Here is a 72,089-nt window from a genome sequence, read left to right as displayed (position 1 = left end):
AAACTAGTTCTGACCTTCGGAGATACGCTTTTAGGTAGTCATTGCCACAGCCACTTGCCCGTTGAGTCCCAGTCTTGGAACTACCCTAGCCCTCCCCCTCCCCACCCCTTCCAGGCACTACCCCTGGATACTTACTTGTGGGCTTCTCCGGAGTACACGAGTCACTGGAGCAGCATGTTGTAGCTATTCTAGTCACAGAGCTGTAGTCTGTGAATGTCCCATTGACGTAGCATTCCTTTTTTTCAGCACAGAAACTTTTGAAAGAGAATTTGATTTCTCCATCTAAAAATGTACAGATATAAAATAGGTTAACATTTTGGCTTTTTAATATTTCAACTATTTTGAGTGACATAGAACTGGAGGTAACTGGATAAGTTGTTGAGATCTTAGACAACTTGAAGCAATTCTTCATGATAGCATTTTGTGGACTTTGTATGACAATCTATATCTATGTAAGTCACTTTAGGAAACAGAATATTTGGTGCGGAAAATATCATCACTTCTTTCCACTAATCACAGCAAACATAAGACAAGTGACATGAACAGATGGGACCCGTCATTCGAGCCTGATTGGATGCCATAAGCTTACTAACTTTCAAGACATCATTATTGTATTTTTGGATATTGTGTCACAAAGGGATCTTTAGGATCAGGGCCAGCACCAACACTGGGCATACTAGGGCAAGTGGCCAAAGCTGCTGGGTGGCCCCACATAAGGGTGCATTCACATTGCCGTCGCCCGCCCCTCTACATAGAGGAATATGACGCACGGTGCCATATGCCAAGAGAAGATAGGACATGTCCTATCTTTTCACGGTGTATGGAGCGGTACGGTGCCGCACGGCCGTATATACGTCGCCCATATGTCAGTGTGAATATAACCTATGGCTGTATATCAGTAATCCATGGGAGTGAGAGGGTCTGTATCTAATAAATCCATAACAAATTAGGGTGTCTTTTACAAAATAACCATGAGGGACCTTATTGAAATGATAAACTAGGGAATATTTTAGAGAACTGGAGACCAGCATGTGAGTTGGGGCACAATGAGGGGCTGTCGCCCAGGGGCCTACTGAAAACCTGGAGCCGACGCTGTTTTTATCATGTCTTTTGTCAATTTTCTCCTACTCTGTGGTTGGGGAACCACTTGATTTATTGAGGTGTTTATATGGGTACACACAGTTTACATTGTAGGAAAAAAAAAACGGATAATGCTTAACTGACCATAACAGATACCATTATTTTAATGGGGACAGATGGTGTGAGTTTTTATGGATTAAGAAATAGATAAAGATAAAGATTAATAAAGAGATATAGACTGAAATAGTCACTGGAAGTGCAGGAGTTATAGGTCCCCCCTTACCAAAGTCATGCCACCTTTTCTTATGGCTCTGGGCAGGGTCGGCTTCAGGTTTCAGAAAGCCGCTGGGCAACAGAGCCTCAGTGGGCCTCTTTGCAGTGAACTTACATGGCAGCATTAAAAATTCAGAACTAAAACAGTCTCCTGTTCCCAAAAATATTTCTTAGTGTATAATACCAAAAGACCCCCACATGGCTATTTTAAATAAGCCCCCCCCCCAATCCACTATGGGTTATTTAGATACAGATCCCTCACCCCCATGGATTCCTTATGTACAGCCTTATGTGGGCTCCCCAGAAACCCCCGGCACTTTCCCAAGTATGCCCAGTGCTGGTGCCGGCCCGGGCTCTGGGGTTCTCTAACTTATTTGTCTCAGCTGCTTTATCACTCTGTGATTATCTGCCCCGCAGAAGTGCTGTGCCATTGACAGTACCAAGTTGGGGGTGGGGTATTTGTGGTCCCATCTGCATTCAGACCCCACACTGGAGGCATTTTCTATTCTGATAACTTTCTGGGACAGGATATCAGCAGGAATCCTATAGGCACCTATATGAGGCCATCTTGTGGTTATGTTCCTTGCTGGAGTTTGCTACTAGGGGAAGGGTGGACATATGATTCATTTGCCAACTCACATTTAACGGAGATTGTACTCTGGAATGCACAAACTTGGCCATCGAGACAGATTTCTGGGGTAGTGGTTGTACAAGGACCCACAGAAATTATCTGACAAGTCAAACACTGCAAGGAATCACCTGAAATAAGAAAAAATTGTAGTCTTCATTGACATTGGTTATTTTGGTCATAAACAATACGCGTAGCTGAGGATAACCCCTTCCAGCGGGTTCTGACACTTTGGGTATGTAATCCCCGTCAGGTCAAAGACAACCTTCAGCAGAGGTCTAACTAGGCCTCTGTGCTGAATGGACTACGTTCTGGCTCAGGTCGAAGCGATATAGTCTTCACATCCATCCACACAATAGACATAAAGCTCCAGTTACATCCTTTAATCCCTTTATTAATCCATTTGCTTTACTCATTGACACATAATACCAGAGGAACAACAACATTAAATAAAGTTTTATCCCACTGTTCCTGTTACCCCTCTACACAACAGAGCTTATTACTGTATGTACTCGAGTATAAGCCGACCCAAATATAAGCAGAGGCACCTTATTTCAGCATAGAAAGAAGGTAAAACTAATGGACGTGAGTATAAACATTGGGTGGGAAATGCATCCCTTCACTAATGAAATGTCAAGAAGCCTCCCCTCACTAATAAAATGCCTTACAGCAGCCCCACTACGGTAATGAATTACCCTGCAGCAGCCTCCTATTGTAAAAGAAAAATGAACTTAGTACTTAACCTCTGGCGCTCCCGCATCTCCTCTTCCCCCTCAGGTTAATCTGTAACAGCGTGGGCAGAGACGGGTCCATGTGCTTTGCTGGAGCACACACTATGATGTCATCAGGCGGTGCCATGGTGTGCGCGCGTTACACATGAAGCCGAGAGAGAAAAGGATCTGCAAAGTTCTTCAAATACCTGTTTACTGTACAATTCCTTTTCCGTTGCATCCAAAGATTTAATTTGGTGCTGATCCTGGACCTAATCTACCCCTACAACCTTATAAGTAAAAACCTGGTATCCTTCATTCCTTAAACAGACATCATCAAAAGTCAGCTTCTCCTATGTGTCCAGCTATTGTTCGATCTAAGTAATCTTAGTTTCGGTTCACACCACTGCTGATGGATTTGATACATTAAATCAACATTCTACCAGTATAAAGGATTGTAAACCAAGCACAATGACATACTGGTGTGTTCCCCCTCTGGCAGAATCTGCTCTTCTTTTAGCTTCTCAAGTTTTTACAAAAAAAGGCTTTTAAAATTATGCAAATGAACCCGAGGGGAGCCCACAAGGTTTATTTGCATAATTTTTAAAGCCTTTTTTTTTCTAGAAAACAAGGGCTTAATAACACAAGTATGTCCATGTACTTGGTTTACAATCCTGGTGGTAGATGTTGTTTAAGTCCAGTTTTTTTAATTCGTTTTTAGTATTCCTTATTTTGAATCCAATCATAGGTGGTTGAAAACTTAGAACAGCTTCAGGTCTACCCATTATACCACTTCAGATCTTTACTAACATGAACAGATGTAAAAACCTAGTAATAAAAATACAGAAATGTGAAAAATATCACCTTGGAGAACTTTTGGCTAATACCACTGTCTTTCAAGGCTCTGTAACCTTCTGAAGACTGAAACCTTTGTAAATGACACAACGCTATAAAATACTTGACTTATGATCCCTTTGTAGAAAAAAATAGATTAAAAAAATAGAAAAAGAAAGCAGAAAAAAACAAAAAAAAAACAAAAAACAAAACCTGCTTTGAAGTTCAGCTTGGCTACAGTAATATCTCCAGTTGGGCCATTACTAAACTTAATACCAGAATTCTTTCCCCAGGGATCTAGTTGGACTGATCCCTCCATTAGCTTCCCCAACTCAGGTAATTCAGGTAATGAGGCCTTTTTCCTGCATGAGAAAGCACTTTTAAAATTGCCCATCGCCTGTGACAGGGTGAGTCCTACCCTGTCCTGCTGCCTCTAAAACAAAGAATATACTGCAAGTTTGGTGAGTGCCATGCTTTTTTCAAGGCCTTTTTCCTATCCAAGGATCCATTTAATGGTCATATTAAACTGCATACTTCATCTCCTACCTAAGCTGCATGGCACAACATTACCACCTAGTGGCGAGTAAAGGGTATACATAGTGCATGAATTATTGTTTGGTCACTCAAGGGTTAATACTATTTTTATTTACAATTTCTTTATACAATTGCAACCTTCCTGAGGCTTAGCAGGTTGCTAGTCGGCTGACAACCCAGGCTGTCTAGAAAGACTAAACCTATACATATTGGCTCTGTCTAGAGCTCTGGGGTCTCTTTCATGCTTTTGGATTTGTCACTGTTTCTAGACAGGCCACCGCTGATTGTCCTGTTGGTTATGCAGCAGAGCTGACTCCTTCACAAACATTTCCTGCAAAGCTAACCTCTGGTCAATGCTGACATTCCTGAAAGTTCTCAACATTCACTATCACCACAAACAGCCAATCTATAGTCCACTTCAAAGGAAGGAGATTAACACCAGACTGCCCTTTGCTAGTGTCCTAAGCCTTCCATTAAAGGAATTGTGAGTTGCTTAAGAATCTCCATTTTAACAAACAATAAAGTTACATACAGTAAAAAAAAAAAAAAAAAAAAAAAAGAATCTCCATTTTACTCAGTGTCTCCCTGGCCTGCCACCAACATCATGGGCCTCCCCTATCATGTGTCAGGAACTAGTCACATACACTGTGAGTCCCCAAGGGAAAACCTTGTCACCAACTCAGCCCTCCCTTTTCCTTGCTTCTCCTCTCAGATCAGACGGGTGTTATGAAGTATGAAGGCCTACGATGGAACACAGGCTCCCATAACACCGGTGGCCACCAACCAGCATAACACTCCGGGTTCCAGTCTCCTGTTATCCTGGGGTGCTATCAACCCTGTTGGGAAAGTTGCGCTAGATGTGTCCTGTAGGAAACTGGCAACAGGGATGAACTGACTATAAAATAACACCGTAAAAAAACCTCGAAGGATGTCAATGAAAAAGAAAAAAAATGTAGTAACATTTATTGCCAAATAACAGAATTATTGTTATGTATTTTAAAAGGAAAGTTCTTACCTGTTGCCACTAATGCAGAAAGAAAGCACAGGAATCCGGGGAGGCGCATTGCTACAGGTTTCATCCAACCACATTCACTGCCACAAAAACACACATCATTAGTGGAATGGGAATGTGATATTAGTTTCCATGATACTCATCCTTAAAGGCAATGAGCGCTTCACAAATCCTTAATTTTAAGTGATCTTGAAAATAGTGAGTTAAGTATTACAATTACAGTACATGTAATATAATTACTTCTATAAGTACTTCCCCTAATAATTACTACTATAGCTAGAAACCCTAGAAACATACATAACCTAAAAGACCACACATTACACCATAAAATAACTGAACATCGACGATGTGTTATGAAGGAAACCTAACAAAAAATGAAAATACAAAATTCCATGATTAAGATGTTGCACATACTGCTGGATGTTGATAATGAAAATTAAATAAATAATTAAACTTGAAGAACATCTACCACCAGGATGAAGGATTGTAAACCAAGCACACTGACATACTGGTGCTTGTCCCCTTTCTTTAAGCTTCCTATGGCCGGGTTTTTAAGAAAAAAAGGCTTTAAAATTATGCAAATGAGCCTGAGAGCCACCAAGCTACAATAACACCTATGAAGCCTGGCGCCCCTCAAGTTAATTGACATAATTTTAAAAGCCGTTATTTTGTAAAGAAAACAGGGAATAGGATGCTAACAGAAGAGCAGATGCTGCCAGAGGGGACACACACCATTATGCCAGTGTGCTTGGTTTACTATCCTTCATCCTGTTGGTAGATGTCCCTTAAAGGGAACCTACCACCCCAATTCTACCTATAAAGGTAGATTGGGTGGTTGGTGGATGAATGGGACGTGAGGATAGCCCTTTTTGGGCTAATCCTCACGTCCCGGCTATCTTTTAGAAAACTTTAATGCCGGTATATGTACATTTTTTAATGCGGCTACTGGGGCGTGGAGTAGCCAGACATGAGGCTACTAGTCGCGGCTACTCCACGCCCCAGTAGCCTCGTTCCTCCACCTACCATTTAATCTTCGGTGCGCAGCTCCTCGTAGCTGCGCGCCCTCGGCCGAGTCCCCTGGCATCTGCGGCCTTCTGCGCATGCGCAGTAGCTCCGGCCCCGGAGCCACAGCCGCGCAGCCGAAGGCATACGTTCTGCGCATACGCAGAACGCAGGGGACAAGGACGAGGGCCGAAGATTACCTGGTAGGCGGAGTAACGTGGCTACTGGGGCCTGGAGTAGCCGCGACTAGTAGCCTCATGTCCGGCTACTCCGTGCCACAGTAGCCGCATAAAAAAATGTACATATGCTTGCAATAAAGTTTTCTAAAAGACACCCGGGGCGTGAGGATTAGCCCAAAAAAGGGCTATCCTCACGTCCCATTCATCCACCTACCACCCCTTCTACCTTTATAGGTAGAATCGGGGTGGGAGGTGCCCTTTAAATTCTATAATCACCAGAACGGTACTGATCCAAAGAATGAGGCCAGTGGAAGAAGACGGTGCCAAATCTGTGAAAACCGGACATTGTACTGGTCGAATACCAAATACAGGAGTCCTGGAATCATAGTGAAACATGCCGGCAGAACAGCAAGCCAATTGCTTAGCCAGAAATGCAGGTGTTAACTCTTTAAATGCCCCTAGCAAAGCTGCTGGGACTGTTAAATCCAGGCAATGAACACTGACCATGTAAACGCGGAGGCACCATTTTAACAGGGGTCGTCATTCCCCGATTAAGGGAGAAGACGCAGAAAAAACAGGTCTGTGCTGCGCTGCTCAGTGGATACAACGTTTTTTTTCAAAATACTTGGAGTGACTTGACGATTATGACACGGGGAGCGACGATCCCCAGGAAAATGATGGCATGCACAATTTAAATGCTGACACCCGTTTTGCTGTGGCAGCACCTTACTGTTATAAATGTCAGGGGATAAACAGGAAAAAAATCTGAATCCAAAACTTTGTATCTTTTAGAGCTTGACATTGTTGAAACAATTAAAAAAAAAAAAAATTAAAAAATGATTGTAAACAAAACCGCAAATTTTTGAACATTTTTGGAAAATGTCTCTCAATGATAAATGACTCCCTATGTGTGTAATATGTTATGCCTAAGGACTTCTCATAGTCCGAAATGCAACAACATTTTCTGTCTGACGGGTTACCTAATGGAAGAAAGATGACATTTTAGAAGATCACGGCTGTGCTGCAATTCGGTTTATTGTTCAAGCATTTCTAAGCTGATCCTGCGTTACTTCTCTGCACGTGCTGTATGTCTGCTAATGTGGGACTTCTCTGATTAAGTGGAAATATTCAGCAAACAAAGACACAAATATGAGAAAAAAAACTAGGATACATGAACCCTATGAGTGACAACAAGGCTAAAACTAAGGAGTAGAATCTTCTAAATGGTGCAAATTATCTTTTGTTAAACAAAGTTTTTTTCAGATAAAAGAATTACCATATATACTTGAGTATAAGCCTAGTTTTTCAGCACAAAAAAATGTGCTGAAAACCCAAACTCGGCTTATACTCGAGTAAAAAATATAGGTTTTACCAGGTTTATGTGGTAAAATTAGGGGTCTCGGCTTATACTTGGGTCGGCTTATACTCGAGTATATACGGTACATTCCTAAAATTAGCGGAATTGGATGATAAAATGATTTAAGAATTCCGAAATCTTAAAAAAAAAACCTTTGAAAAACTCATATTTAGTTTATTATTCAAGAAAAATCATTAATTAGAAGGTACATTTTTTAACCTGTAAATTGACATTTTTCACCATCTATAATCAGAACACAGTTGACATGTAACAGCAAGATTTTATTGTCACTTTCGACAATTTGCAGTGAAAAATATTAATTCTCTGACAATTATTTTGAGTTTTTAATTGTTGTACAAATCTGTAATGATTTTCACATTGGGGACCATTTACTAAAGGTCCGAATGGCGTTATTCTGCCGGGTTTCCCGAATTTTTCCGATTTGCGCCGAATTGCCCTGGGATTTTGGTGCACGCGAATGAATTGTGGCGCATCGGCTTTAAGGCAACAGAAATCGGGGGGCGTGACAGTCGGAAAACCCGATGGATTAGGAAAATCTGCGTAATTTTAAGTAAAATTTGTGTCGCAAAAATAGCACTCACATACACCGAGACCAAGAAGGTGAATTACGGCGGACTTCAGCGCAGCAGCGTCACCTAGTGGACATCGGGCACACGACCTTAGTGAATCCCGACAGAACCCGAATCAGCGTCGGAGAACTACTGGATCTTGACTGGCCCGGGTAAGTAAATCTGCCCCTATGTCTCAGTTATGAGTATCATTGTAGACCAGGTGTAGTACAAAAAACTCAAATCAAGTAACATTACTTCAGTAGGTCACAAAATTGGTACTTACCATGAAAGTAAGCCACATCCAATATCAAGAATATGAAGAATCCAACATTAGGTCTCGGAAAGTCTTTCAACTACCAGCCATCGATAGCCGTACCCGGAACCATGGAGATTGCCACCTCAGATTACATCTAGTGCATGTATGTTGGTCCCAGTCTGAAGAAAATTTAGAGTTAAGAGGTCCATGAACTTAAAGACAGGTTAAAAACATGGGTTCTTCACCAACGAAAAGTCTTCACTACTCCCAAGTCTTCCAAATTAAGGAGCTGTGCTTTAACCATCGCAAGAGTTGTCCACTGATGGATCTTGTCGATGTTAATCAGGATCAGTGCAGCTGAAGATCATTAATCATCAATGTCTTGGCTGTAAACATATCCGAGGAGTTCGAGGTGATGATGTCAAAGTGCCTGGGTGTGGAGCACTCTCAAAAATATTCATAATATTTAAAACTGGTTTCACAGGAAGACAAAAGCCTCATCTAAAGAAATATTGAAATTCTTGACATTGAACAGCCTTAACGAAAATGTTTATTTCTTCAGATGTGTCCAATTTTAACTTGCATTTGGTAATGGAACTGGCCATGTTATATTGCCAATAGGGATGGTAATGTATCGCTGATACTCTAGACTCTATACCTAGAGTTAATGGTGTTTAACAGGACAAGTGTCAAAATCTACCTCTACCATGGTACTCGCCACAAGATCAAGCTTGGACTGGCCTCCTACAGTATCAGAGGGTACTATGGTAGGACCTTAAAGGACGTCTACCACCAGGATGAAGGATTGTAAACCAAGCACACTGACATACTGGTGCGCGGCCCCTCTGACTGGATCCCCTCTATTTTTAGTCTCTTATGCCCTGTTTTTTTTTTTTTTAACCTTAGAAAATTATGCAAATGAGCCTGAAGGGCTGTTATATACAGACAGTCCCCTACTTAAGAACACCCGACTTACAGACAACCCCTAGTTACAAACCGGATATTATTAAATTATTGTTCTTTATTCTTAGGCTACAATACATAGCTATAATAGCTATCAAAGGTGCAATAAAACTTTATTATTACTCCTGATTCTTATGACAATCCAACATTTTTAAAATCCAAATGTCACAGAGACTAAAAAAATTCTGTCTGGGGTTACAATGATACAAATTCAACAAATCTTGTATGTAACTCGGGGACTGCCTGTATAATATAAAACATATATATTTAGGATATTCTTACTGTATCTTTTTTCTATAGTCCAGCCATTTCCTATAGGTAAGATGGCTTCCTATCCTCCTAATAACAATAGCTCAAAAGATTCAGACTATTTTCTCTGAATACCATTCCACCCACCCCCTAAACTCAATTTGCACACAGACATTCACGTGAATATACTTGATTAAAAAATATTATGAAACTGGAAAAACCTGTTTCTTTCCAACAGTCTTCATCATCCTTAGCCTCAGGAGGTCACACTGATATGTTAAAAGCTGATATTTTATAATGGAGATGAACTCTGACTTGTTGACTGTATGTTGGCTGACTAGAATGTAGTATATTCAGGACCTCACCTTTAAATAAGTAAAAATGCATAATTATTGCCCCTCGTAGGGCATTATAACTCTTCCATGACATGCATCTTAGCCTTAAGAAAGGAATTTACATAGTTCGGAGAGGAGGTGCTGGAAATCACCCACCTCACCCTACTCTATCACATGACTAAAGAGCAGTTGGTACATACAGTAGTCACTCAGAGCAGCATTGCTCCATCAAATGGCTTTTTAGCTGGTTTTGGTTTTAGCAAATTGCAAAAATTTTCCCCAATTCAGTATATTTGAATAAGAAGAGCAATCCAAGGAGATATAGGGGCAGATTTACTTACCCGGTCCTGTCACGATTCCGCGGTGCGTTGTCTAATGAGGATTCGGGTCTGCCGAGATTCACCAAGATCATGCGCCCAGATTCCTGCATCCGTCGCTTCCGCGCCGAGGTTCGCCTGAGTTCACCTTCTTCTTCCACGTGGTTGTAAGTGCTTGTCTTGCGACACAATTCTAAATGTTACATCACGCGCGTTGTCCAAATCCGTCGGATTGTCCGACGGCCTGCCCCACGATTTCTGTTGCGCGCAAGCCGGTGGAAATCATCGGGAAACCCGCCGGCCCTTAGTAAATGAGCCCCAATGTCATAGATTCTATGAGTCTTGGTGTCATGTTTCAGCCACAAAGTATCATGGAACAGTCATACAGAATATAGAGCTGTGGAAAGATAAGAAAATAATAAAGACAAACATAGATAGATAAACCACAGAGGAAGTCACCAGCAGACTAGAAAAAAAGCTTCTCATTACAGCTGGAGATGAGCGTAACCAAACCACAAAGTTCAGGTTCGGAATTTCATTACAAGTCCAGGTCCGGGCACAGGTTTGGCTCATCCCCCACCGTCATTAACGCTCAATTTTGGTGCAAAGTCACCGGTGGAATTTAAATTACTGTTGCCCTGAGCCGGCACAAGCATAGCTACGACCCTCACAAAAATCCGGGTTTCGGGTCTGGGTTCGATACCCAGGCCTTACCAGAATTTTAATGGGCCTACTAATCTCCAATTACATTTCATAGGTTAAATGGAAATCTACCATCAAAATCCAATATGATAAACCAGGGACACTTACTCATTGATCCAGGCACTGTGACTGTGGTAATCTTAATAAAGTTGTCATCCATGGCCTCCTTCCTTTCTAAAATTAACTTTTAAAATTATGCTAGTGAGTCTGCACCATCCATGCAGATTCACAGGCTGTCACAGTGTCTCACCCTCCCCCTTTGCTCACCCTAGCACTTCCACCTCCGACTCTGAGGGCGGAAATGCTAAAAGAGCAGGGGGAGGATGAAACACTGTAACAGGCTGTGAAGCTACAGTACAGAGGGGCTGTGATATTGCCACCCCAGAGCCCTCATTAGCATCATTATAAAAGTTGATTTTAGAAGGAAAGAGGCCATTGATACCAAATAAAATTATATTACCATAAAAGTATGTGGATCTAAAAGTAAGAGACCTTAGCTTATCATGCCTGATTTTGATGGTAGATTTCCTTAAATATGGGCTACAATACCATTATTCTGTGCATTACCTTAAATTTAACAACCTTGGTAAGATCACTGTTTCTCAATATACTATATAAAAGGCCTATAGTGCCCTACATCAAGCAGGGAATTCAACAGCTAGGGGGTTGGGTAAGCTCAGAACATTTTAGGAACTTTATCACAGGTCATACCCTGAAATCCTTCATGGAATGCAATGGCGCCCCCACAGTATGCAGTATGTCCAACAGTGGGTTGTGCCCAAAGACCATGCGGGGAATTCATGCAGTGCTTCAGTGGTTGGGGCTTTTACCTTGGTTTATATTTGACAACAACTTCATGGAGATTGTTCGTTCTCCGTGTATTTGCTAGGAGGATCTTTATGTTTGTGTAATGTATTTTCTTCCCATACGTCCTCCATGTATTTGCTTGGTTGGTTCTCCGGCACTTGCTTTGTTTGAACTCCGAATACATAGAAGAGTTTCAACTGCAAGAAAGATTGTGAACTCCCAGGACCCCGTGTGAGTGATACCGGTCTCTATACAATGTTACCACTCAGTATATAATCGTGTTCTATACAGTTTTAGTAATGAAGGACAAGGACAGGAATGACACAGCCAAGGTAGAACTATTAGAACAGTTTATTGAGCGAATGATGGTCGGGTCTTACTTCCACATGAAAGACAATAGAATAAAGAATACTCATACTATATCAATAGAAGAAAAAATGTTATAGTCTCCTATCACATACTGTAAGCTGCACATTGGTTTGCAAAGAAAGAAATAAACCAAAGTCTTGCTCCGCCCATTTGACAGTAGAGTGCTTAAGCAGGGTATGATTGCTCGGAAATGGTGAGCGCTAAAGAAAAATTTCCAATGGTGTCCGAAAGCAGAGGATCAAGATGGTAGACATAAGTGATTAGCAGACCCATCAGTATTCACGTTCAGAGGAGTCAGCCGAACCAGGACCAAAAGTAAGCACCGATCTTGGGTTTTAACCTTTTAAATGGGTCTGCTCACCCAATGGTGATACCTTAGATTGATGTTGGCCCTGATTGTAGTTGTTATCCTTTACGCGCCTTGGACAATGTCAGTCAAAGCATGTAATTGCTGGCAGGGCTTCCAAGCAGCCATCTTGGCAGTGATTTTGGGGATGTGTGGCGCCATATTGGCTGGAATCGTTGCTTCCTGTGACATCATGAAAAGCAACAAAATGCTGCGAGTGGCTTTGCCTGCGACATGTAAAGGATAACTCCTGCAATCGCCCGTATTACGGGACTGGGAGGAGACTGAACCCGAGACTTCTAACTAAAGTCCAGGTTCATGTTCGGCAGACCCTGATCTGCAATTTTCGGTACAATTGTAAGGTTCAAATCCGCTCATCGCTTGTTGGGATTGAACATGGTTAATGGTCTTTTTTAACGCAACAATTTTATTATATGAAAATATTTTGTTACATCACATTAACATTAGGAAAATGAAAAGAGACACAATGGCAGATAGTGAGAAGCCCTGATGGGGTGCCCCATTGCCTGCTGGTAGTGGAGCTGTCATAGGAGGAGGGAGAGTGGAGATGTCCTCAGGACGGGTGCCCTCAGTGCATGAGTAGGAGGTCACTAAGGTGACTTCACCAGAGGTTATGCTCACATTATTTTTCATGCAGAATCCAGTGGAGGCGCAGCCACCATATACTGTTATAGTCGTATCATCAGCTGTAACAGAGAGGGGATAGTGAAATGTATCTCCGGGTAACACAAAGATTTTATAACAATGTTAACAGGCAAATGAATTTATGCTTGTGAGACAGAAGATGGGGTTAGATAAATGTGAGATGGATGGATATGAGGTAGATAGATATGAGATGGATGGATAAGAGGTAGGTAGATAGATATGAGATGGATGGATATTAGGTAGACTGACAGGTAAAACTACCTGGGCCTGGAAATCCACCAATCAGGAAGCTTCAAGTAAGGCATCCAGGTGCTCAGAGGCAAGGCCCGCAGAACCCACCATGCAGTCAGGAGACGGTTGTACAGACGTAAACCTCCAGTGACAGTCTGGACAAAAATTTTTGACAGCATTATATCCCCTATCCTTCTATATGGCAGTGAGGTCTGGGGCCCACACACTTACCCAAACTGGTTAAGGTGGGACTCCAGTCAAACCAAAATATTTCACTTGGAGTTCTACAAATGCCTTCTCCAAGTCCATCTGAGCACTTCAAATAGCAGCTGTAGAGAAGAACTTGGCAGATTCCCTTTACATTTTACAGTCCAGAAGAGGGTGCTATCATTCCTGACTCAGCAGTCCAGATTCCTTCCACCATAAAGCTTGGCAGCAGCAGGGGGTCCCTGGCAATCTGGAAACCCAAACCCAGCCAGGTACAAACATGGACCAACCACAGCTGACCAAAGCTAAAATCATGGCGCGGATAAAAAAAAGGCCCAAGAAGAACATGTCAGTGACTAGAGGACCACCATAGAGTCATCCCAGAAGCTGACTATCTACCAGGGTCTACAGAGAGACTACAGACTGGCCCCATATCTGGAGAAACTACTGCAATCCAGGGACCATCAGATCCTGAGCCACTACAGACTGAGTCAGGATCAGTGGTAGTGGATCCTCTGTACCACCGCGGACAATGACGTAAGCCGACACCTGGGATTGGAGTCTAAGTGGTACCCAGTTTTCACCAGACCCCGCCGCAAAGCAGAGGCCGCGGCCTGAGACATGGGTCGCAGGGGCACCCGTAACAGGTGCCCACAACCTGGCCATGGAGTCCGGGCGGCACAGACAGACGTACGTGCCCAGGGAGAGCAGACTGTGCCAACAGTGCCAGGACCAGGAGGCCACCGAGGATATGGTCCACTTCCTGCTACACTGCTCCAAATACTCAGCAGTGAGGGACACTCACCTCAGGAGACTCTCAGATTTCCTGATAGGGGAAGAAGAGATCACAATGGCCATAGCCACAAAATTTGTAACTGCCTGAAATAGACATGTGATATACCATGGATGATAGTAACCTCCCAAACCCTATGTCCCCTTTCATTCTGTTCCCCATGACCCTGTACTCCACGTTATTCCAACAATCCAATATTTTATAAATGCTTTGGCAATGCTAACTTTACTTTTACAGGCGGTCCCCTACTTAAGGACATCCGACTTACAGACAACCCATAGTTACAGACGGACCCCTCTGCCCAATGTGACCTCTGGTGACCTCTCTGGATGTTACTATAGTCCCAGACTGCAATGATCAGCTGTAAGGTGTCTGTAATGAAGCTTTATTGATAATCCTTGGTCCAATTACAACAAAAATTTTGAAACTCCAATTGTCACTGGGACAAAAGAAAAAAAATTTGTCTAGAACTTCAATTATAAAATATACAGTTTCGACTTACATACAAATTCAACTTAAGAACAAACCTCCGGACCCTATCTTGTATGTAACCCGGGGACTGCCTGTATTTGGCCCTGCCAATAAAGCTTCTTTGAATTTGAATTTGATGTGAGATGGATGGATAGGAGGTAGATAGAAATGAGATGGATGAAAATTAGGTCGATATGAGATGGGTGGATGGAGATGCAGATAGATATTTCTATAAACATTTTCAGACATTTATGTATTTCTTTTTATTATCATTACCCATAATGCTTTGCTTAGTTTCAAGCAGACACAAGGTCTCCTCTCCAGAACATTGCATCTTTTAATCAGGGTCACAAAATAAATCCCGCTTGATACAGGTTGAACACATCAATCCATTGGGCTCCATGGAATTCACAGCTGGTACTTTTCCGACAAAAAAAATTAAGAACAACCTTAAGTGTGTGTAGTAGCATAATACAGCAGATAAGGCAGCTCAAAGATACGTCTATATTTGCATAAAACAGTTGCCATAATTTTGCACCAAACTTTGTCCCACATAATTGCATATTTTGACCCTTTTAAGATGAACCCCTCATCTTTGCTGCTATTTAATGAACCTTTGTTCTAAAGCACTTTAAAAATATAAAGTAAAAAACAAAAATGATCCCTTATCTCAACCTTCCAAATCTTCAATTCTTCGCTCTCTACTGTCAGATGGGAGGAAACATACTGCGCGCTCCTGCCCAAGACCCCCCATCTGACTGTAGAGAGTCTATTTTGCATATTGGGTAGTGAATCTACCTTTATTAATGCAACTGCTCAAAGCTCTTCACAGCGCCATCTGACGCTAACTGTGATACCCGACCCTCCTGAAGTTTAGCTTCCTTGTGAAGTGTTGGGTTCCTCCATAAAGGTGTGAACTTTGTGCAACCCTCCAAACCCAACATCTGTGTAGCTTTTCACCATCCTTTAATCAGTAGTGATAGGGAGCAGGGAGTGCATCTGGGGGACGAGTCTGAGCTCCTAATTCCAGGAGCACCTTAGCAATGAGCTTAACATCCATACACAGGACTAATATGAGATGGTATGACTCTGGCTGCGATGGGTTTTTTGTCGGGCTTAGGGATCAGTACAATTTTCGCTTCCTGCATGGATACTGGGAGTTTACCCATGCCATGGATAGTAGCTGCTATCTCAGAAGTTTAGGCAACATCACCCCTTGATATCTCTTAAACAACTCTGAGGGAAGGCCATCCACTCCTGGGGCTTTTTCATTTGGAAACTGGTCAACGCCTGCCCTGGTTCTTCCAGGGTTATGGGCCCATCTAAAAGTGCTCTCTGTTCCTCTGATAGGGTTGGTAGGGTGACAGATGGTAAACATTTTCATATCTTCGCGCTTTTATAACCCAGCCTAGATTTGTATATATCAGTGTGGTATTCTTACATAACTCTCACCACCCCTATATCTGTGTTGACTATTGTACTGTCCTGGTCTTGGAGTGCGGCAATAAGCATTGATCCTCCTTGCGCCCTTATAATCATTGCTAACAAATGCCCCGTACCTTCCCCCTCAATAAAGTATTTCTGTTGGGTAAAGAACCGCTTAGCCTCCGTCGTCTGATGATAATGAGATCTAAGGAGATCTTGTGCTTCCATCCAATCCTTCCTGCTTGTATCTGTCGGATCTAACACATACCCTTCTTCTGTATCTATGACTCTCTGTTGCAGAGCTGTAAAGTAGTCTCACTTCCTAGCCTTGTGTCCACAAATTTTGATGGAGTATTTTAGGTCTTCCCACAACCAATGGGCATATACAGTTTCCTTGTTGTCCCTCACAAAGTCGTTAACAACCTACTCAAACTCACCTGTCAGAATGGGTTGAGACGCCGCAGACGCCCCCTCCCCCATGTCTGCAGCAACAACCAGCATAACCAACATGGGGGAGTGGTCCGAGATGCCTCTGGGAGGATAGGTAACATCCCTTACTTGCTAAATTGCCAGGTTATTACCTATAGCCATATCAATCCTAGAAATGGAATTATGAGAGGTGGACATGCGGGAATATTGTTGGGTATCTGGATACCGAAGACTCCACGTATCGGATAGACCCACCTCCTGCAAAAGTCATGCTAGCACAGCAGATGTCCCCCCAACCGCCTCGCCCACTGGTGAGAACCTGTCTAAGCTAAGATTAAGGCATTGATTAAGGTCCCCAAACATAAAGACTGTAATCCCAGGATCAGCTGCTAAAATACTCTACTTTTTGACTCTACTCTACTCTACTCTATCTTTTTGAGTACCACCTCTGAGTACGGTGGGGGTATTTATATTTTTGCCATCATAAGTTCCAGACCATGGAGCCGACAATGTAGGCAGATATACTGCCCCTCTAGGTCTATGTGGGTGTCGTGACACTCAAACGGAATCTCTCTCTATGTGTTGAGTACATAGAGTTCTCCGCCGCTCCAACGCATGCCCTTTTAAGCCACTGCTCCTTAACCTCTTTTAATAGGTATGTCTTCTATAAGTACTTACATTTAGGCTTGGCTGGAGAACACAAATCACTGGAACAGCACGTGGTAGCTATTCTCTCTGAAGTGGATTTGTGGGTGTAGGTCCCAGTCACTTGACATTCACTTTGTGGAGCACAGAGTCTGTCAAAAAATTGCATCACAAATCCACCTAACAAATATGAAAACACATGGAAGTAAATACCTTCTGGGTGTCAAAGTTAAAGGTCAACAGCACTGTCTTACTAAATTGTACATGGGAACTTGAGGTGAGAATTCCCATTTTCCCAAATTTCATACTTTAATTTTAGCTGAGGTTTTCCAAAAAAGACAAATATTAAGACCTTCATAATGAGATGTTGATTCTTCAACCAATCGTTGTATATTTGTGATTTTCAAAATACTTCACAATATTCTTGCCTCTCTACTATCAGATGAGTGGGGTAAAACTGTCTTCTCCTGCCCAAGATCTGAGAGTCGAAAGCCTTATCATAGCTTTAGGATTTTTCGATTACCCAAAATGCCACTTTGTCACTCTGAGATTTGTGGTCTTGGGCTGGGGCAGACAGTGGCTCCACTCATCTGGCAGTTGAAAGGCTAAAATAGTTAGGCTAATTGCACAGGAATGATTAGGGCTGGATCAATGGAGCACCACAAATCGAAGCATGCAAAGACTTGAGTTTGGTTAAGGTGTTCTAGCCCTCTACCATTAAAAAAAAACTTGTTGTTCAAATAATCATCCTACAAAATACCTGACTTAGTAGTCCTATACTGAGAGGCGCACACGTGACCATCGGGGCAGTTTTCCCTGGATAAGATCCCACAGGAATCTGATGCAACTGAGGAGCAAGTTATACATCGCAGAGCTTCACCTGGAACATAAATTAATATAAAAATATAAAACTGTACATTAGTATTGTATGTACCTAACTCAACAACCTCATAAAACAGAACTCAGGTAGAACTCTTCATTACTGACCAAAAAACAGACCTGGCTGTTTTCATTGTCAACGTAGCTGGGTCATTCTGGGAAATATGCAAATAAGTTTTCCAGGATTTGAAAAGGAATACAATGCAAGTTGAAACAGCAGGAATCTGTTCCTTCTTGGGCTTAAAAGGAAACCTACCACCACATATCTAGCTACAAAGGTAGATCGGGTGGTAGGTGCATCTATAGGATGTGAGGATAGACCTTTTAAGGGCTAATCCTCACGTCCCCGCAATATTTTACTAACTTTTAATTACCTAATATGTCAATTTTCTAAAGAGGCTACTGGGATGTGGAGCGGAGCTGCGCAGCCGCAGGCCTGCTGTTCTGTGAATGCGCAAAAGACAGGTTTCGCGAACGACATTAGCGTAGCTGCACACCGAAGACATCTGGTAGGAGGGTCAAAGAGGCTACTGGGGTGTGGAGTACCCGCTGTGTAACCTCAGCTCCGGCTACTCTACGCCCCAGTAGCCTCTTTAGAAAACGTACATATTAGGGAATTGAAAGTTAGTAAAATATTGCGGGGACGTGAGGAATAGCCCTTAAAAGGGCTATCCTCACGTCCTATAGATGCACCTTTATAGGTAGATCCGTGGTGGTAGGTTTCCTTTAATTCCAAATCATGTCATTAGACTTCCTCAAGGTCATGCTTGATGTAATGGGATCAGTCTTACAAGGTAGCTATTTGCATATTTCCCAGAATCCCCTAGTCGAGCACCGATGGCTATAAGTATCCACAAGCCAAGGTGACCTTAATTGGCAACATCTCTGTAAAGAGAACTATTTCTCCCCAACTTTACCTGGGTGAGAGAGTCACAGTTCTGCTTTGTGTACTAACCCTCACATCCAGCTTTGAACGAGCTGATCTCCAAAGATTCCTAGTCATTTCTGGTGTCTTCCCATGTTTCTTAAAGCAAGAACAAGCACAAGACTGGGCAGTGTTTAAGGGCCTCCCCAAAAAGATAGATGAGAATTAAGGAGACAGCAGGGAACATGTATCTATATTTCTGCTGGGTTTTTTTTCTTAAATTTTTGAGACTTTGCATTGTTTTGCGACTTTTCACTGAGACTTTTTCTATTGTGTCTCAAGTACACCTTTGTCTGCACCTACTGCGGTGCCTTATGTATTCTATTTTCTAGATGGTCTGTGTGACATTTGCCTTAGGTATCATTATTTTTTTCTATTTTTGCTACTTTTCAGAGGGTAAAGAAGAATTTTTTACACTACTTACCACACAAGGGCATTATATTTTTTATAATAATTATAGTAATTCATTTCCCGTGGTCCTAGAAGACCATTGATTGAAGGTGCTATCCTAAGCCTCTCAACAAAATGTGTCCAATAATAGGTTTTACAAAAAAGTAGCATTATAGATTGAAATAGATACAATATATATCTATAGATAGATAGATAGATAGATAGATAGATAGGGGATAGATAGATAGATAGATAGATAGATAGATAGATAGATATGGGATAGATAGATATGGGATAGATAGATAGATAGATAGATAGATAGGAGATAGATAGATAGATAGATAGATAGATAGATAGATAGATAGGAGATAGATAGATAGATAGATAGATAGATAGGAGATAGATAGATGATAGATAGGAGATAGATAGATAGATAGATATGGGATAGATAGATATGGGATAGATAGGAGATAGATAGGAGATAGATAGATAGATAGATAGATAGGAGATAAATAGATAGATAGATAGATAGATAGATAGATAGATAGATAGATAGATATGGGATAGATAGATAGATAGATAGATAGATAGATAGATAGATAGATAGATAGATAGGAGATAGATAGATAGATAGATAGATAGGAGATAGATAGATGATAGATAGGAGATAGATAGATAGATAGATATGGGATAGGTAGATAGATAGGAGATAGATAGATAGATAGATAGATAGATAGATAGATAGATAGATAGATAGATAGATAGATAGATAGATAGATATTGGGCCCCTACTTGAGAACACCCGACTTACAGATGACCCTCGTCCTCGGAAAGACCTCTGGATATTGGTAATTTACTCTACTTTAGCCTTAGGCCACAATAGACAGCTATAACACTATAACAGTTACACAGGTGTCTATTATTAAGATTTATTGTTGATCCTGGTTTTAATGACAACCCACCATTTTTAAAATCCAAATGTCACAGAGACCAAAAAAAATTTGGCTGGGGTTACAATTATAAAGTATACAGTTCCGACTTACATACAAACTCAACTTAAGAACAAACCTACAGAGCCTTGAACTCAACCCAGGGACCTGTGTGCCTGTATGTCTTATATATAAAGCTGGATGTATGTGTATGTATGTGTATGTATATGTATGTATGTGTGTATGTATGTAAGTATGTCCGCTAAAGGAATCTGTACCATCGTGTTTACAGTCTCCAAATTTTGCACAGTTGTTGCCTGTGACTCAGGGAACGTCTTAGACCAAGTTTTGAGCCAAATTTTGCTGCGGGGGCAGTTAGAAGCTGAGCCGTGATTGGTTGCTGTTCTGCCACAGGTCATTGATATGAGCTCTGAGCTGTTATTGGTTACTGTAGGCAATGAGAAGAAGATGCTTAGGTGTGAGGTAATATGAATAGGGATACAGCGGTAGGGGGAGATTTATCAGAAGTGTCTGAGGTTAAAACTGTTCCAGTTGCCCATGGAAACCAATCAGAGATCAGCTGTAATTTTATACACGGCTGTGCAAGAAAAGAAACTGGAGCTCTGAGACAGTCAGTCGACAGACAGTCACTGAAAGAGACTGCCGGCGACAGACACAGTTACTAAAAAAGAGACTTCTGGCATTAGAGACAGTCTGAGACAGTCTATAGATAGATATAAAATATTTTTTGTTAATCCATTTTATTTTGTTGTAGCTTAGAGCAGTTATTTACTATCCCAGGCAACGGGAGTATATGTATATATACAGAAAATTTAAGAGCGGTGAATCACTTACTCCATTTCTCATTGGTGCAATGACTACTAATATTTGCATTAAAACAAAAAAGACAGAATAATTAATAAATAACAATAAATATTAATATATAATATAATTATTTTATAATCATTTCTAAGTAGGAGAATGTTCTCACCTGTTGCAGCCAGAGCGGAGAGCAATAACAGGACCCACCAGGGACTCATGTCTGCAGAATGTTCCTCCTCACCTGCTGCCACTTCCTTTTTATATCAAAGGGGTTTTTCACTTTTCTCAGAACCGAAACTTATCTTTAACAATTTCCAAGCTGTGGGTTAAGCTCTCATTATAATTATGCATCTCCCGGGGCACAATATTTCACAACCCCCGCTTTGTTTTGTTACACTCAGCCACAATAGTACATTAAATCGTAGGTGCCTGCCCTGACAAGAGACGAGTCAATAATCTATGTTTTGGTTCACAAAATCTGGCTTTTAAAATAAATCTGAATCATTTTTGATTCACGAATGGACAAAACTTGTGCTACACCGCTATCATTCATTCAAAAGCTTAGGTCTAGTTCAGACTTGTGTTTTGGAACTTCTATTATTACCTTCCTTAAAAATGATAATCTCAGAAATAGAACAGATCCATTAAAAGGTAGTTTGTATCACTTCTGTTATTACCGTTTAGGGAAAATGAAAAATATTGTAAAATATTAATACACCAGACAGGTCCATTTGATTACAAAAAAAAAAAAGATAAAAATTTAAAAATCTGTCTTTTAGAGGACTAAAGGGATTAAAAATTAATTTTAGGACTACAGATGAATGGTTCCATTATAGCTCGGGTTCAGCTGATCCCAAACCTGAAAGTTTGACCCAACCGGTATCACCCACAATTGGTGCCAGTGCCTGCATTTAAAGAGTTAGTACCCCAAATTAGTGACCCGAACCCAAATTTCTGACTGAAATCCATGTTTGGGTAGAACCTATTACAACATAGCCTTTTGGGTCCACACATCACAAAAATTGGAGCACCATCAGTTCACACCAAATTGGTTAGAGCCTGAGACAATTTTTTTGGAAAAATTGGGCTTCTGTGATGATTGATAGATTCTTTGACAATTCGCTCACCTATAGTACTGACCTGAAGTCCAGGAATCTAGGACTTCATTACTCTAGCTCTTAAGGGAAACTATTAAAGAGTTTTTCATGATTCCCAGAAATCTTTTTTTACGAAGGAATCACAGGACCAAAATGCTCTGGCTTGGACTACAAGTCCAGGAAGCTGGTGGTGATGTTGGAAGCAGGAGGAGGAGAGGGGTAAGCCTCCTTCCCCTTTAGATTTTCAAATAATCCTGGAAAACCCCTTTAATGATTTTTACAGTTCCTACTACAACTCAAATGGGCTCCTATAATGGATAGTACGAGACTATATAAGGTGGTGGCCATTCATCAAGTAAGTTGTGCCAAATTTTGTTGGAAATTCCATAATTTCCACAAGTACTGTGTTGATCAACTGATTTAGGATTGATTTGCAAAATTTTTGGAACCAGGTGTAACTTGTTCCCCAAGTTATTAATTTAAAGGGAACCTGTCACCAGAGGGCTGTTTTTCACTGGTGACAGGTTCCAACAGAGACTGAACAGTATATACCAAACAGGCTTTTATCTTTTCTGTTCAGTACTTAGTTTTAGAATTATTTACCTGGATCCCTGGCAGCTGGCGATCACAAGTCCTAGGGGGTTGCACTTTTAAAATGGTAACGGTCACCTGCTTGTTTGAATCCATGAAAGGCTTGTCCCCCCGCTCCAATCTGCCCAGACTTACCCCTTTATTGCAGGGGACTTACAGTCAGGAGCCGGGAGGGAGCCGAAGCCTCATGTATCCCACTCCCTGCATCAGCATTTCAGCCGGGCAGGATCCAGCAGGTGTGCTGTGCGAGACATGGCACTGACCGGAGAAGATTCCATCTGTGTGAGAGGGGAGGGCCCCCTTTAAAAAAATTCCACGTTTTCTCTTATTACTTGGGAAATGCCTCCGTCAGTGCCGGTGTGAAGGTGAAGCGAAAATGCAGTTCCTAGCCCCGTAACACATATCAAGCATTTGGGAAATTCTAGTCTCGCATCAGTCAATCTTTAAGAGAACATTCACGTCTCCAGTATTTATAACATATGTACATATCCTACAAACAGGTGCACACCCACTAGTGGTGATTTTCCGCCCCAACCTACAAAAGGTTGAAACAGTGGAAAGTAGTAAATTCAGCTTTCTCAGAGAGTCGACTTCTTCATTTTGTCCAGAAAAATAATGGAATTCAGGTGAGCTCTTTATCCGACCCACATCTATAAGATATAAGATAGTGAAGATGGGAAAGACTTTTTAAAGAGTGCAACATGGAGAGTCTCATCCTGCTTTTTGGGTTCATTAACCCCTTATCACCGACACTAGTTTTCAGCTCAATGACCAGACTCGATTTTTCAAATCTGACATGTCTCACGATAATTGGTTATAACTTTGGAACGCTTTAACATATCCCGGTGATTTTGAGAATGTTTTCTCGTGACACATTGTACTTCATGTTAGTTATAAAATTTAAGTGATAAGTTTTGTGTTTCGTTCTGAAAAAAAGTGAAAATTTGGGAAAAGTTTGTAAAAATTCTTCATTTTTCAAGTTTGAAATGTTCTGGTTTCCAGACAAGATGTAAAACTACCCAAAAAGTTTGATAATTAACATTTACAGAATATCTTCTTTATGTTGAGATGATATTTTATGCATCCTCTCACTTTTCTAGGATGTTATGAGGCGCAAAACTTTAGGTGCGATTTTTCTTATTTTCATGAAAATTGCCAAAACTCACATTTTGAGGGACAACTCAGCTTTCAAGTGACTTTGAGAGGCCTAAATAATAGTAAAACCCCATAAATTACCCCACTATAGAAAGTTCACCCCTAGAGATGAGAGAGCACTAAAATGCTCGGGTACTCGTTGTTCGAGACGAACTTTTCCCGATGCTCGAGTGCTCGTTTCGAGTAACGAGCCCCATTGAAGTCAATGGGAGACTCGAGCATTTTTCAAGGGGACCAAGGCTCTGCACAGGGAAGCTTGGCCAAACACCTGGGAACCTCAGAAAAGGATGGAAACACCACGGAAATGGACAGGAAACAGCAGGGGCAGCATGCATGGATGCCTCTGAGGCTGCTTAATCGCACCATTATGCCAAAATTATGGGCAACAGCATGGCCATGACAGAGTGACCGAATGAGGCTAGATAGCATCTAAAACATCCAATAATTGACCCTGACACTATAGGGGACGGCATGCAGAGGCAGCGGCAGCAGCGGCAGGCTAGAGAGTGGCATGGCAACATACCCTAAATGGACTCAGGCTTCAAACCAATGGGTGGCAGAGAGGAACCAAAGGAGGTGAGCAAGAAGCGCTCAAATAATATCGGTACATGATAAAAGTTTGCCAGTATATTTTGTGGATTACACAGCAGGGTGGCGACAAAGTTAACATGGAAGCCATGAAAACAATCCAAAATTCTGCCTGACACAGCTCGTTTGATAAGGGGACCATGTATGGAGGCAGTGAACTAGTAGTAGATTAAAGGTGCTGCAGTTAAAACTATGTTAGTTGGATCTTGGCAAGGAGCTGGCGATCCGCTGCCAGGCGAGCTTTCGCCAATCCAAGCCCCTGTCTCTAGGCTACTCCCCAAACAGCACTTCTAAGAACCTTTTGTATAAGATCAAGTGTAGTAGCGTTCTTATAAGTTTGGGATATGGCGGGTGAGGGGAATGTAAACATCTGCGCAAGAAGCGCTGAAATAATATCCGTAAATGTAAAAAGTTTTCCAGTATATTTTGTGGCTTACACAGCAGGGTGGCGACAAAGTTAACAAGTTTGATGCGGAATGCCCTGTAATAGCTCTTGGGCGGTGTGCCTTTTATCACCTAGGCTCAGCAGTTTGAGCACCGCCTGCTGTCGCTTAGCGACGGCACTGCTGCTGTGCCTAGAGCTACCGACTGATGGCGCCATGCCCACGGATGGTCGTTCGGAGGAGGAGGAGGAGGTGGAGGAGGGGTGGGAGGAGGAGGAGGCATAGTAGGCCTGAAACACCTGGACCGAGGTAGGCCCCGCAATCCTCTGCGTCGGCAGTATATGACCAGCCCCAGGGTCAGACTCGGTCCCAGCCTGCACCAAGTTAAGTGTAGTAGCGTTCTTATAAGTTTGGAATATGGCGGGTGAGGGGAATGTAAACAGATGCGCAAGAAGCGCTGAAATAATATCCGTAAATGGTAAAAGTTTGCCAGTATATTTTGAGGATTACACAGCAGGGTGGTGACAAAGTTAACAAGTTTGTTGTGGAAGCCATGAAAACAACCCAAAATTCTGCCTGACACAGCACGTTTGATAAGGCGGCCACGTATGGAGGCAGTGAACTAGTAGTAGATTAAAGGTGCTGCAGTTAAAACTATGTTAGTTGGATCTTGGCAAGGAGCTGGCGCTCCGCTGCCAGGCGAGCTTTCGCCAATCCAAGCCCCTGTCTCTAGGCTACTCCCCAAACAGCACTTCTAAGAACCTTTTGTATAAGATCAAGTGTAGTAGCGTTCTTATAAGTTTGGGATATGGCGGGTGAGGGGAATGTAAACATCTGCGCAAGAAGCGCTGAAATAATATCCGTAAATGAAAAAAGTTTTCCAGTATATTTTGTGGCTTACACAGCACGGTGGCGACAAAGTTAACAAGTTTGATGCGGAATGCCCTGTAATAGCTCTTGGGCGGTGTGCCTTTTATCACCTAGGCTCAGCAGTTTGAGCACCGCCTGCTGTCGCTTAGCGACGGCACTGCTGCTGTGCCTAGAGCTACCGACTGATGGCGCCATGCCCACGGATGGTAATTCGGAGGAGGAGGTGGAGGAGGGGTGGGAGGAGGAGGAGGCATAGTAGGCCTGAAACACCTGGACCGAGGTAGGCCCCGCAATCCTCTGCGTCGGCAGTATATGACCAGCCCCGGGGTCAGACTCGGTCCCAGCCTGCACCAAGTTAAGTGTAGTAGCGTTCTTATAAGTTTGGAATATGGCGGGTGAGGGGAATGTAAACAGATGCGCAAGAAGCGCTGAAATAATATCCGTAAATGGTAAAAGTTTGCCAGTATATTTTGAGGATTACACAGCAGGGTGGTGACAAAGTTAACAAGTTTGTTGTGGAAGCCATGAAAACAACCCAAAATTCTGCCTGACACAGCACGTTTGATAAGGCGGCCATGTATGGAGGCAGTGAACTAGTAGTAGATTAAAGGTGCTGCAGTTAAAACTATGTTAGTTGGTTCTTGGCATGGAGCTGGCGCTCCGCTGCCAGGCGAGCTTTCGCCAATCCAAGCCCCTGTCTCTAGGCTACTCCCCAAACAGCACTTCTAAGAACCTTTTGTATAAGATCAAGTGTAGTAGCGTTCTTATAAGTTTAGGATATGGCGGGTGAGGGGAATGTAAACAGATGCGCAAGAAGCGCTGAAATAATATCCGTAAATGGTAAAAGTTTGCCAGTGTATTTTGTGGATAACACAGCAGGGTGGCGACAAAGTTAACAACTTTGATGTGGAATCCATGAAAACAACCCAAATTTCGGCCTGACACACCTCGTTTGATAAAGGGACGATGTATGGAGGCAGCTATATGGACGACTTTTGGAGGTAGCAATGGAGACAACGTGTGGAGGCTGCTATGGAGACAATTCAATTTGGATAGTGCCTGTATGTGGCAGTCCAAAAAAGTTTTCAAACCAGAGGAGCAGGTAGGTGGCCCTCCAGAAAAATGGAATAGATTGAGTGCCTGTATGTGGCAGTCCAAAAAAGTTTTCAAACCAGAGGAGCAGGTAGGTGGCCCTCCATAAAAATGGAATAGATTGAGTGCCTGTATGTGGCAGTCCAAAAAAGTTTTCAAACCAGAGGAGCAGGTAGGTGGCCCTCCAGAAAAATGGAATAGATTGAGTGCCTGTATGTGGCAGTCCAAAAAAGTTTTCAAACCAGAGGAGCAGGTAGGTGGCCCTCCAGAAAAATGGAATAGATTGAGTGCCTGTATGTGGCAGTCCAAAAAAGTTTTCAAACCAGAGGAGCAGGTAGGTGGCCCTCCAGAAAAATTGAATAGATTGAGTGCCTGTATGTGGCACTCCCAAAAATTGTTTAAAACAGAGGACCGGGTCGGTGGCCCTCCAGAAAAATTAAATGCATAAAGTACTATAGCTAGAGCCAGTGGGCCCTGTAAAAAAATAGCCAGTTTCCTCTGCTTTACTGTACAAAGAGGAGGAGAAGGAGGAAAATGAGGAGGAGGAGGAGTGGATAAATTATTCAGGTTGAGCTTCCTTCACCTGGTGGAGATTGGAAATTAGGAGAAATCCAGGCTTTATTCATCTTGATAAGCGTCAGCCTGTCAGCGCTGTCAGTCGACAGGCGTGTACGCTTATCGGTGATGATGCCACCAGCTGCACTGAAAACCCGCTCGGACAAGACGCTAGCGGCAGGGCAGGCAAGAACCTCCAAGGCGTACAGCGCCAGTTCGTGCCACATGTCCAGCTTTGAAACCCAGTAGTTGTAGGGAGCTGTGTGATCATTTAGGACGATGGTATGGTCAGCTACGTACTCCCTCACCATCTTTCTGTAAAGATCAGCCCTACTCTGCCGAGACTGGGGACAGGTGACAGTGTCTTGCTGGGGTGACATAAAGCTGGCAAAAGCCTTGTAAAGCGTACCCTTGCCAGTGCTGGACAAGCTGCCTGCTCGCCTACTCTCCCTCGCTACTTGTCCCGCAGAACTACGCACTCTGCCGCTAGCGCTGTCAGAAGGGAAATACTGTTTCAGCTTGTGCACCAGGGCCTGCTGGTATTCATGCATTCTCACACTCCTTTCCTCTCCAGGGATGAGAGTGGAAAGATTTTGCTTGTACCGTGGGTCCAGGAGAGTGAACACCCAGTAATCGGTGCTGGAATAAATTCTTTGAACGCGAGGGTCACGGGATAGGCAGCCTAGCATGAAATCTGCCATATGCGCCAGAGTACCAACGCGTAAGAATTCACTCCCCTCACTGGCCTGACTGTCCATTTCCTCCTCCTCCAACTCCTCCAACTCCTCTTCTTCTGCCCATACACGCTCAACAGTGAAGGACTCAACAATGGTCCCCTCTTGTGTCTCGCCAACATTCTCCTCCTCTTCCTCCTCATCCTCCTCCACCTCCTCCGATATGCGCTGAGAAACAGACCTAAGGGTGCTTTGGCTATCAACAAGGGAATCTTCTTCCCCCGTCTCTTGTGAGGAGCGCAAAGCTTCCGACTTCATGCTGACCAGAGAGTTTTTCAACAGGCCAAGCAGCGGGATGGTGAGGCTGATGATGGCGGCATCGCCACTGACCATCTGTGTTGACTCCTCAAAGTTACTCAGCACCTGACAGATATCAGACATCCACGTCCACTCCTCATTGTAGACTTGAGGAAGCTGACTGACCTGACTACCAGTTCTGGTGGAAGTTGACATCTGGCAGTCTACAATCGCTCGGCGCTGCTGGTAAACTCTGGATAACATGGTCAGTGTTGAATTCCACCTCGTGGGCACGTCGCACAACAGTCGGTGAGCGGGCAGTTGGAGGTGGCGCTGCGCTGCCCTGAGAGTGGCAGCATCTGTGCTGGACTTCCTGAAATGCGCACAGATGCGGCTCACCTTCGTGAGCAAATCAGACAGATTGGGGTATGTCTTGAGGAAACGCTGAACTATCAGATTTAACACATGGGCCAGGCATGGCACATGTGTCAGTCTGCCGAGTTGCAGAGCCTCCACCAGGTTACGGCCGTTGTCACACACAACCATGCCTGGCTTCAGGTTCAGCGGTGCCAGCCACAGATCAGTCTGCGCCGTGATGCCCTGTAATAGTTCTTGGGCGGTGTGCCTTTTATCGCCTAGGCTCAGCAGTTTCAGCACCGCCTGCTGTCGCTTAGCGACTGCACTGCTGCTGTGCCTAGAGCTACCGACTGATGGCGCCATGCCCACGGATGGTCGTTCGGAGGAGGAGGTGGAGGAGGGGTGGGAGGAGGAGGAGGCATAGTAGGCCTGAAACACTTGGACCGAGGTAGGCCCCGCAATCCTCGGCGTCGGCAGTATATGACCAGCCGCAGGGTCAGACTCGGTCCCAGCCTCCACCAAGTTAACCCAATGTGCCGTCAGCGATATATAGTGGCCCTGCCCGGCAGCACTCGTCCACGTGTCCGTGGTCAGGTGGACCTTGTCAGAAACGGCGTTGGTCAGGGCACGGATTATGTTGTCTGACACGTGCTGGTGCAGGGCTGGGACGGCACATCGGGAAAAGTAGTGGCAGCTGGGGACCGAATACCGAGGGGCGGCCGCCGCCATGAGGCTGCGAAAGGCCTCGGTCTCTACTAGCCTATAGGGCAGCATCTCCAGGCTTAGCAATCTGGAGATGTGCACATTAAGGGCTTGGGCGTGCGGGTGGGTTGCACTATATTTGCGTTTCCGCTCCAGCGTCTGGGGTATGGAGAGCTGAACGCTGGTGGATGCTGTGGAGGATCGTGGAGGCGACGATGGGGTTTTTGTGGCAGGGTCCTGGGCAGGGGGCTGACTATCAGCTGACACAGGGGAAGGAGCAGTGGTGTGCACGGCCGGAGGTGAACGCGCTTGTTGCCACTGAGTGGGGTGTTTAGCATTCATATGTCTGCGCATACTGGTGGTAGTTAAGCTAGTAGTGGTGGAACCCCTGCTGATCCTGGTTTGGCAAATGTGGCACACCACAGTCCGTCGGTCATCCGGTGTTTCCTTAAAGAACCTCCAGACTTCTAAAAAATTTAGCCCTCGCCGCAGGAGCCCTCGCCACGGGAGCTTCACTAGTTGACACATTTGGCGCTGATGCACCAGCTCTGGCCATGCCTCTCCGTCTGGCCCCACCACTGCCTCTTCCAACCTGTTCTGGTCGAGGACTCTCCTCCGTCTCAGAAGCACTGTGTTCACCCAGCCTCTCAACCCAGCTTGGGTCTGTCACCTCATCATCCTCCGATCCCTCAGTCTGCTCCCCCCTCTGACTTCCTGCCCTGACAACAACTTCCCCACTGTCTGACAACCGTGTCTCCTCATCGTCGGACACCTCTTTACACACTTCTTCCACTACGTCAAGAAGGTCATCATCACCCACAGACTGCGACTGGTGGAAAACCTGGGCATCGGAAAATTGCTCATCAGCAACCGGACAAGTGGTTTGTGACTGTGGGAAGGGTCCAGAAAACAGTTCCTCAGAGTATGCCAGTTCAAATGGCAAATTTTGCTGGGAGGGGGCAGACTGGGGGGGAGGAGGCTGAGGTGCAGGAGCTGGAGGAGTGCCGATTTCGGTGACATGGGTGGACTGCGTGGAAGACTGACTGGTGGACAAATTGCTCGAAGCATTGTCGGTAATCCACGACATCACCTGTTCGCACTGTTCTGGCCTCAACAGTGCTCTACCACGAGTCCCAGTAACTTGAGACATGAACCTAGGGAGTGTAGCTCTGCGGCGTTCCCCTGCTCCCTCATCAGCAGGTGGTGTCTCACCCCGCCCAGGACCACGGCCTCTGACCCCTGCAGTAGTTGGACGCCCACGTCCCCGCCCTCGTCCTCTACCCCTAGCCCTCGGGTTAAACATTTTGAAAATGAGAGTTATAACTTTAATTTTTTTTTTACCTTTTTTTTGTGTTTTTTTTTTTTGTGTGTGTTTTTTAGTTTTTAAAACCAAACGATGCTATCCTATTGCTATGGCTATTTTCTAGCCAAGTATGAAAGCACACTGCTATGCCAGATGAGATGACGCTGAGTTATGAAAAAAATAAACGTAAAATAAAAAAGGAAATGGCAGACTGTGCCTAATTGAAATCCAACCCCGGGCCCTAATAAATTTTCCCACTTCGGTCTTTGCGATGGATATGTGCGTCACTAAGCGCAAAACACAGTGGTCGCAAGTCTCACTCCAAATTGCTCACAATTTGCTAGTAGATGCACTGCAACAACTACAGCTACCAGCAGATCAACCAGAAATCAAATATATATAACGCTACTGTAGGCGTAAGTAAGCCGTTTGGATTCTCCTATGGCTATTTTCTAGCCAAGTATTAAAGCACACTACTATGCCAGATGAGATGACGCTGAGTTATGAAAAAAATAAACGTAAAATAAAAAAGGAAATGGCAGACTGTGCCTAATTGAAATCAAACCCCTAATAAATTTTCCCACTTTGGTGTTTGAGGTGGATATGTGTGTCACTAAGAGCTAAACACAACGGTAGCAAGTCCCCCTGCTAATTCCTCACAATATGGTACTACTACCACACTACTAGTGCCAGCAAGCCCAGCCACAAGCAAATAAAAAAAAAAGGATAACGTTATTGTAGCCCTAAGAAGGGCTGTTGGGTTCTTGGAGAATCACTCCTGCCTAACAGTAAGCTAATAGAACACCCTAACGCTGTCCCTGACCAGCAGCAGCTCTCTCCCTAGCGGCATCCAGACACAGAATGATCCGAGCAGCGCGGGCAGCGGCTAGTCTATCCCAGGGTCACCTGATCTGGCCAGCCAACCACTGCTATCGACGTGTAAGGGTACCACGTCATGCTGGGTGGAGTGCAGAGTCTCCTGGCTTGTGATTGGCTCTGTTTCTGGCCTCCAAAAAGCAAAACGGCGGGAGCTGCCATTTTCTCGAGCGGGCGAAATACTCGTCCGAGCAACGAGCAGTTACGAGTACGCTAATGCTCGATCGAGCATCAAGCTCGGACGAGTATGTTCGCTCATCTCTATTCACCCCTCAACATATGTAAAACAACTTCTATTAAGTCTATTAACCCTTTAAGTGTTTCACTTGGGTTAAAAAATATGGACCTGCGATTTAGAAACTATAGAATTTTTTTGGAAAATACATTCATTTAGGCCAAAACTGACATTTTCATAATAAATTAAATGATGAAACGCACTGCAACGCTTGATGCCCAATTCCTCCCGAGTGTACTGACACCCCATATGTGGTGGTGTCCTGCTGTACGGGCGCACGGCCGAGTATAGAATGAATGGAGGCGCCATTCACAGCAGATTTGCATTGTCACATTGTACAAGCTATACATTTTTTTTTTTTTTGGTAATGCGAACATATGAGGTCTTATTATTTACGGGATGAGATACAATGTATAGATAATTTATTTTGGGGGTCTATAGCTTATTCATGAGATTTTATTAACTATTTCAAGGGGGACACAAACAAAATCATCAATTTTTATTTTGGATTTTTAGCATTTTTTTTTTTCCCCCGCTCACCGTAATGTAAAAATAATATTTTATCTTTATTCTCTGGTTCACTATGATTACGGTGATACCTCATTTATATAGTTTTTCTTATTTTTGCTCAATTTTCCAGAGCAAAACCAATATTGGAGAAAATCGTATTGTTTTTACTATTGACAACTTTTCAGGGCTATAACTTCTGTATTTTTCTGTTGTCAGATCTGGTTGAGGGCTTATTTTTTGTGAAAACAGTTGTTCTTTTCAGTCGTATCATATTAGGGAACGTAACTTTTTTTGATCACTTTTTAGAACATTTTTTGTGATGGTGTTTGATGGAAAATTGAATATTATGGGAAGTTTTTCGAGTTTTCTTTTTTTACGTAGTTCACCGAGCGGGTTCAATATTGATTTAGATTTATTGTACAGATTCATATGGACGCGGTGATACCAAATATGTACGTGTTTTTGTGTTTTATTTACTTTATTTGCATTTTATGTGATACTGGGGAGATTATGGGACTTTTATTTTATTTATTTATTTAATTATATTATAAAAAGATTTACATTTTTTTTTTTTACTTTTTTTTACATTTTCTACTTCTTGGCTTGAACAAGCGATCATCCGATCACGTATTCAAGCCTTTACACTGCAATACACTTGTATTGCAGTGTATAGTGTAAGTAACTGAGCATGCTGAGCATGCTCAGTTACATACAGCCGGGTACTGCCAGGAGGCGGAACCCGGCACAGAGAGGAGCCGACAGCCCCGGGTCACTCGTCGGAACCCGGGGCTGAGGCAGGAGGGATCGGATCCCCCAGTAAGCTCACCGGGGGGGTCCGATCCACGGGGGACACACTTGCACGCCACGGTCATGCTTGACCGCGGCGTGTAAGGGGTTAAACACCCGGGAGTTTTTCCAATCACGGGTGTTATTGCCGGGTCTGGGCTGTGATATCACAGCCCGACACCGGCACCAGCGAGACCCGGTGTCCCGAAATCTTCTTCTGACGCGCCACCGTAGAAAGGCGTATGCGTCAGAAGAAGTACCCTTAATGACCGCCGTAAAAAGCTGATACAGCGGTCATTAAGGGGTTAATGATAGAAGGGTAAACAATTTTATTTGCACATAACTAGTACAGAAATACAAGTACAGATATACTTTTTATTGATATATAAAAAAAGCAAAATGCAATATCAAAACCCAGGAGTGGAAAAGCAAAATAAAAGATAGGCATAGTCTTTAATAAACAATTACCATCTGAACGGCATAGTAGGGCATTACTGTGGTATCAAGATGTGACCAGCAGGGTTCCGGTTCTACCGGGAACAGTAGAAGACGATATAACTAAGTTTGATTTGTTTGCTTATTATTTTAGGCTACTTTGTACTTAACCAAGATAAAAATAATCAACCAAATTTTGATTTTCTATTTTTACTTCTGCAAAAATTAGTTTTTTGAGCCTAACAACCAAATGTTCTGCGATCAGAATAACATTAGGGGCAGATATACTAAAAAAACTGTCTAAAAGTTAAACTGTATTGCTCTCTCGTAGCAGCCAACATTTCATTTCATTTGTTGCTCTTGAAAAATGAGAAAAGAGCTGTCATTGGTTGGTATAGGAAACCAAGACACATTTTATGCTTACAAAATTTTTTTTTTTAAATCTGTCTTTTATGTCTGTAGACACTTTATTGGATTAAAACCACAATGAGAAATAGGAAGGAGATTGTGTATGTTTTTGTAGACATTGTGGTAGTAAATGTAGTTCCACTGGAGGGAGTACATGAGTATGTGACTTCTTCATGGACAGCACCATTGATTGCTGACTCATTGCCTTTATAGCAGAAGCCTTCAGAGGCACAACCACGCTTTACTGTAGTCTCAGTCAGGGAACCTATAAAAAATGATAATAAAATTGAAAAAATTAAACATACCTGGTTTGTATAGTCAATGTATGTTGTTACTGTTGACTTGTTGAGAGCTTAGGAAACTTGGAGGTCAGAATTGTGGGGGCATATCTCAATTACATAGCCCATGGAGTTAATGGCCTTATCCAGGGTACATAAAAAGACCTTACATGCACCCCCTCCTTGCTGTATATTTCTATTTAGATAAGAACGGTGTACCGGTGGGGTCCCCTTGACATAGTTTGGGGTTCCATATGACTACTTGAGGCCATAAAGGGACAGGGCATGTGAGGTCCTGCTAGAGCATAGATATCCCCAACCAGTTGGAGGCACTGGATAATGTAGGCTTATTTATGGGTAGCCAGGAAGTGGGGCTCAAACATCTGTATTTTTTAAGTGGACCCTAACAGAGACATTTTTGTAAAAGCCTTCGCCAAGTATACAAATGTATCCACAAAAAGGAATGTCGATCATAGTATACATGAACAGTAATTTGAAGAAGTTTCATATGCAAAATGTAATAATGACCTACCTATAGGAAAGGTCAAAGGGTGTGCAACAATGAAAACCACTGCCGATCAGTTAATTTACGCTATGGATGGACCAGTAAACAAAACTAGCCGGCAGTTCTCCCAGATCAGTGGAGGAGAAGCTCCTATTATTTTTAATGTGTGAGCGAGCACAGTCTGCTTCTGTGGCTTTTTAGGGTAAATTACTAAATATCTCACAGTCTTTAATAACCCATTTAGTTTAGGTCACCAATCGATTTCGATTTCAATCATGCCACTATAATAGGAACCCTTTAAGGAAATCACCCAGCTCCCAAACACCCACATGTAAGTCCAGCATTGTGAAGGGCACTGTTTTAATCTTTATGCAAATGAGCTTCTTGTTTCACCAGAGGTGGCTCCATGTCTGCTGGTAAACCCACCTTCTTCTTTCCAAGATAAAAACAACATAAAATGGTCAAAGAATTTTTGAATATATATATATATATTTTTTAATTACGGTATATACCTATGGTTTTTCTTGTAATTTGTTGAAGACAAATAGTTTGATCTCCGACACATTCTAGCGATTCAATGTGTTCACACGATAGACCCCAGCATGTGGGGCAAGTTCCTCCATTGGTCTCTGTACTTACATCAGGGGCTGTAACAACACAAAGAGAAAAATAACATCAAAGATGAATAAGAATAGATTGTAGAATCGACCCATTACCAAAGATAAGACAGATGCAATAGTGCAACACATGACTACAGGAGGGTAGATAGGATTTGTTTGTAGTCTGTGACCATAGAAACACATATGTCTGTAAAGAAGCTGCATACAAAAAACTGTCTGATTTTATGAATATTTTTAGCAAAGTTGCTACATTTTATAGGTGCCCAGGGATATTATCATAAGTGCAAAGATGGACAGAAGTTGGCCCTAAATAACATTTGGATAAAGAAGGACAATCACCACGTCCAACAATCCCAGCTCTATGCATCATTTAATAGGTGCTGTTCCACAGATTCTGGAATTTTCATACAATTTTCTCTAGCTCCTCCCATTCCTGTGCAATCAATGTCATTAGTTTCAGTTTTCTACTACCAGAAGAGTGGTGCCAGATTGTCTTCTCCAGCCAAGGACCACCAATTGGCAGTAGAAAGGCTAACTAGTTCTGTATAGAGGGTAGGGAAACTTCCTTTAATCTATTGTATTGAGGCTTTCTAATGTCAGAGTGGTCCTTGTTTTGGATCAATCGGTCAATAGAATGACTCATTTGCCGTAGTTTCAGTAAAATCACAGTATTCAATATACAAATCAAGCTCTCTTTTGTCAGATTGGCTGGAGCACATAGGTCCAGGACCACCCACCTGACACAAGAGTCTAATTAGTTGATAAAGGGAAGTTTAAGTATCAATATGCTAAGTAGGCCTCCTTTTGTCAGATTTAGTGTAGTGTAGTGTAATATCGGTATCTTCATCATCCTTGGTCAACAAGGTGGGGCTATGAATGCACTGATAAACATTGTTTTGTCTTTACTAGTGTGAACACTGGTGTTTCCTACTAGCAGTTTTGATTAATTATACACCACACCCAGCAATGTCCTTTCTATCTCATTAACCTGCTTTGATGGACAGGATCCTTATCAGCATTACATCCAGGATTCTGACATCACCTAAAAGGTCCTGAGAACATGCTTGCATGTATTCTGTCTGCTTATATCTGGTTTCTTCTGACCTTTTGGTTTGTTTTCCTGGTAATTCCTATTGTCTATCAATTTGGTACTTCGTTGCCCTCTAGGTTTCTGACTCGGCTCTGGTGACTCTAGTTATTCATTTGTTTGTCTTGTCATCGTTTGTTGTTATCACTTAGGAATTAAGCAGGGACTGTCGCCCAGTTACTGGCCACGGCCTAGGGTGGTTTGGATTACGTAGGAGTAAGTCTGGAGGGGCTCAGTTCTAGGGCTCATGGTCTGTATCCGTATTCTGTTCCCAGTTTTACCTTTACAGGTAGACAGCCAGGCTCCACCAATTTAACAGTAGAAATATAAAGACATTGACATAGATCTCCCTGGAACATTGGGGGCTAGAGACAAAATTCCATCTAAGAGAGAATCAGCAGAGCTGCACCAATTAAGGGATATTTTAATGGATAGTCATTTAAGAGTACAGGCAGTCCCTGGGTTACGTACAAGATAGGGTCTGGAGGTTTGTTCTTAAGTTGAATTTGTATGTAAGTCGAAACTGTATATCTTATAATTGTAGATCCAGACAAAAAAAAATTTGTCCCCAGTGACAATTGGAGTTTAAACATTTTTTGCCGTAATGGGACCAAGGATCATCAATAAAGCTTCATTACAGACACATTACAGCTGATTATTGCAATCTGGGACTATAGTAAAGCATTCAGAAAGCTTCACCAGAGGTCAGAGGGGTCTGTCTGTAACTATGGGTTGTTTGTAAGTCGGGTGTCCTTAAGTAGGGGACCACCTGTATGTTAAAAGGTGCAGAACACATGATGTGCTTTTCATGCTACTGTATGTAGTTTACTGGAGCGCATTATAGTATAGATCTATTGGGCAGCGCTTATATGATCATTTGCATAATGGTTAAATGTGTTTTGGAAACATTTTTGTTGAACATGTTGGTGACAACTGGAACTTGTAGAGTTAACTTGTTTGTTATGTATACGTAAATGAACAAACCGATGGGCTTTGCTGGGGTACATCGATCTTCAGAACAGCATGTAGTTGCGATCCTATTAGAACTACCAATCATCGTGCTGAACGTCCCTGTTGCATTACATTCACTTGGTTGACTGCAGAATTTTTCAAAAGACTGAAATATAATTCCCGCTAGAATTAAAAATAAGACAAAACTTAAATAGGAAACTTCATCTTTAAAGTTATATTGCTGAAAAACATCTAATCATTTAAAAGCTGGATATCCCCACTTCCCCGCTTCCCCGTTCAGGTCCTTCCAGGTGCATGCAAGTGCATTGCCTTGAGACACAATTTGAAATTTAAAATCGGCGCTCAGTCCAAATCAGTCGGATCGTCTGACGTCCCGCCCCCCGATTTCTGGGACATGAAAGCCAGCGCCAAAACACGATCGCGCGCGACAAAATCCCGGTTCAGACCCCTTTCATATACCTGTCACAGCCGTGCAAAACACAAAATCTTCAGAAAGTCCGGCGAATGTGCACGTGCGGACCCTTAGTAAATAAGCCCCGATGTTTTTTTATGCCACCCAAAGTGTTTTATTCTCTATTCCTAAGTATTTGTTATTTAATATTATGTCTAGAGATGAGCGAGCACTAAAATGCTCGGGTACTCGTTATTCGGGATGAACTTTTCCCGATGCTCGAGTGCTCGTCTCGAATAACGAGCCCCATTGAAGTCAATGGGAGACTCAAGCATTTTTCAAGGGGACCAAGGATCTGCACAGGGAAGCTTGGCCAAGCACCTGGGAACCTCAGAAAAGGATGGAAACACCACGGAAATGGACAGGAAACAGCAGGGGCAGCATGCATGGATGCCTCTGAGGCTGCTTAATCGCACCATTATGCTAAAAGTATGGGCAACAGCATGGCCATGACAGAGTGACCGAATGAGGCTAGATAGCATCTAAAACATCCAATAATTGACCCTGACACTATAGGGGACTATGCAGAGGCAGCGGCAGCAGCGGCAGGCTAGAGAGTGTCTTGGCAACATACCCCAAATGGACTCAGGCTTAAAACCAATGGGTGGCAGAGAGGAACCAAAGGAGGTGAGCAAGAAGCGCTCAAATAATATCGGTAAATGATAAAAGTTTGCCAGTATATTTTGTGGATTACACAGCAGGGTGGCGACAAAGTTAACATGGAAGCCATGAAAACAACCCAAAATTCTGCCTGACACAGCTCGTTTGATAAGGGGACCATGTATGGAGGCAGTGAACTAGTAGTAGATTAAAGGTGCTGCAGTTAAAACTATGTTAGTTGGATCTTGGGATGGAGCTGGCGCTCCGCTGCCAGGCGAGCTTTCGCCAATCCAAGCCCCTGTCTCTAGGCTACTCCCCAAACAGCACTTCTAAGAACCTTTTGTATAAGATCAAGTGTAGTAGCGTTCTTATAAGTTTGGGATATGGCGGGTGAGGGGAATGTAAACAGATGCGCAAGAAGCGCTGAAATAATATTGGTAAATGATAAAAGTTTGCCAGTATATTTTGTGGATTACACAGCAGGGTGGCGACAAAGTTAACAAGTTTGATGTGGAAGCCATGAAAACAACCCAAAATTCTGCCTGACACAGCTCGTTTGATAAGGGGACCATGTATGGAGGCAGTGAACTAGTAGTAGATTAAAGATGCTGCAAGTAAAAATTATGTTAGTTGGATCTTGGGATGGAGCTGGCGCTCCGCTGCCAGGCGAGCTTTCGCCAATCCAAGCCCCTGTCTCTAGGCTACTCCCCAAACAGCACTTCTAAGAACCTTTTGTATAAGATCAAGTGTAGTAGCGTTCTTATAAGTTTGGGTTCTGGCGGGTGAGGGGAATGTAAACAGATGCGCAAGAAGCACTGAAATAATATTGGTAAATGATAAAAGTTTGCCAGTATATTTTGTGGATTACACAGCAGGGTGGCGACAAAGTTAACATGGAAGCCATGAAAACAATCCAAAATTCTGCCTGACACAGCTCGTTTGATAAGGGGACCATGTATGGAGGCAGCTATATGGACTACTTTTGGAGGCAGCTATGGCGATGACGTGTGGAGGTAGCAATGGAGACAACGTGTGAAGGCAGCTAAAAAGACGACGTGTGGAGGCTGCTATGGAGACAATTTAATTTGGATAGTGCCTGTATGTGGCAGTCCAAAAAAGTTTTCAAACCAGAGGAGCAGGTAGCTGGTCCTCCAGAAAAATTACATAGATTGAGTGCCTGTATGTGGCACTCCCAAAAATTGTTTAAAACAGAGGACAGGGTAGTTGGCCCTCCAGAAAAATTAAATACATAGAGTACTATAGCCAGAGCCAGTTGGCCCTGGCAAAAAAATAGCCAGTTTCCTCCGCTTTAGTGTACAAAGAGGAGGAGAAGGAGGACAATGAGAAGGAGGAGTGCATACATTATTCAGGTTCAGCTTCTTTCACCTGGTGGAGAATGGAAATGCGGAGAAATCCAGGCTTTATTCATCTTGATAAGCGTCAGCCTGTCAGCGCTGTCAGTCAGTGTACGCTTATCGGTGATGATGCCACCAGCTGCACTGAAAACCCGCTCGGACAAGACGCTAGCGGCAGGGCAGGCAAGAACCTCCAAGGCGTACAGCGCCAGTTCGTGCCACATGTCCAGCTTTGAAACCCAGTAGTTGTAGGGAGCTGTGTGATCATTTAGGACGATGGTATGGTCAGCTACGTACTCCCTCACCATCTTTCTGTAAAGATCAGCCCTACTCTGCCGAGACTGGGGACAGGTGACAGTGTCTTGCTGGGATGACATAAAACTGGCAAAGGCCTTGTAAAGCGTACCCCTGCCAGTGCTGGACAAGCTGCCTGGTCGCCTACTCTCCCTCGCTACTTGTCCCGCAGAAGTACGCCCTCTGCCGCTAGCGCTGTCAGAAGGGAAATACTGTTTCTGCTTGTGCACCAGGGCCTGCTGGTATTCATGCATTCTCACACTCCTTTCCTCTCCAGGGATGAGAGTGGAAAGATTTTGCTTGTACCGTGGGTCCAGGAGAGTGAACACCCAGTAATCGGTGCTGGAATAAATTCTTTGAACGCGAGGGTCACGGGATAGGCAGCTTAGCATGAAATCTGCCATATGCGCCAGAGTCCCAATGCGCAAGAATTCACTCCCCTCACTGGCCTGACTGTCCATTTCCTCCTCCTCCAACTCCTCCAACTTCTCTTCTTCTGCCCATACACGCTGAACAGTGAAGGACTGAACAATGGTCCCCTCTTCTGTCTCGCCAACATTCTCCTCCTCTTCCTCCTCCTCATCCTCCTCCACCTCCTCTGATATGCGCTGAGAAACAGACCTAAGGGTGCTTTGGCTATCAACAAGGGAATCTTCTTCCCCCGTCTCTTGTAACGAGTGCAAAGCTTCCGACTTCATGCTGACCAGAGAGTTTTTCAACAGGCCAAGCAGCGGGATGGTGAGGCTGATGATGGCGGCATCACCACTGACCATCTGTGTTGACTCCTCAAAGTTACTCAGCACCTGACAGATATCAGACATCCACGTCCACTCCTCCTTGTAGACTTGAGGAAGCTGACTGACCTGACTACCAGTTCTGGTGGAAGTTGACATCTGGCAGTCTACAATCGCTCTGCGCTGCTGGTAAACTCTGGATAACATGGTTAGTGTTGAATTCCACCTCGTGGGCACGTCGCACAACAGTCGGTGAGCGGGCAGTTGGAGGCGGCGCTGCACTGCCCTGAGAGTGGCAGCATCTGTGCTGGACTTCCTGAAATGCGCACAGATGCGGCGCACCTTCGTGAGCAAATCAGGCAGATTAGGGTATGTCTTGAGGAAACGCTGAACTATGAGATTTAACACATGTGCCAGGCATGGCACATGTGTCAGTCTGCCGAGTTGCAGAGCTGCCACCAGGTTACGGCCGTTGTCACACACAACCATGCCTGGCTTCAGGTTCAGCGGTGCCAGCCACAGATCAGTCTGCGCCGTGATGCCCTGTAATAACTCTTGGGCGGTGTGCCTTTTATCGCCTAGGCTCAGCAGTTTGAGCACCACCTGCTGTCGCTTAGCGATGGCACTGCTGCTGTGCCTAGAGCTACCGACTGATGGCGCCATGCCCACGGATGGTAATTCAGAGGAGGAGGTGGATGAGGGGTGGGAGGAGGAGGAGGCATAGTAGGCCTTTGAGACCTGGACCGAGGTAGGCCCCGCAATCCTCGGCGTCGGCAGTATATGACCAGCCCCAGGGTCAGACTCGGTCCCAGCCTCCACCAAGTTAACCCAATGTGCCATCAGCGATATATAGTGGCCCTGCCCGGCAGCACTCGTCCACGTGTCCGTGGTCAGGTGGACCTTGTCAGAAACGGCGTTGGTCAGGGCACGGAGGATGTTCTCTGACACGTGCTTGTGCAGGGCTGGGACGGCACATCGGGAAAAGTAGTGGCGGCTGGGGACCGAATACCGAGGGGCGGCCGCCGCCATGAGGTTTCGAAAGGCCTCGGTCTCTACCAGCCTATAGGGCAGCATCTCCAGGCTAAGCAACTTGGAGATGTGGACGTTGAGGGCTTGGGCGTGTGGGTGGGTTGCGCTATACCTCCTTTTGCGCTCCAGCGTCTGGGGTATGGAGATCTGAACGCTGGTGGATGCTGTGGAGGATCGTGGAGGCGAAGATGGGGTTTTCGCACAGGAGGTGTTTGGGCCGGGGTCCTGGGCAGGGGGGTGACTAGCAGATGACACAGGGGAAGGAGCAGTGGTGTGCCCGGCCGGAGGTGAACGGGCTTGGTGCCATTGAGTGGGGTGTTTAGTATTCAGATGCCTGTGCATACTGGTGGTAGTTAAGCTAGTAGTGGTGGAACCCCTGCTGATCCTGGTTTGGCACAGGTTGCACACCACAGTCCGTCGGTCATCCAGTGTTTCTTTAAAGAACCTCCAGACTTCTGAAAATCTAGCCCTCGCCACGGGAGCTTGACTACGGGCAACATTTGGCGCTGATGCACCAGCTCTGGCCCTGCCTCTCCGTCTGGCCCCACCACTGCCTCTTCCAACCTGTTCTGCTATAGGACTCGCCTCCGTCTCAGAAGCACTGTGTTCACCCGGCCTATCAACCCAGCTTGGGTCTGTCACCTCATCATCCTCTGATCCCTCAGTCTGCTCCCCTCTAGGACTTCCTGCCCTGACAACAACTTCACCACTGTCTGACAACCGTGTCTCCTCATCGTCCGACACCTCTTTACACACTTCTTCCACTACGTCAATAATGTCATCATCACCCACAGACTGCAACTGGTGGAAAACCTGGGCATCGGAAAATAGCTCAGCAGCAGCAGGACAAGTGGTTTGTGACTGTGGGAAGGGTCCAGAAAACAGTTCCTCAGAGTATGCCGGTTCAAATGCCAAATTTTGGTGGGAGGGGGCAGACTGGGGGGAAGGAGGCTGAGGTGGAGGAGCTGGAGGAGTGCCGATTTCGGTGACATGGGTGGACTGCGTGGAAGACTGACTGGTGGACAAATGGCTAGAAGCATTGTCCACAATCCACGACATCACCTCTTCGCACTGTTCAGGCCTCAACAGTGCTCTACCACGAGTCCCAGTAACTTGAGACATGATGAACCTAGGGAGTGTACCTCTGCGGCGTTCCCCTGCTCCCCCATCAGCAGGTGGTGTCTCACCCCGCCCAGGACCACGGCCTCTGACCCCTGCAGTAGTTGGACGCCCACGTCCACGCCGTCGTCCTCTACCCCTAGCCCTCGGGTTAAACATTTTCCAAATTAAAGTGTAAACTTGAAAAAAAAAAAAATTGTGTTTATTTTTTTTTAGTTTTTTATTTTTTTTAACAAAACGATGCTATCCTATTGCTATGGCTAGTTTCTAACCTACACTGACAGCACTTAACTGGATTTTGTGCTTTGCAAGATGAGTTTGAGCTATAAAATGAAATAAAGGTAAAAAAAAAAAAAAATCAGCATACTCTGCCTAATTCTACTCAAACCCCTAATAAATTGTCCCACTTCGGTGTTTGAGGTGGATATGTGTGTCACTAAGAGCTAAACACAACGGTCGCAGGTCTCCCAGCAAATTCCTTACAGTATGGTACTAGCTGCACTACTAATGCCAGCAAGCCCAGCCACAAGCAAACAAAAAAAAGGAAAATATAACGCTATTGTAGGACTAAGTAAGCCGTTGGGGTTCTCCTATGGCTATTTTGTAGCCTACAATGAAAGCACACTGCTTTGCAAGATGAGTTTCAGCTATAAAATGAAATACAGCTAAAAAAAAAAAAAAAATCAGCAGACTCTGCCTAATTCTAATCCAACCCCTAATAAATTGTCTTACTTCGGTGTTTGAGGTGGATATGTGTGTCACTAAGAGCTAAACACAACGGTCGCAAGTCTCCCATCAAATTCCTCACAGTATGGTACTAGCTGCACTACTAGTGCCAGCAAGCCCAGCCACAAGCAAACAAAAAAAAGTAAAATAAAACGCTATTGTAGCCCTAAGAAGGGCTGTTGGGTTCTTGGAGAATCACTCCTGCCTAACAGTAAGCTAATAGAACACCCTAACGCTTTCCCTGCAGCAGCAGCTCTCTCCCTAGCGGCATCCAGACACAGAATGATCCGAGCAGCGCGGGCAGGGGCTAGTCTATTCCAGGGTCACCTGATCTGGCCAGCCAACCACTGCTATCGACGTGTAAGGGTACCACGTCATGCTGGGTGGAGTGCAGAGTCTCCTGGCTTGTGATTGGCTCTGTTTCTGGCCGCCAGAAAGCAAAACGGCGGGAGCTGCCATTTTCTCGAGCGGGCGAAGTATTCGTCCGAGCAACGAGCAGTTTCGAGTACGCTAGCTCGGACGAGTATGTTCGCTCATCTCTAATTATGTCCTATAAAAGAGAGTGAAAGCGGTAGGGAGTAGAATATGTGTAATGTATAGGTTATATAGAAAACTAAAAAAAAACTGATATAGAAAAAGAAAAATCAGGGGGCAAAACTACTAATGAAATGTGGGATGGAAGTCAAATTATGGCCAGAAATGTTATTCTCATGAGCACACATTGTAGCATATTCCTAAAAGTCACCAAAATTGAGTTGTATTATTGGCCTCTCATCAGTGGTCCAATGCCCCTCTAACCAATGCACACATTGGGGCACATTTACTTACCCGGCCGACGGAGTTCACCCAAAGTGCATTGTCCGACGGCAATGCACTGTGGGGGAGTCACTAACATAGTGCGCCCGATATCCTGCATGTGTCGCTTCCCCACTTAAATCCCGCGCTCAGTTTGAATCAGTCGGAACGTCCGACGGCACGCCCCCCGATTTCTGTCACATGAAAGCCGGCACCGCTGCGCCAAAATCCGCTTGCGTGAGACACAATCCCCTTTTAAATCCCTGTCCCAGCGGTGCAAATCCCGAAAAACATGAATAGTCCGACGAAAATGCGAACCGCAGACCCTTAGTAAATAAGCCCCATTATCTGCAATCTTAATAAGGGTGAACACACAAAACATATGAGTGTATCTACTCAATAGTCAGAGTTGATGTCCTTATCCAAAAAAGATCAAAAATACATACCGTATATACTCGAGTATAAGCCGACCCGAGTATAAGCCGAGGCCCCTAATTTTACCACAAAATACTGGGAAAACCTATTGACTCGAGTATAAGCCGAGGGTGGGAAATGCATTGGTCACAGCCTCCCCAGTATATAGCCAGCCCCTGCCCCAGTGTATATAGCCTGCCAGACCCTGCCCCAGTGTATATAGCCTGCCAGACCCTTCCCCAGTGTATATAGCCTGCCAGACCCTGCCCCAGTGTATATAGCCTGCCAGACCCTTCCCCAGTGTATATAGCCTGCCAGACCCTTCCCCAGTGTATATAGCCTGCCAGACCCTGCCCCAGTGTATATAGCCTGCAAGACCCTGCCCCAGTGTATATAGCCTGCCGCCGCTGCCGGACAGATCGCACAGAAGATATACAGGGGTCACGGGAAAGTTGAGTTTAGATATATTTATTTTTTTGACTCGAGTATAAGCCGAGTTTGGGTTTTTCAGCACATTTTTTGTGCTGAAAAACTAGGCTTATACTCGAGTATATAAGGTATATACTGCCTGTATGAAAAACATTTAAAGAACAAACTTGATTAAATATATCGTAAACTGTATATGTTGGAGCTATCAATAGCCGAAAAAAAACGTGGAAGCCCAACATACAATATCATAAACAGGCTTTGATTCATAAGGGACCGCTACTCTCAGCACCTAGCTAATCTGCAGTACTGTCGGGGTATTCGTCTATAGATGATATGAAAACATCCACATCACACCCCCTATATTCAGACAGGATGCTAAAGCGTTAACGCATATTTATTCCACTGTAGTGACAGTTCAAAGGTCCACTCATGTGTCCACTAAAGTGCTTGTACACAATTGTCTAGTGCGTATTGGGGTGTTCAGGCTCGAACAGTAACCCCAAAACATCACCAACGTGCATTATATAAAAGAAAATGCCATAAAGGTGTCATAGTCACCACCAATAATATGTAATTCACACCTTTATATTTACACTGACGCGTTTCGCTGCTAATAACAGTTCAGCAGAGATCAGTTATTGATTAGTTCATAATCATATAATGTTACACCCTTTCCTTACTGACTCAATCATTTAACACTACGCTAGCTGCCTAGTCGGACGCCGGCACTGGTATGGCCTCTATTTATTGTCCTGGCTCCACCTTTTACAGGGGGAGCCGCCCACACATAGTCGCAACCCTGTATCCAATGGACTGAGTGAAATGGAATGAGAATATATGTATTCTTAATAAGGGTGAAGCAGCAAGCAGATCGGTCCACTGGGTACCAGCTCTGCAGGAGTTAGGTTTGTAGCGGGCTATCCGTGCCTTACAGAGGGGACAACGCTGTCTGCTGCCATTTCTGTCCAATGCGTAGAGGACTCTGCTAGCAACTTTTCAATGGGGATGTCGAACTTTACCATTTCAAGTGACTAACTTCCAATTCAGACATAACACATGACTGGTTTGGGACCCTCAAATCCATAGGTATTGAGTGCCAACAGTACTGAGCTGCCAAAAGCTTTGGGAAGGTCAGTATTGCCAAAAATCACTCATAATTGTATCTTTTAGAGGCAGATACCATTAATTGGGAGAGCGGCACAGCTGAGACACCTTTGCGTGCACACTCAACATGAGACAGGTGGCTACCAAAGTCATTCCACAGCAGCCGGGGATGGTAGAGCCTGAAAGAGTAGGTAGATATCAGTGCACCTTCAGGGGAGAACTTAATAACAAGGTAGAGGTAGCGAAAAGCAGAGAGCTATAAAGTCATTAAGGGGAGCTATATATAAATTCATACAGATGCCCTGTAAATGTTCTGTATACAAATTCATTATGGGGGTACCGTATATATTTTTTTAGTCAAAAGGTGGCCCAAACCAGAATTTCCCATGGTTTCTATGTACGCCCTGGTTCTTTGGTTCTGATATTGATGACTAATCACAGTGATATGTGATTAATACGTAGATCTGTAGTAATGTACATCTTTTCAAGGACTCTGTGATTCTCAGTTTTTTCCTTTTAAAATAATATATTTTTTTTATTTGACAAATTCACGTTATTCCATATAATGTACGTGGAAGTTGGAAAAATATTTCTTTTAGAATTTTGGGACATAAAAATATAGTTTCCCTCTTTTCTTTGTTTTATGTTACATTGGGGGTGATTTACTAAGGGCCTGATTCGCGTTTTCCCGACGTGTTACCCGAATATTTCTGCATTAAAAAAAAAAAAAGTGTCGCTGGACACACGCTTACCTTCACCAGGAATAGGATCGTGAACTGCGGCGGACTTCTGCGGACTTCAGCGCAGCAGCGCCACCTGGTGGACATTGGAGGAACTGCCTTAGTGAATCGCCGGAAGACCCGAATCCACCGGAGAGAACGCGCCGCTGGATCGCGACAAGACCGGGTAAGTAAATCTGCTCCCGTGGAGTAAATATGACAAGTTAGTGGCAATAGAAAATTTATAGAACAAATGACACCTCTTACCTGCTACTGTTATAGTTTGGCGAGCGGCACACACTTTGCCAGTGGGACAGGAGACAACGGTGGGTGATGCACATTCATTGGTGCCAAAGGAGCAAGTGACACATTGCAGACAATAACCTGAAATAGAAGAAAATATTTGTAAAATTTGGAAATTTGTGAAAGAATAAAACAAGGTTCTCACGAAGACTGTGAAAATGTAATAAACCAGCTCTCTCCGACTCCATAACTACTGTTAACAACTGGGCATAGAACAATCTGATCAGTCGTGGTCTGACCAGAAGGACCTCCACCAGGCATGACATTGAGAGTCTAATTCTCACTGAGGGTCACTTTGTATGTTCTGTGGCACAAATCAAGGATACAATGACATACTGGTGTGTGCCCCCTCCGGTAGGATCTGCTCTTTTTAACCCCTTAATGAACGCCCTATTGGGAATCTACAGCGGTCATTAAGGGTATTTCTTCTGATGTGACGCCTTTCAACAGTGGCGCGTCAGAAAAATATTTCGCGACATTGGGTACCGAAAGTACCGGTGTCTGGATGGGACATAGCCCAGACCCGGAACTAATACCCGGGATCGGAAAATCTTTGATCCCGAGTGTTTAAACCCTTACACGCCACGGTCAACATTGACCATGGCATGTAAGTGTCCCCACCGTGGTGTGCTTAACGGGAGATCTGATCTCTCCAGCTGCAGCCCCGGGGTCTGACGAGTGCCCCAAGGCTGCTGGCTCCTCTCTGCGCCGGGTTCTGCCTCCTGGCAATCGGATGAACGCTAGTTCAAGCCAATAAGTGGAAAATGTAAAAAAAAGTAAAAAAAAAAAAAAAGGTAAAATCATTTTATACTAATTAAATAAAATAAAAGTCCCCTAATCAGCCCAATTACTTATAAAAACCAAATGACTTATATAAAACACAAAAAATACACAAATAAGTACATATTTAGTATCACTGCGTCGGTATCAATCTGTACAATAAATCTAAAACAATATTGAACCCGCTCGGTGAACAACGTAAAAAAAACATGAAAAATTTCCCAGTAATATACAATTTTTAATCAAATACCCTGACAATAAATGTTCTAAAAAGTGATCAAAAAAAGTTACGTGCCCTTTTATGATACGACTAGAAAGAACAACTCTTTTTGCAAAAAATAAGTCCTCAACTAGACCTGTCAACAGAAAAATACAAAAGTGCTGCCCCTAAAAAGTTGTAGATAGTAAAAAAAATTAGATTTTCTCCAATATTGGTTTTGCTCAGTAAAATTGAGGAAAGATATGAAAAACTATATAAATGAGGTATCACCGCACTTGTAGTGAACCAGAGAATAAAGATAACATATTATTTTTATGTTATGGCGAATTTTATAAAAAATTTTATAGCCTGTACATTGTGACAATACAAATCTGCTCTGAATGGCGCGGCTTCGATCCTATGGCCGGCCATGCGCCCATACAGCAGGTTACCACCACATACGGGGTGTCGATACACTCAGGAAAAATTGGGCATCAAACTTTGCAGAGCATTTCATCATTTTAATCATTATGAAAATGTCATTTTTGGCCTAAATGAATGGATTTTCCAAAAAAAGTCAAAAGTTTCAAAATCGCACTTCCATTTTGTTTTAACCCTTGTGAAAAACTTAAAGGGTTAATAGACTTAATAGAAGTTGTTTTACATACGTTGATGGGTGTAGTTTATATAATGGGGTAATTTATGGGGTTTTACTTTTATTTAGGCCTCTCAAAGTCACTTGAAAGCTGAGTTGTCCCTCAAAATGTGAGTTTTGGCGATTTTCATGAAAATTTGAAAAATCGCACCTAAAGTTCTAAGTCTCATAGCAAACTAGAAAAAGGAGAGAATGCATAAAATATCATCTCAACATAAAGCAGACATTCCGTAAATGTTAGTTATCTAGCTCTGGGTAGTTTTACTTCCTGTCTCGAATGCAGAACATTTCAAACTTTGAAAATGTAGATTTTTTCCGAAATTTTGCCAAAATTTCATTTTTTTCCAGAATGAAATGCAAAACTTACATTTTACTATTATCATGAAGTACAATGGGGGTCATTTACTAAGGGCCCGATTCGCGTTTTCCGACCTGTTACCCGAATATTTCCGATTTGGGCTGATTTCCCCTGAATTGCCCCGGGATTGTGGCGCACGGGATCGGATTGTGGCGCATCGGCGCTGGCATGCACGCGACGGAAATCGAGGGGCGTGGCCGAACAAAAACCGGCCGGATTCGGAAAAACCGCCGCATTTAAAAAAAAAAATCTGTCGCGGAGCTTGCACTTACCTTCACTCAGCCAGGCTCGGTGAACTCCAGTGAGTTCCAATGCTTTTCAGCGCAGCAGCGCCACCTGGTGGACGGCAGAGGAACTACCTTAATGAATCCCGGCCGGACCCGAATCCAGCGCAGAGAACGCGCCGCTGGATCGCGAACGGACCGGGTAAGTAAATCTGCCCCAATGTGTCTCGCGAAAACAATCTCAAAATCATTAAGCTCAAAAAGTTCTAACCAATTATCGTGAGACATGTCAGATTCAAAAAATCGAGTCTGGTCATTAAGCTGAAAACAAGCGTCTGTGATAAGGGTGTTAAACAGGGACTAAGAAGCTAAAAGAAGAGCAGATCCTGCCAAAGGGGGCACGCACCAGTATGTTGGTGTGCTTAGTGGATAATCCTTGGTGGTAGATGTCCTTTAAGAAGACCCTGTCTCTATAGGGCTCTATAGTTAGGACCATAGCTGCTTTTGGTGTCATTTTAAAGAAATGATCATTTTTCCAGGATTGGGATAATGGTTCTGTGATCTACAGAAACAGACATACATGAAGTTAAAGGTAGTAGTGGATTATCATATCACCTAAACCACCCACCACATTTTATACTGGGACTTTCACACATGAAATCCTTATACATCTATTCCTTCTCTCAATACACAAGAGCAATACACTACGACTCCCCTTTAGGTGCCCATTTTTCTAAACTGGCACAAACACTTTATAAATATATGTACAAGCTCCAGGTGTTCTTTTTAGTGCAATGGGTGCAGACTAGAGATGAGCGAGCACTAAAATGCTCGGGTGCTCGTTACTCGAGCCGAACATTTCCAGATGCTCGAGTGCTTGTTTCGAGTAACGAGCCCCATTGAAATCAATGGCGGACCCGAGCATTTTTCAGTAAAATTACAAACTGAACGAGCACAGTGAAAGAACACAGTGCAGAACAGATTGCAGATGTTCGGGAACATCTGCGATCTGTTCCGGAGACACGCGTGCAGAACGGTGTTCTCCGCAATAGTATTTGAAGAACAATATGTGTAGAGAACAACTTGCAGATGTTGCCCCCCCTGTAATCCCCCCCTGCTCCCTCAGGACTTCCCCCTCCCTCTGCCTGCTGTAATCTCACACAGTGGGAGCAGGAAGCGCTACTGCACAGTGTAACAGCCTGTGGCTGTTGATAGGCACATGCATTTTGTTCAACCATTGTAACTATGAATACACCATTACCCGGAACAAGGTCCTGAGCCCTCTCTTAATACAAGATGGGCATTTGCTGCATATTGAAGCAAACACCCACCGGTAACATCCCACGGGTGTTAACCCTGTTAAATGTCACCATCAAAGCTGTATGTAGGGGGGCTCCAATCAGTTACTATGACAGCCTCGGGTCTTACAAAGACCCGAGGCTGTCTGATTTGAACTAATTCATTACAATGTGCGTGTCACGGGTGGTCCCGTGACTATATCGTGGATCAAAGGCTCACCCAGACCCCCAGCCGAGCTCCGTGCACGCGTCCCTGCCTACAAGGGCGTGCATGCGCCACCTTCAGGAAATTTAAAGGACCAGCGCACCGCTGATTGGTGCGCTGGCTGATCACTTTCCCTTTAAAAGTCCAGCACCTTCCTTACTACCTTGCTGGATCTCCTGTGTTCCTGTGTCTACCCACACCCCTCCTTGCTGCTGTTCCTGTGTACCAGTGTTCCTCCGAATGCTGTCCTGTGTGCTATGTTCCCATACTCATTTGCTTGGACCTCCTGTTGCTGACCCCGGAATGGACTCTGATGTTGCATCGCTGCCGCCTGCCCTGACTCTGGTGGTACCAAGCCGCAGCTAGTACAACCCGCTTTGCAGCGGGCTCTGGTAAAAACCGGGTACTACTTAGACTCCAGTCCCAGGTTGTGGCTTGTGTCATCGTCTGCAGTGGTCCAGCGGATCCACAACTCTCGAGCCTGACAGTTAAATTAGCACTTTGTTATGTTGCCTCTGCCATGTTCCCAGCAGTGATGTGTTACATGATGACTACTGCAGGTAACATATATCAGCCTGGACTCCAGAAGGTTTATCTCACAGAGCGTTGTCTGAACTGGAGACATCACAGTAAGGTCTGGACTAGAGATGAGCGAGCACTAAAATGCTCGAGTGCTCGTTACTCGAGTCAAACTTTTCCCGATGCTCGAGTGCTCGTTTTGAATAACGAACCCCATTGAAGTCAAAGGGAGACTTGAGCATTTATCAAGGGGACCAAGGCTCTGCAATAAAATGTTTCATTTTATTGAGAAATAAGGGAGTCAGTCGTGTTTGTTTCTTCGTTTTTTTATTCAATGGAATATTCATGGAACTTCAAAAAGGAGAATGACCCGTGATAAACATCTGCAATGTGTTCTTCACACATATTGTTCTTCACATACTATTGTGAAGAACACCTTTCTGTACTAATGTCTTCTGATAAGTTAGCAGATGTACGGAAACATCTGCAATGTGTTCTTCACTGTGTTCTTCACTTAAATGATCCTTAAGTAAAAGCTCGTTCTCGAGCAGGCGAAATACTCGTCCAAGCAACGAGCCATTTCGAGTACCCTAATACTCGAAGGAGCATCAAGCTCAGATGAGTATACTCGCTCATCTCTAGTAAGGAGAGGTAACAGCTTCTCTTACATCATAGAACTTACCAGTGTATAAGATATAAGTACCACACTGATGCTCTGTAGGGCACATTCTGAATTCAGCATAATCACATGTCAAAGATGAAGAACCGCAATATATACACTCTAGTTGAAGGTCTAACAAGGAAATATTAAAATTAGAGAGACTCAGACACATTTCTTATCACTTGCAAATCAATAATGTGACAGCAAATATATTTGCACAGTATAAAGATATATGTATTTCAAAATAGCAGCTCTCCAAACACAATGCACTTTTATTCCCAAGTCACAGTGGGTGAGATCACGACCGGGCCTGCAAGGAGAGGGGGCCCATTGCTCTGCACATGTTCTGCACCCAGAGCACATGCGTTTGATCTGTGGCAGCAACGGGACCCCCATCCGTCTGACACTCAGTATACCTGTAATTGCTGAGTAAGAAGCTTCTTCGTCAAAATAGAGGCCCCCGTCCACCAACCCTGGTCTTCTCTGGAGCAACCTTCAAGGGGCCTGAAGGTCCATGGAGTTCCTGGCAGCTATGGACAAAGTATGGGGAAAGTGACCCTATCCACCGACTCCCCGGTGTGTAATATGACACCAGTCAGGCATTTGTCGGATCAGAATCATCCGTGTAGGAAATCCAGTACTAGTAGCTAAAAGTTGTGGATCCGCAATACTGTCCTCCTGGGATGACAGATGATGTTCCTCTCTGATCAGGTGCATCTATGGTTTGTCACATGGAGAGGTGTCTGACTGTATTTGTGCACGTATCATGTATAGGCAGAGCACATGTGATGAGTATATGTGTGTTATGTGCAATGTGTGTATGCACAGTGGGGCAGATTTACTTACCCGGTCCATTCGCGATCCAGCGGCGCGTTCTCTGCGGTGGATTCGGGTCCTGCCGGGATTCATTAAGGCAGTTCCTCCGATGTCCACCAGGTGGTGCTGCTGCGCTGAAGTTCCCAGGAGGCGCGCTGTAATGCCCTGAAATACACCGGCCTATTCCCAGTGAAGGTAAGCGCAAGCTCCGCGACACTTTTTTTTTTTTTGAATGCGGCAGTTTTTCCGAATCCGTCGGGTTTTCGTTCGGCCACGCCCCCGATTTCCGTCGTGTGCATGCCAGCGCCGATGCGCCACAATCCGATCGCGTGCGCCAAAATCCCGGGGCAATTCAGGGGAAATCGGCGCAAATCGGAAATATTCGGGTAACACGTCGGGAAAAGTGAATCGGGCCCTTAGTAAATGACCCCCAATATGTTTTTCAGTATTGTATGCTATATGTATGTATGTATTTATATATATATACGGGCAGTCCCCGCGTTACACACAAGATAGGGTCTGTAGGTTTGTTCTTAAGTTGAATTTGTATGCAAGTCGGAACTGTATATTTTATCATTGAAATCTAGGGGTCGTATGTAAGTCGAGTGTTCTTAAGTAGGGGACCTCCTGTATATATCTATATATTTTGACTCCAAAAACATAGTCACACCTCAGGGTACGGAGCTTTTTTGGATGTAATGTTTTGTGAGGCAAGCTGGCATTTTCATTGATACCATATCTAGCAATGGACAACTTTCTGATATATTTTTATTAAAATTTGTATAAATTCCAAAATGGCAGAAAATTGTTTATTGGCTATTTAGAAACTATTTTCTGTTACCAGGGTCTTACCACAGGGAACAACCATTTTTATTTGAAAAACTTGAAATTATGGGAAGTGGCAATATCTAATATGTGTATGATTTTACTTGTTGATTTTTAGATGTGTTCTAGAGAATGGAGGGGATTCGAATTTTCATATATATATATATTTTTTTTAACTTGTACATTTTTTTCCTTACTATTATTTCCTAGGGCAGTGATGGCAAACCGTTTCTAGATCAAGTTCTCAAAATGCGTCCTGCAACAAAATTCAGGTATTTGTCAAAGTAATACATTTCTTTTGTTTAGTTGTACACTGATGATGTCACTCGCATATGAATTAGGATGATGTCACTAATTAATGGTTGATAATATATGGATTCCCTGTGTCGAGAACTATGGGGCACATTTTCTTTCCAGTCTCTGGCACATTACCCTATCCGGAATGTCCGACTGGAATGCATGTGCCGCGAATCACGTAGATCATGCGCCCGATATCCTGCATGTGTCGCTTCCCCGCTCAGGTCCGCCGGAGTTCACCTTCATCTTGCTGGTGCATGTAAGTGCTTGGTCTTACAACACAATTTTAAAGTTAAAGGGAACCTACCACCACAAATCTACCTATAAAGGTAGATTGGGTGGTAGGTGGATCATTGGGACGTGAGGATAGCCCTTTTAAAGAGAACCCGTCAGGCAAAATAACCCCCCTAAACTAAATATGTTTTCATAAACTGCCATTAGAGAGCATTGCCTCTATCCCTTCATTGTCCCTCTACATGCCTGTAAACCTAAGCAATGAGGTCCTAAAGCTGTATGCAAATGACCTGTGAAATGTCCAATGAAGCATTAGCATATTCAAGCTGTCCACTCTATTCATGAGTGGGAGGCACAGCCACACCCCCAGTGCATGACTGACAGCCTGTATAATGATGTGAGGCTGTATAATGATGTGCTTCCTGGTGCTGGCGCCCCCTGCAGCCTGTGTGTGCATGTGTGTGTGTATAGGAGAGATACTGCAGCTCCAGGCAGCCATGTTACAGCAGAACATGTCAGATTCATGTGTATCTGATGTCTGTGTCTCACACCTGTATATTAGGAGGATGCAGCATGTCAGCAGATGCAGCACACACTAGCCATGCTTTACTATACATTACACACAGACATGAGCAGGGGGAGGAGAGGGGAGGGGTAACAGGGGTGACATCACTGCCTCTGACCATGTGACCTGCCTCATTTACATGATAAAGAATAGATGATTTTACAATGAATAATGTATGAAATAACTAGATAAAGGCTGGGATGGGATCCTTGTGAGCTGCTCCAACAGGAAGAGGTGACAGGACTAGTGACACAGACCCGATGACAGGTGTCCTTTAAAGGCTAATCCTCACGTCCCCACACTTTTGTGATAACTTTTATTAGATATATATTCAAATTTACTTATGCGGCTACTGGGGCATAGAATAGCCGCATCTGAGGTTACACGAGGCGGCTACTCCACGCCCCGGTAGCATCTTTTCCCCTCCTACTCACCCATCTTCGGCGCATGCGCAGAAGAGCAGGCCCGCGCCTGTTTCGGAGCAGTGACCGCGCAGGCGCGGGCCTGCTCTTCTGCGCATGCGCAGACGGTAGGATCGCCGGACGAGGGCGCACAGCTACGCGGGGTGAGTAGGAGGGGAAAAGATGCTACCGGGGAGTGGAGTAGCCGCCTCGTGTAACCTCAGATGCGGCTATTCTATGCCCCAGTAGCCGCATAAGTAAATTTGAATATATATCTAATAAAAGTTATCAAAAAAGTGTGGGGACGTGAGGATTAGCCCTTAAAAGGGCTATCCTCACGTCCCATTGATCCACCTACCACCCAATCTACCTTTATAGGTAGATTTGTGGTGGTAGGTGCCCTTTAAATCCCACAGTCAGTCCGAATCCATCGGAGCGTCCGACGGCACGCTCCCACGATTTCTGTCGCATAAAACCCGGGGCCACTGTGCCAAAATCCGATCGCGTGCGACACAATCCCCTTCTAAATAACTGCCACAGTGGCGCAAATCCCGAAAATTTCCAAAATCCGACGAAAGTGCGTTCCGCGGACCCTTAGTAAATAAGCCCCTATGTGATTGCTTGAGGATGATCCCTTGGGAATCTTGAAGTGCTGCTATTTTTTGGATTAACCTATGGATGAACAAGTCTACATTCTGTACACACTGGGGCAGATTTACTTACCCGGTCCATTCGCGATCCAGCAGCGCGTTCTCTGCGGTGGATTCGGGTCCGGCCGGGATTCACTAAGGCAGTTCCTCCACCAGGTGGCGCTGCTGCGCTTAAGTTCCCCGGAACGCACTGGAATACACTGAGCCGGGCTGAGTGAAGGTAAGTGCAATTTTCGCAACACATTTTTTTTTTAAAATGCGTCGGTTTTTCCGAATCCGTCGTGTTTTTGTTCGGCCACGCCCCCCCAATTTCCGTCGTGTGCATGCCGGCGCCGATGCGACACAATCTGATCGCATGCGCCAAAATCCCGGGGCAATTCAGGGGAAATCGGCGCAAATCGGAAATATTCGGGTAACACGTCGGGAAAACGCGAATCGGGCCCTTAGCAAATGCTCCCCATTGTACACTTATGGACCGGTGTGTCAAGGACATTTTACGGATAAAAAAACTAGAGCCTCCCACCCCCTCTAAGCCCCCCCAACCACAAGTTGTGATACCAACTGTTTAACCCTTCGGGCACTGTTGTCAAAATTAACTGCAGCACCATTGGAGTTGGCGGGGTTCTTTACCAGTACCTTGGCAGCCAAGGGGCAGGATCTGACAGTGCCAGGGTCAGCCTGTGCTGATGGAAGATGGAAAAGTAAAATTTGGTGGCAGTTGCAGCATTTTTTGTAATTTTTTTTTTTTTCACAAACTAATGTTAATAATTTCTATTAAACACCTGTTGTGTTATACTACTGCATATACACCCAATGATTGATAAGTTGAGCATATATATGGGCAGATGACGATAGACAATGGTTATATTGATCAGACAAGTATATTTTTACATTCAGTCTTATTGGGGCAGATTTATCAAGCAGTCTGAAAGTCAGAATATTTCCAGTTGCCCATGGCAACCAATCACAGCTCAGCTTTCATTTCACCAGTGCTCATGAATATTTTAAAGGGGAGCTGTGATTGGCTGCCATGGGCAATTGGAAATATTCTGACTTTCAGACTGCTTGATAAATCTGCCCCATTATGTTTTGTACTGGAAAATATAATTAGAGAAGATCACACAATTTCCTAAATGTCCAGGTCATTTTGTAGTTATATGTGATTTTATCCTAACATGAGTAAAATATCAGTATTTTAAGGTTATTCCAGAAATTTTATATGCAAGACACAGAAGAAAAATGTAAATGAGATCATTGTAATATCCACTGAACAAAATTAAAGAAGCTGCAAGTTATTGGTGTTTATTCTGGAACCTGGAGCTATTTTCCTTAATTATCTGACAAACTGTATTTAACCAGTTTTCAATGACTTGTGCGTTTCAAAGTGTCTGAAACCCTTTTGGCAGCAGGTTGTCCACATTAAGGCCAAAGGGGTGACCCTTTCTGCCATCAAGAGAAGTTGTTTCTTCCACGTGTTTCATTTCTAGAAAATTGCATCTTTACAAACTCCCAAACATATTCAAGTCCCCCAACAAGTATGGTTGCCTTCGAAAGACAAATGCAAGAGAGGACAGGATAATGTGGAGAATCTCCATGGGGAATTGTTTCATCACCGAAGCTGGAATTTATAGCTTAGCACTAAACCGGGTAAGAATCTGTCTCCACATATAGGGGGTCATTTACTTACCCGTCCAGTCGCAAACCAGTGGCGGGTTCTCCGTGTTGCTGCTGCGCCGAGGTCCGCTGGAGTTCACCTTCTATTTCTTGGTGCAGGTAAGCGCGTGTCAAGCGACACTTTTTTAAAAAAAATACTGCGGTTTTTCCAAATACGTCGGGTTTTCCAACGGCCACGCCCCCGATTTCCGCTGCATGCAACCCTGCACGATTGCGCCGAAATTAGATCGCTTGCGCCAAAATCCTGGCGGAATTCGGCGCAAATCGGAAATCGTCAGGATACCCGATGGAATCGAGCGATTTGGGCCCTTAGTAAATGACACCCATAGTATCTAAATGTTTTGGACTGAAAGCCTACCCTGCAGTGACCAATCCACTCATTCAGATAAAGAATCAAAAGGACTCACCTTTGCAGAGGAGCATCTTGTGTGGACGAAGATTAAGTGGCCATTTTACTGATAAAAGCAAGATTAATTAATTTGATTCTGATGAAAAGGATTATGTTTGTTGATAAACTGGGGAAAGACTGAATCTAAAGTGTGTAAAGAAGTCAGTGAAAGGTGGTCAAGGAAGTGTCATGGTTTGGGGAATATTTACTGCAGTAGGATTTGGCCAGGTCATACAGCTACATGACAGAGTGAATGAAAGTGTGTATCACATATTCTTCTTCAACAACACACCAGCCATCAACTTTAATGCAGGATAATGTACCTGTCATACCTGATCTTACCATGATCTTAACCCAAAAGAACACCTGTAGAATGGATGATGGAAACCACAACTAGTGATGTCCTGTGGTCGGTGCTGAAGTAATTAAAAACGAAGGACTGTACACTCCCTACTGATTAGTGATTGGTGGAACATTCAGAAAAACCATATATACTCGAGTATAAGCCTAGTTTTTCAGCACAAAAAAAAGTGCTGAAAACCCAAACTCGGCTTATACTCAAGTAAAAAAAATATATAAATCAAAACTCACCTTTGGCTATATACTGGGGGATATGGGCTGGCAGGCTATATAATGGGGGCAGGTACTGGCTATATACTATGGGGCAGGGTCCGGCAGGTTGTATAAATGGGGAGGCTGTGACCAATGCATTTCCCACCCTCGGCTTATACTCGAGTCAATAGGTTTTCCCACATTTTTGTGGTAAAATTAGGGGCTTCAGCTTATACTTGGGTCGGCTTATACTCGAGTATATAAGGTAATTATAATCTTTCTCTGTGCTACAGTCATTGCTGTCCTCTAATTATCATCATCACATTTTTAGCAAAATAAAGGTTCTATGTTCATACTTTGATAATTGTGTAAAACACTTTTCAAGTTGTCACCACGCCCCCTTACATCAAATACTAAAAATTCAAATGTTGATCACTTGCAGTTACGTTATTTCTGAAAATACCATAAATAATATAATATATACTTACCACTAAAATCTTCCTCTTTATTCAGGTCGTTATTTGCTCTTCTCATGGCCATCTCTGCAGTTGGAGGTGCTGTAATATAATGAAAAGATACCATAAGCAATTGCTGGAGCCCCCCAGAGAAAAAATAGTTTAGCCTGGAAGAGTCTCACTTCAGAAATGCCAAATAGGGAACAGTTTCTTGTTTTAGTGACTTTTCATTTTCTAGCAGTACTTTTGCCCTAAACAACAAACCAGTGGTGCATCAAAATAACTGTTTTCCTCACTTATCATATCAATCAATTTGTTTTGCCCCTCCTACTAATGATTCATCATTACCAATTTTTTTAATTCGGCGCAATTTTGGTGGAAAGACAACCTATCCCGAAGGAAACAGCAAACACTGAGCTCTTCTCCGGAGCAGTGTATCCCCTGTATAGAACAGCAGCAGAGCTCAGCAGACACTACAGACACAATGTGCAGCCTCTGTTTACAGTTCATGATCTTCTATTTACAAACAATCTACAAAAACAACAGCTCAGAGCAGGATAGAAGAGAAGTGAATGGTGAGCTGCAGACAGGACAGAGAAGTGTCCCTTTGTAGCAGGATAGAAGAAAAGTGTGTGGGAGCTGCAGACAGGACAGATAAGTGTACCTGTATATCAAGATAGAAGAGAAGTGAGTGGTGATCTGTAGACAGGACAGAGAAGTGTACCTGTATAGAAAGATAGAAGAGAAGTGAGTGGTGAGCTGCAGCAGGACAGAGAAGTGTACCTGTATAGAAAGATAGAAGAGAAGTGAGTGGTGATCTGTAGACAGGACAGAGAAGTGTACCTGTATAGAAAGATAGAAGAGAAGTGAGTGGTGAGCTGCAGCAGGACAGAGAAATGTCCCCGTGTAGCAGGATAGAAGAGAAGTGTGAGGGAGCAGCAGACAGGACAGAGAAGTGTCTCCATGTAGTAGGATAGAAGAGAAGTCTGAGGGAGCTGCAGACAGGACAGAGAAATGTCCTTGTATAAACTGCGCCTAAAGTAAAGTGATTAATAAGAGGCGGGAACTCAACTAATCACAGATGGATGTAACTTGTGATAATTCTGGTGCAACAATGCTCCAGAAATAAGGCGCAACTGCTACACTTAAGCACAGAAAAGTCATACATCTGGCACAAAGCTTTTAGTTCACAAATAGTGGCATTATCTCTCCTACAATATTGTATCTTTTGACCCACAAGTAACTAACACCACATCATTTGTTAAGAGGATAGTAGTATATTATTTATTACTCAGTGTACATTTATCCCTTACTTATCCTTACTGACAATCTATTGTGGCTGCAAACCATCAGTTTAAAAAAAAAAAAAAAATTACTTGTTACTGCATAAGCTGAGAGGAGGCTGAGAATGACAACCAGGACGGACATTGTTCTTCTCCTGAAGTTTGTATTGTGCTCTGGAAAGATTGGGTTGGATTCCTAATTTATTGGGTTTTTTTGGGCTGGGACATGGGTGGATCATACAAATATTTGAGTAAAGTCACACCTGCTCAGTAGCAAAATTGTATCGTCCTATTGTTAGTCCATGAGGATAATAGAATAAAACAGCTGTCACTTCCAGCCACCAGTGTATAACAGTAAGTAGTTGCCCTAGTATTGAAATTTTAAGACCGGTAAAACGCCATCCATGGATTATATATGGGGGGTTGGGTTGGTTTGTGGTTTTGTGAGATATATTTGTATATATATATATATATATATATATATATATATATATTAGGAGCACAGTTATCCATGGGACATTATACTGCAAATGACTGTGGTATTTTTAGGGGTGCAGTGTCCTGAACAGATCTGAAGACATCAGATGGCGACTTTCACAATTGACTGTTCGTGTGTGAGACGGCTTTCAGCATGGGTATTCGCAGAGGGCAGAGGACCTGCGTATGGTCTTTTAAATTGTTTCTTAGAAATTGGTCTATACATTCAGGTGGCTGGATGTCAAAGGGGATCAGGCTACCCTGTGGGGGGGGGGGGGGGAATCATCCTTTAAGAAAGCAAAAATGCTAGGATCTTTCCTGTTGACACAAAATGACCTATATTCCTGATTGAATGTAAACAATCTCAGAATAGGCACATCAGGTGGTCACAATAGGGCCAACAAAAACAGCAAAGAACAATGAACAATACCCACCAAAATAGTGAATAGTGAATAGTGAATAGTGAATAGCTTCCTAACATACACATTTCAGAAAGTAACAAAATCAGAGGGAAACAGACATATTGGGGGTCATTTACACGTTTTCCCGACGTGTTATCCGAATATTTCCGATTTTCCCTTAATTGCCCCGGGATTTTGGCGCACGCGATCGGATTGTGATGCATCGGCACCGGCATGCACACGATGGAAATCAGGGGGCGTGGCCGTAAAAAAACCCTGACGGACTCGGAAAAACCGCCGCATTTAAAAAAAAAAGTGTCGCTTGACACGCGCTTACCTGCACCCAGCGGAGGACGGTGAACTTCAGTGCAATCCAATGAACTTCAGCGCAATCCAATGAACTTCAGCGCAGCAGCGACACCTGGTGGACATCAGGGGAACTGCCTCAGTGAATCGCCAGAAGACCCGAATCCTCGATAGAGAACGCGCCCCTGGATCGTGAATGGCCCGGGTAAGTAAATCTGCCCCATTTAGTTTTACTATCCCGCAACAGCCAATACTTGTTATACACAGCAAGAAAAAAGGTGATTAATATGAATAAAACTTTCCATCTTTGCCCTAGACCTCCAAGGTATTACCCAATCTTCTATGATGCTTGGACTTGGATGTGACATTAGGTGTCGTCCTGGGTAGGACAATGTTCTCGCCAGATCACACTGTTATAGTCCAGGACTTGTCTGTACCTTGTAATATAAAGATGTGGCTCTCCTTCACGTCAAGAACATCTTCTGAAATCAAATAGTATAAAATACTAAGTGTATAAGCCACAAAGAGGCGTAACCCTTCCATCACCAGACCACAGATCACTGATCGATTATCAGGGGGTTGGGCAACTTCTTTCTATTTGTGACACTGAGCCCAGGAGAATAAGGACAATAGATGGAAGGTGATCTTATAATTGTCTCCATGATAGCAATATTTTCTAATGCATATGGACTGTAAGAGGTAAATGGATAGAAGAAATCCCTCTAGTTTTATCAATGATTATTTATGTCAGTAAGTCTTTGATGGATGGAACCTCATTACACCTAGAAGTCATCACACCACCATATTCCACTATGAGATGGTTGTGGTTGAGTTACACGGACATCTTTGACCATTTACCAAGTGTGTTGCCTGTGACTCCCATGAAGCCCTTGCCTTAGGGACAGGAGTCATTCTGGTCATGAGCCTGAGGATAATAAGAGGTTTCCCACAATTCCACCTAATCATAAGTTTTATATTACCTGGATATAAGATATAATCTGGTGGCCACTGCTGAAAGAGCGGCTTCTGTTAGACAATTGGTACAAGAAGGACACAATGTGGTGGGTCTTGTATTGTAGGATCATGAGATCCCATGTACAATAATACTGTATAGAGAAGCCACATTGCTAGTGAATATGGAAACATTGAGGCAGATTTACTTACCCGGCCCATTCGCGATCCAGCGGCGCATTCTCTGCGGTGGATTCGGGTCTTCCGGCATTTCACTAAGGCAGTTTCTCCGACGTCCACCAGCATTTTTTTTAAATGCGGCGTTTTTTCCGAATCCGTCGGGTTATCGTTCGGCCACGCCCCCGATTTCCGGCGCGTGCATGCTGGCGCAGATGCGCCACAATCCGATCGCGTGCGCCAAAATCCCAGGGCAATTCAGGGAAAATCGGCGCAAATCGGAAATATTCGGGTAACACGTCGGGAAAACGCGAATCCGGCGCTTAGTAAATGACCCCCATTGTGGTGAAATGAACCATAAATAATGGCCTTTGGACAGGGGGACCCATTTTTCTGACTGACACATTGGGGGTCATTTACTAAGGGCCCGATTCGCGTTTTCCCGACGTGTTACCCGAATATTTCCGATTTGCGCCGATTTTCCCTGAATTGCCCCAGGATTTTGGCGCACGCGATCGGATTGTGGTGCATCGGCGCTGGCATGCACGTGACGGAAATCGGGGGGTGTGGCCGATCGAAAACCCGACAGATTCGGAAAAAACGCAAATAATTGGTCGCATGCGCCATACTTACATGCACCAGGAAGAGATCAGTGAACTCCGCCACAACTCGGCGGACCTCGGCGCAGCAGCGACACCTGGTGGACATCAGGTGCAGGACCTTCATGAATTACCGGAAGACCCGAACGCTCGTCGGAGAAGCCGCCGCTGGAACGCGAATGGACAGGGTAAGTAAATATGCCCCACCGTGAGCGCGTACCACCGTGCGCCGAAGCAGCTTCGGACATAAAGTTTAAAAAGTGTTTTAAACCGCGATACAGCGGTTTAGGACACTGACAAAAATAAACCCCGGCACCAGCTCACCCTGATCTCACCCTGATCTGGTGCTCGGTATTCCCATCTTACACCTGCCACTTCAAGTGGTAGGTTTCCTTTAAGTGTGGCCTATCAATAGCACAGTGATATCAAATAACACTGGTGTGCATGAGATTGGATACAAGTCCGGCTAAATTGGCACTTAGTCTATTTACAATACAATTACAACAGTGATACAATCTCATGTAATTCCTCGTGAGTTAGGTGAACAACACTGACACCTACTGATGGAAATAATATAACGTGTTACCTGAGTATCTCTGGTCACCTCGGGACTGCGGTGCTGAATAGAATAGCTGTCGAGAAAACTTCCTATCCACAACGGCCTACGTATATTTTAATACAATATAGGGAATTTGTCCATACAATACTTGGGAAAGAATATATTGTTCTAAATAGAATCTAATAAAAGTGAAGTTTTAATTTAACAGATGAGTTTCAGTGAGGCGTAAAGGCCTTTTTGTAAATAAAATTTTGATATATGGACTCAGTCAAGTATATGTCCACATCCTTTGGGTTATAAGTAAACAAACATGGCCGCCGGAGCAGCGCTGGACTCTATTCACAGCATTGTAGATGCGGGACAGATGGTTGTCGGGTCCAGCCGGAAGCTGAATCCAGCACTGCTCCGGCGGCCATGTTTGTTTAAATGGCTCGGGGACCGGAGCGACTGCAGCGCAGGACACCCGGAGGGCACTGGAAGGTAAGTACATTTTTATTTTTTTAAGCAGCCCCTTCTTGGCCACCTTTTGTTATTTTGATAAGTCTTGGACAACCCCTTTAAGTGCTGAATGCTAAGAAGAGGAATAGGACGCGGGAAGAGTAGATGAGAGGAGCCAGATGAGCAGGACACGCCCCCTCTGATGCCAAGGAATATAACATAAAGATGATTTATGATTATGTGAGCGAAACAATTTTTAGCTAAAAGAATGGTGACAGTTAGTAAATAGGTCTCTATGGGAACCTGTCACAAGCTGTTTTTGTAAAATTTGGTGACAGGTTCCCTTTAAGGGGACTCACAAAGATAGTTTAAATAAAATGCAGAAAAGTATGTGACCCCCTGTGTGCACTCCAGCAGTATACACCCAGTCCTATCTCTTCTATATACTTACTGGAGAGACTCCTCGCTCTCTCCCTGGCTGTCATCACCTCAGGTCTATTATAGGAAACATTTATATACTGTATAAAACCTTAAGATGACAGATACTTCACAGTGAAGATGATTTTGCTAGAAGTCAGGAGATGTGTCTGTGTCTTTTCTGATGTCAGAAAATGGAAATTGAAAAAGAAAGTAAAAAGTGATGACGTCGGCGTTTTTCCTCCCACTGTCGCTTTAGGTGAAGATGGAGGAGACACCAGTGATAATAACTCATAGTAAACGTCCTTCACTCTTTATATGTATTTGTTACAATAACCTGCTCTTTGTTTCCATGTCTTTCACTTACCATCCTTTTGCTCTCCTAGATTTTAGGTTTTCAATTATTTTTATATTTATTATAAGGAAAATGAAGTAATAACAGGAGGAATAACACAAATCATATAAAAATCCTCCACATCCTCTTGTTATACATAGAATTGTATGTACAATCCCCAAGACCTTCCCTTCTGTTGTTATTATCAATATTTATCAATTATTTCCATAATATGGTGTAAAACAAAACACTTTAAATAAAGTTTATTGAAATTAGAATGTTGTGCTGTTGGCTCCTCCCATCAAACATCCTGCTCTTTGATTGGCTGCCTTACCATTCTAGAAAAGCTTCTGCTGCTTATGATGTCATGGAACGTTGTGCTGCTGGCTCCTCCCTCCTACATTATGACTTCATGCAGGTTTATAAGGAGCTTCGGAACTAAGAATCCTCTGAGGGTTTGTTGTAGGTGTTGGAGGTAAGTCCACTGTGTCCTCAGCTCCAGTTTTGTCCTTCATTTTCTTCTATTATGTCTCCTCCTCTTTAGTAATGGCCACTTCTTTCTTTTTCCTTTGTTGTAGAGTTGGTGTCGGAGAGTTATAGAGTGAGATTGCGGTAAGTTCATGTTTCCTGTAAATGTACAATGTCTTCCTGCAGCCACCACTAGGGGGAGCTCACTGTATACAGGTCTCTGTGTATAATAATAGCTGCATAAATCTGTATAAAGTGAGCGCCCCTTGTGGTCCAAATCGATATTAGGTGCTGTATGTGGTGAATTTCCCTTGAGCTTTGCTGTAGAGCTCAGTAAATGTTACTGATAACTGTGGACAATGTGGTGGATGTGGTAGATTGAATGTTTTCTTGTAAATTGTATTATGGGGTTCCATTGGTACATTTTCTGGGTTACTGAACTATTGGGTATTGACGTCCTCTATGGTGGCTATATTTTAGGGTCTTGATGGTCGGGTATAGTAAAAGAAATAGTGAGAAAGGAATAAAGATACAATGAAAAATGAAAGCCTGAATAGAGAGAACCTGGAAGTCTTCACGTCTTAGGTTTAGAGTCTGGGTAGACGTTGATGATGTCGATCATGTCTCCATCTGTAGAGATCATAGAGGATGTTCTTTTTCGCTTACAGAGTACGAGGTGATTGAGGAGGCAGAGGTGGAGGAGTTGGTGATGGAGGAGGATAATAACATCGGAGAGGAGGAGGTGGAAGAGACAGAGGTGGAGGTGATTTACATCAAGCAAGAAGAGAGCGATGAAGAGGAGGGTTACATCGGAGATGATGAGGAGGAGGAGATGGAAGAGACAGGAGTGGAGGCGATTTACATCAGGCCGGAAGAGAGTGATGAAGAGGAGGGTAACATCGGAGAGCAAGAGGAGGAGGTGGAAGAGACAGCAGTGGAGGTGATTTACATCAGGCAGGAAGAGAGTGATGAAGAGGAGGGTAACATCGGAGATGATGAGGAGGAGGTGGAAGAGACAGGAGTGGATGCGATTTACATCAGGCCGGAAGAGAGTGATGAAGAGGAGGGTTACATCGGAGATGATGAGGAGGAGGAGATGGAAGAGACAGGAGTGGATGCGATTTCCATCAGGCAGGAGGAGAGTGATGAAGAGGCGGGTAACATCGGAGAGCGAGAGGAGGAGGTGGAAGAGACAGCAGTGGAGGTGATTTACATCAGGCAGGAAGAGAGTGATGAAGAGGATGGTAACATCGGAGATGATGAGGAGGAGGTGGAAGAGACAGGAGTGGATGCGATTTACATCAGGCAGGAAGAGAGTGATGAAGAGGAGGAGATGGAGGAGACAGAGGTGAAGGAGGAAATTAACAGCAAAGAGGAAGCAGAGGAGGAGATGGCGATGTAAGTAAATCAGTGCAATAATTTATATTTTGGGATAAGTCGCTCATTTTATGAATGTACTTGGGATAGGACATACAGTTGCAGCAGACCACTTCACAATTAGCATTTTCTAATTGGCTTTAGATTAGATTCATGCAAATAGTTGTAACGGCTCCACCTTCACTTGTCCTTAGTGTTAATAAATCTCCATCATTGTGTAGAGGAAAGGCCAATCTACAGTATAAGGCTACATTCACACTAACGTATGGAGGACGTATATACGGCCGACGTATATACGGCCGATATACGTCCTACATAGACAGCAATGGGTGCCGGCACCCTACGGGAGCGGTACGGTGCAGCACACGTGCGGACCTGTCCTATCTTTACCCGCAGTACGGCGCCGTGCGCCATCACTTCCTATGGAGAGGGGCGGGGGTGAGCTGCGCTCACCTCCTCCTCCTCCTCTCCCCGTGCACTGCCGTTGCCCGCTACGGTACGGTACGGGCGGGCAACGGCAGTGTGAGTGTAGCCTAAGATGCAGCATATAATCTCCTGACCTTCATATTCCCCAGTGTCACCATCATAGATGAGACATCTATAGAGGAAATACCCCAATATCTATCCCAGTGTAACTCAGGGCATAGAGGAGCATGAGGTCTTGTACATGATCTGATTGGTTGTTTCTATGGGAATAAATAGTGACGTCACATTGTATCATGTCTATGACTGAGAATCTCCTGCATACATCATGTATCTCATCATATGGGACTGCTTATATATATCTCTGGAGTGCACATAGGGGTCACATACTTTTCTGTGTTAAACTCTGCCACTCACAGTATCCAAAGAACATGACCCAGAACGATACCAATGTATACAACCTTCTACACCGATCCTGGGTCCACCCATGATATGCAGATGTTTAATCAACTTATTTTTTTTCCTTTAGGCCAAGACGCAGGTGGTGGAGACCAAAGTGTCTGCAGAGAAGCAGCAAGAAGAGGTAAGTGATAATTCAATTTCTATCTATCTGTCGTCGTCTGTAGGGGGCGCTCTCCGACAGAGCCCTTCTCCATAGGAGTCTAGCAAATGTATATACTGTATAAAAGGCCTGATTGTGTTTCATTGCTGTTATTGGGCAGGAGGGGATGGGGTGTACATGTTCTAGCACCAGGATCTCCCCTATATGTTCCTATACAGTGATATATTACTAATGAAATATTATCTTTCTACAGCAGAAGCAGCGGTGGAGGAGGGAGAAGACCTTCAAGGTAAATACACGACTTTGTAAACTTTTACTTCTATCTTACGAGGTGATATTCAGATGATGGTAGAGGTTCTCCACATCAGGTCTCATCAGTCACAATGTCTCTTTGTCTTGTCTCTTGCAGGTTCCTCAGATTCCTCCTGTGTTGCAGCAGTGTAGACTCTGAGGAATAGAAGAAGTCTGAGATCTCTGGGCGCTGCAGAACTTCCTGATATTTCAACAAATACCTTAAGGCGTCTGATAAACACTTTGCCTTTTTATTCAGAAGAGATGGAGCAATGTCCTCTCCCGATGTTCTTCTTCAGCTGTTCTTCTAGTTGCTGAGACCTTATGCCCATGTACAAGTTATCCTGGGATAAACATAGATTGGAAGCTACTTGACTCGCTGTGCTGCATCTACAGATGATTAGCAAGCCTCATATGATGTCCATGCAATGGAAACTACCACTTTGGGTATCCGGCTCCTCAACTCTCAATCTTAATTTGGAAAATTGAAATCTTTCTTTCTTAGTTTTCGTTTCTCTCCACTCTGCCAAAGCTTGCCCTTCTTAAGATACAGGAGAAAGACAAGACCATTGGTTCTGCCTTTTGTAGAAGCCCTCCAGATGCTGCTTCCCTTATCAAGACATTACTGGGATCCATGGTAAGTCATCTCCATGTAATGCTGCTCCTTTCCCAGGTGGAAGACCCCCAGCATCTCCAGGAGTCTCTACTTGAGGACTCACCAGTAATAATTTCTCCTGGTTTGTCTCCTCGCTTGTCTCCTGCAGGTTCCATGCCGTGCAGACACCATGGAGTAGAACTATCTGATCCCTGGTTCCACCGTCCTAAAGGAAGACGTGAACCACAGTGTTCTTCAAAGACCTTATAGATCTAAGAATCTCCTCCATGTCTTCGGTTGGATAGAGCCGTTTCCCCTCTGTCAGTCTGACGCTGGGAGGGTCTTTTTCCTGCATCGGATACGTTAGAATTGACCTGAGAGAAGAGAGAAGTCCTGCTTCCCCACCCCTGCCTTCTGCAAAGCCTTCCAGACGCTGGTCCCCTCACCAAGACTCCACTGGGGTCCATGGTAAGACTTCTCCTTGTGATTCTAATCATTTATCACATGAAAGGCTCAGAGCAGCGTGAAGATGATGGTGGAGGGTCTCCACATCAGGGATCACCAGTAACAATGTTTCCTGGTCTTGTCTCCTGCAGGTTCCTCCGGTTCCTTCTCTGCTGCTTCCATCTAAACACTATTGGATCCCTGGCCCTAATGTCCTAGAGGAGGACATGGACAGACTCATTTCTGTAGAGAGATTACATGAACCTGGATCCAGGAGAGACGCGTCATCCTTATCTCCATCCAGTGCTATTTATACTACATTATATAAAATAGAGAATAAAGAACTTACATAACATAAAGGAGTTTTCAGTCCTTTAATATCACATTTGGAAACCTTCACTGAGGGTCATATTTGCATCACATCAAAATCCTGTGTATATATACATGAGGAGAGTAGTTGTACAGTGCTGTGCCCATACAAATGCAGGGTAGCAGTTGTAGTATTAATACAGTGCACTCCCCATATATATACACAGGATGGGAGTGGTAGTGCAGTGCTGTGCCCATATATACACAGGATGGGAGTGGTAGTGCAGTGCTGTGCCCATATATACACAGGATGGGAGTGGTAGTGCAGTGCTGTGCCCATATATACACAGGATGGGAGTAGTAGTGCAGTGCTGTGCCTATATATACACAGGATGGGAGTGGTAGTGCAGTGCTGTGCCCATATATACACAGGATGGCAGTGGTAGTGCAGTGCTGTGCCCATATATACACACGATGGGAGTGGTAGTGCAGTGCTGTTCCCATATACATACAGGATGGGAGTAGTAGTGCAGTGCTGTGCCCATATATACACAGGATGGGAGTGGTAGTGCAGTGCTGTGCCCATATATACACAGGATGGGAGTGGTAGTGCAGTGCTGTGCCTATATACACACAGGATGGGAGTAGTAGTGCAGTGCTGTGCCCATATATACACAGGATGGGAGTAGTAGTGCAGTGCTGTGCCCATATATACACAGGATGGGAGTAGTAGTGCAGTGCTGTGCCCAAATATACACAGGATGGGAGTAGTAGTGCAGTGCTGTGCCCATATATACACAGGATGGGAGTAGTAGTGCAGTGCTGTGCCCATATATACACAGGATGGGAGTAGTAGTGCAGTGCTGTGCCCATATATATATACAGGATGGGAGTAGTAGTGCAGTGCTGTGCCTATATACACACAGGATGGGAGTGGTAATGCAGTGCTGTGCCCATATATACACAGGATGGGAGTAGTAGTGCAGTGCTGTGCCCATATAAATATACAGGATGGGAGTAGTAGTGCAGTGCTGTGCCCATATATACACAGGATGGGAGTAGTAGTGCAGTGCTGTACCTATATATACACAGGATGGGAGTAGTAGTGCAGTGCTGTGCCCATATACACAGAGGATGGGAGTAGTAGTGCAGTGCCCATATACACACAGGATGGGAGTAGTAGTGCAGTGCTGTGCCCATATATACACAGGATGGGAGTAGTAGTGCAGTGCTGTGCCCATATATACACAGGATGGAAGTAGTAGTGCAGTGCTGTGCCCATATATTGATAAGATTGGGTAACACAGAAGACAGGGGATAGTGTGCCCTGAGCTTGCCCCAACCTCTGTCTCTTCCTATAGCCCCCGCACGCTAAACCGTGGGGCAACTACTTGAAGACTCGGAATACACTAGATAAGTGAGGGAAGGGAAACACAAACAGACTGACAAACATAAAACACAAAAGAGTATTAAACTAGCCGGAATCACAACGAGAGGGAACGTCAATAGCCAAATCAGTAAGCAAAGGGTCAATGTCAAAAACGATACAGATACAGATACAGAGCGAGTCACAAAACGAGCCGAGGTCACAACGATACAGATACAGATACAGATACAGATACAGATACAGATACAGAGCGAGTCACACCTAATGCTGAGAGCGAGTGCTGAAGGGATTTCACACACTGGCACAGGTGACTAGTGAGGCTGCAATTTATGCAGCCAGAACCTCCAGAACCTGATAGGAGCTGGACAGCTTCTGGGAATTAACCCCTCATGGTGCAGAACAACCAGGCACCAAGCAGAGGTACCACAAGTCCCAGCAGTTCTGAACACAACTCCTAGACAGCGCGAGATCTTAGCAGCCGCTGCCCGGGACGAGAGGTGGAGTTTGCGTGGATACGCGCCGGGGTTCGGAGAAAGCTGCTGGCACCACCAGAAGAACCAGAAGTCCCAGCATTCTCCCTAACGAACCTGACAGTACCCCCCCCCCCCCTGTACCAGGGAATTGTTCTCTCCAGATCACACTGTTATAGTCCAGGACTTGTCTGTACCTTGTAATATAAAGATGTGGCTCTCCTTCACGTCAAGAACATCTTCTGAAATCAAATAGTATAAAATACTAAGTGTATAAGCC

The 72,089-nt window shown here is 44.0% G+C and overlaps 3 protein-coding genes across 3 annotated transcripts in view; 1 reads left to right on the top strand and 2 right to left on the bottom strand.

Annotated features, from left to right (window-relative positions):
• Nucleotides 1-8,489, bottom strand: part of LOC140065485 (uncharacterized) — an 18,564-nt gene extending 10,075 nt beyond the window's left edge. Inside the window, exons 1-4 of the mRNA XM_072113084.1 lie at nucleotides 8,465-8,489; nucleotides 5,075-5,151; nucleotides 1,993-2,112; nucleotides 136-282 (exon numbers count right to left, since the gene is read on the bottom strand). Of these exons, the coding sequence (XP_071969185.1) occupies nucleotides 136-282; nucleotides 1,993-2,112; nucleotides 5,075-5,138 (331 nt within the window). The 5' untranslated portion in view covers nucleotides 5,139-5,151; nucleotides 8,465-8,489. The remainder of the gene's footprint in view (nucleotides 1-135; nucleotides 283-1,992; nucleotides 2,113-5,074; nucleotides 5,152-8,464) is intronic.
• A 25,821-nt stretch (nucleotides 8,490-34,310) lies between these two features.
• On the bottom strand, nucleotides 34,311-59,635 carry LOC140065861 (phospholipase A2 inhibitor gamma subunit B-like). The gene is made up of 6 exons (XM_072113420.1): nucleotides 59,575-59,635; nucleotides 52,706-52,816; nucleotides 47,750-47,866; nucleotides 37,726-37,875; nucleotides 35,547-35,681; nucleotides 34,311-34,516 (listed from the first exon to the last, which is right to left on the bottom strand). The coding sequence occupies exons 1-6, from the start codon at nucleotides 59,624-59,626 to the stop codon at nucleotides 34,311-34,313; spliced, it is 771 nt and encodes a 256-aa protein (XP_071969521.1). The 5' UTR covers nucleotides 59,627-59,635.
• Nucleotides 59,636-65,938: 6,303 nt separating this feature from the next.
• On the top strand, nucleotides 65,939-69,852 carry LOC140065484 (uncharacterized). The gene is made up of 7 exons (XM_072113083.1): nucleotides 65,939-65,958; nucleotides 66,062-66,095; nucleotides 66,620-67,349; nucleotides 68,281-68,334; nucleotides 68,567-68,602; nucleotides 68,723-69,667; nucleotides 69,796-69,852. Exons 3-6 carry the CDS (start codon nucleotides 66,661-66,663, stop codon nucleotides 68,769-68,771), a joined length of 828 nt encoding a protein of 275 aa, XP_071969184.1. The 5' UTR covers nucleotides 65,939-65,958; nucleotides 66,062-66,095; nucleotides 66,620-66,660; the 3' UTR covers nucleotides 68,772-69,667; nucleotides 69,796-69,852.
• The last annotated feature ends 2,237 nt before the right edge of the window (nucleotides 69,853-72,089 follow it).

This window comes from Engystomops pustulosus, chromosome 6, assembly GCF_040894005.1.
Source record: "Engystomops pustulosus chromosome 6, aEngPut4.maternal, whole genome shotgun sequence".
NCBI lineage: Eukaryota > Metazoa > Chordata > Amphibia > Anura > Leptodactylidae > Engystomops > Engystomops pustulosus.
Note: the sequence above shows the minus strand (reverse complement) of the source record. Positions and strands in the feature narration are given on the sequence as shown.

Coding starts and splice junctions, on each gene's coding strand:
- LOC140065861 (XM_072113420.1), bottom strand. CDS start 59,626: ATGGCCATGAGAAGAGCAAATAACGACCTGAATAAAGAGGAAGATTTT. Junction 37,876..47,749: donor CCAAACTATAACAGTAGCAG/GTAAGAGGTGTC, acceptor TTTTAATTCTAG/CGGGAATTATATTTCAGTCT. Junction 34,517..35,546: donor AATTACAAGAAAAACCATAG/GTATATACCGTA, acceptor CATTTTTTATAG/GTTCCCTGACTGAGACTACA.
- LOC140065484 (XM_072113083.1), top strand. CDS start 66,661: ATGGAGGAGGATAATAACATCGGAGAGGAGGAGGTGGAAGAGACAGAG. Junction 67,350..68,280: donor GCAGAGGAGGAGATGGCGAT/GTAAGTAAATCA, acceptor TTTTTCCTTTAG/GCCAAGACGCAGGTGGTGGA. Junction 68,603..68,722: donor GGAGGGAGAAGACCTTCAAG/GTAAATACACGA, acceptor TGTCTCTTGCAG/GTTCCTCAGATTCCTCCTGT.